The sequence below is a fragment of the Myotis nattereri genome (assembly GCF_964212035.1).
Source record: "Myotis nattereri genome assembly, chromosome: 10".
Classification (NCBI taxonomy): domain Eukaryota; kingdom Metazoa; phylum Chordata; class Mammalia; order Chiroptera; family Vespertilionidae; genus Myotis; species Myotis nattereri.
In genome coordinates this window covers 16849044-16920130 of record NC_138085.1, presented here as the reverse complement: position 1 = coordinate 16920130, position 71087 = coordinate 16849044, and the positions used below count along the sequence as shown (strand labels likewise).

General features: G+C 50.5%; 1 protein-coding gene across 1 annotated transcript; it reads left to right on the top strand.

The window, feature by feature from the left end:
• Nucleotides 1–23294: 23294 nt before the first annotated feature.
• Nucleotides 23295–64497, top strand: LOC308526343 (uncharacterized protein; the record flags this gene model as incomplete). Its single annotated transcript, XM_081101493.1, has 14 exons — nt 23295–23516; nt 25831–25976; nt 30844–30981; nt 32536–32997; nt 33486–33730; nt 36590–36733; nt 38886–39534; nt 41164–41303; nt 44170–44259; nt 45504–45529; nt 58924–59118; nt 63591–63659; nt 63844–63970; nt 64356–64497. The coding sequence occupies exons 1-14, from the start codon at nt 23438–23440 to the stop codon at nt 64495–64497; spliced, it is 2652 nt and encodes an 883-aa protein (XP_080957619.1). The 5' UTR covers nt 23295–23437.
• Nucleotides 64498–71087: the final 6590 nt, after the last annotated feature.

The window sequence follows — 71087 nt, the reverse complement described above, 5'->3', positions numbered from 1 at the left end:
GTTCTCCACAGTGGCTGCACCAGTGTGCATTCCCACCTGCAGTGCGCGAGAGTTCCTTTTTCTGTGCATCCTCACCAGCACTTGTCGTTCGTTAATTTGTTCATGATAGCCATTCTGACAGGTGTGAGATCGTACCACATTATCATTTTGATTTGCATCTCTCAGATGATTAGTGACTTTGAGCATGTTTTCATATGTCTCTTGGCCTTCCATATGTCTTCTTTCGAAAAGGTATCTGTTTAGGTCTGTTGCCCATTTTTTGACTGTTAATCTTCCTTTTGTTAAGTTATATGAGTTCCCTGTAAATGTTGGAGATTAAACCCTTATCAGTGATAACATTGGCAAATATGTTCTCCCATGCAGTGAGCTTTCTTGTTGTTTTATTGATGGTTCCTTTAGCTGTGCTTTCGAAAGCTTTTATTTTGATGTAATCCCATTTGTTTATTTTCTGTTTAGTTTCCATTGGCCTAGGACAGTGGTCGGCAAACTCATTAGTCAACAGAGCCAGATAACAACAGTACAATGATTGAAATTTCTTTTGAGAGCCAAATTTTTTTAAACTTAAAACTATATAGGTAGGTACATTGTTATTAACTTAATTAGGGTACTCCTAAGCTGGCCTTTGCAAAAATTGTCCTCAATCTGAATGAGGTACGTTCGCTGAGGTCGACCCCTTCCAACTCTCACATCCATACTTGTCTTGTATACTTGTTTCCTCTATCTCCTTTCATTTATCCTCTCTATATGTCCAAACCATCTCAACATACCTTTCTCAATCCTCGACACTACATCTTCTTTCACCCACAACGTTCCCTAAAATTAACTTAATAAACTTTACTTAAAGTTTTAAGTCAACTGCGCACTGTACATGCGTGCCTGCATCTGGTATATTATGGAAGAGCCACACTCAAGGGGCCAAAGAGCCGCATGTGGCTCAGGAGCCGAGGTTTGCCGACCACTGGCCTAGGAGCTGTATCGGTGAAGAAATTGCTTCAGCATATGTCTGAGATTTTGCTGCCTGTGGATTCCTCTAGTATTTTTATGGTTTCCTGTATTATGTTTAAGTCCTGTATTTATTTTGAGTTTATTTTTGTGTATGGTCTAAGTTGCTGGTCTAGTTTCATTTTTTTTGCAAGTATCTGTCCAATTTTCTCAACACCATTTATTGAAGAGACTGTCTTGACTCCATTGTATGTTCTTGCCTCCTTTGTCAAATATTAATTGGGCATGGTGGTTTGGTTGATTTCTGGGTTGTCTATTCTATTCCATTGATCTATATGTCTGTTCTTGTGCCAGTACCAGGCAGTTTGGAGAACAGTGGCTTTGTAATACAGCTTGATATTTGGTATTGAGATCCCTGCTACTTTGTTTTTCTTTCTCAGGATTGCTGCAACTAATCAGGATCTTTTTTTATTCCAGATGAATTTTTGGAGAGTTCGTTCTAGGTCCATGAAATATTCCATTGGCATTTTAATGGGGATTGCATTGAATCTATAGATTGCTTTGGGTAGTATGGACATTTTAATGATGTTGATTCTACCAACCCATGAGCACCGGTATGTTCTTCCATCTGTTTCTGTCTTCCTCTATCTCTCTTTTCAGTGTCCTGCAGTTTTACGAGTATAGGTCTTTTACGTGCTTAATTGAGTTTAGTCCTAGGTATCTTAATTTTTTTGGTGCGATGGTAAATGGGATGTTTTTTTGGTCTCTATTTCTGTAAGTTCACTATTGGTATATAGAAATGTCATAGATTTCTTGGCATTAATTTTGTATCCTGCTATATTGCCAAATTCATTTATTAAGTCTAATAATTTTTTGATGGAGTCTTCAGGGTTTTGTATGTACTGTATCATGTCATCTGCGAATATTGACAGTTTTATGTCTTCTTTTCCAATTTGGATACCTTTTATTTCTTCTTCTTGTCTAATTGCTATGGCTAGCACTTCCAGAACTATGTCAAACAGGAGTGGTGAAAGTAGGCATCCTGTTCTTAGGTGAAATGGTTTTAGATTTTGCCCATTCCGTATGATGTGGGCTGTAGGTTTGTCATATAAGGCTTTTATTATGTTGAGGTATGATCCCTCTATTCGCATTTTGCTGAGGTTTTTTTTTTTTTTTATCAAGAATGGTGTTGGATTTTTTCAAATGCTTTTTCTGCAACAATTGATATGACTATGTGATTTTTATCTCAATTTGTTTATGTGATGTATCATGTTTATTGATTTGCAGATATTGTACCACCCGTGTATCCCTGGGAGAAATCCTACTTGGTCATGTTGTATGATCTTTCTGAGGTAATGCTGGATCTGATTTGCTAGGATTATGTTGAGGATTTTGGCATCTATGTTCATGAGGGATATCGGCCTGTAAATCTCTTTCATTGTGTTGTCTTTATCTGGTTTTGGTATTAGGGTAATGCTGGCTTCATAGAATGAGATTGGAAGTGTTCCTTCCTCTTGAATTTTTTGGAATAGTCTGAGAAATATAGGTTTTAATTCTTACTTGAATGTTTGATAAAATTCCCCTGTGAAGCCATTTGGCCCCGGGCTTTTGTTTGCTGGAAGCTTTTTCATGACTGCTATAAATACTCATGAAACTATAAATACAAGATTTTATTAAAGAGCAGATCTTTCTTTCACCTTTGTACCACAGTCAGCCATTTCTCTAGCCTTTTGAAATCCAGTAGTTGTTCTGGCCAAAGACCAAAGAGCCCGACGGTGGGACGTTGGTCACCCCCAAGTGCACCTACTATGTGCTAGGCACCGTGAGAAAGTACAGAGAGAAAGTGAAATGTAACCCTTTTCCTGGAGACATTACCAGAATGGGGGTGGTATTTTTGATGCTCAGGTGCCTTTATCTTTTCATTGCTGTGTATGTGACCGACCCTCACCATCCACAGGCACCCATCTCATGGCAAGGAAGGGGGTGGTTTTCTTACCTGGGCAAGAGGAATGTGTGTGGTTAGGACTCTGAGAGCAGAAAAGAAGAAAACACATTTGGAATTCAGCTTTTGACTGCTAACACAGAATTAACAAGGCAGTATTTTGAAAGTCATACCTTATTAAGATGTGAAGTAGACATTCCCTAAGTGCCAGTTACCATAGGAGAAGCCAGACCCGCCTGACTTGAAGTGAGAGCCTAGCTCTGCATTCACTGCCATCAGGGGACCAGGCTTCTGAGAGTGGACACACTGTGGCCGCGTTTCCGGGGCTGCGGCCCTCCGCCCAGCAGGGGGCGTCACCCCGGCCCTCCCTGCTCCCTGCTCTCCCCAGGAAGTCCCGCCCCTCCCTGCTCCCTGTTCTCCCCAGGAAGTCCCGCCCCTCCCTGCTCCCTGCTCTCCCCAGGAAGTGCCACCCCTCGCTGCTGCCTGTTCTCCCCAGGAAGTCCCGCCCTTCCCTGCTCTCTGCTCTCCCCAGGAAGCTCCGCCCCTCCCTGCTGCCTGCTCTCCCCAGGAAGCTCCGCCCCTCCCTGCTGCTTGCTCTCCCCAGGAAGTCCCGCCCCTCCCTGCTGCCTGCTCTCCCCAGGAAGTCCCGCCCCTCCCTGCTACCTGCTCTCCCCAGGAACTCCCACCCCTCCCTGCTGCCTGCTCTCCCCAGGAAGTCCTGCCCCTCCCTGCTGCCTGCTCTCCCCAGGAAGTCCCGCCCCTCCCTGCTGCCTGCTCTCCTCAGGAAATCCCGCCCCTGCCGGAAGTTGGAGTCCCTGTCTCTTGAAGATGGTGGCTTTCCAGTGCTCATGGCCTCAGGAAGCGCGAGGCAGGCATGGGCTGGAGCACAGAGGGCGCGGGGCAGCCCTGGAGCAGCTAAGCCCGCGGTGAGGATTCCGTGCTGGGGCCTCAGAAGCCAGCCCCGCGGGGGAGCAGCGCCCATTGCAGGTGGTCCGTTCCGCCCCCAGAAGGTGGCCAGGGCCGGGCCGGGCCGGGCAGGGCATGGCGGGCTAGGTCCTCCAGGTGGGGCCCCGCTCTGCGGGCACCAGCTGCGTAGGGAGCGGCCTTCTAAGGTCGGGGTTCCCTCCATCCTCACCTCGCCAGGCCCGCTGCTCCCTGCAGAGTGTGACGGAGCCCGGGCCTTCCTCGAGCCCGTGTGGATCCAGAGTTTCCCAGCCCCCCCCCCTCCTGTGTCAGACTGGGACCCCCCACAGCCACACGGTTCTGGCCGGGACAGGATTGCAGGGAGATGCGGGGACAGCCATGGGCCTGACCCCCTAGCAGGTCAGTTCACTGACGGGAACACGGGAGGTTATGGCCACTCCTCACTTCACCTTCACTCCTGGCCTGAAGGGCACCAGCAGTGACGGTTCCAGGGAAGCCATGGCGGCGCCTCAGCCCAGGGCAGCCCCTGAAGCCTGTGCCCAGCGAGGAGCTCTCCCGACGCTGCGCCCATGGAACTCCAGTTCTGTGGGGCCAGGAAGGTCCTCCCGGATGAGAGGGGCACGAAGCCCTTGGCGCCAGTCACTGAATGGCCCTTGAGTCACTTAAAAATAAAACCAGGTCTCTGCTGATTTGTGTTAAAATCCCATCGAATGAATGTATGTGCTTAAATAACTTCAGTAACATAAACAGCATTGCTATTTTTAAATGCTATATTAAGTTATATTTTATTTTGAAGACATCAAATGAATTTAAAATTTGAGAAAATTTGATATAATAAAATAATCCCATTCCTGTGTTCAAAACATCCAACCTGAGTGGCTTTTATGCATGATTTTTTCTTGATATCTAAAGAATTCTAATTTCTCTTTTTTAAGTTATATTTGAACATAGTATAGTGGCACTTCAGGTTTATCTTTAGTGAAGGGGCTCAAATGGGGAGTTTACAGGTTACATTTATTTATTAACTATAGAATATTACAAGTCTATAGGAGCTGGCCTCTGTGAAGTCATCGTACCATCCTGCCCATCGGTGCCTTTCTCTGGGGTCTTCTAGCATTTAGTGTTTGCATTTTGTCAGTGACACATATATATCCTGTTGAGCTCACCTGCACCCACACTTTAGCTAGCCCCCACTAATCTGCTCTCCCCCCATTTTCTTTTTCCGGCTTTTGTTCCCCAATGTTCAAACCTTTCCCATCAAGCGTCTGAGTGGCTGGTCACATCTGTTAGTTGTCCGGCACAGCTGTGTTCCTCCAGGTCTGGGTCTCACTTCCTGACTGGACCGTTGACATTCATCCAAGTCATCCTACTTACTACCTCCTCCTCCTGCAGTCTCAGCCTGCATTTCAGAAGGAGTGCTGTTAGATATGCATTGTTGTGCAGCGTTACAGACAGAGATGCGTTTGAACACTTCTAACAGTGCTATTTTGCCAGGGGACCAGATGGCTGCTGGCCAAAGCACACCACCTTGTAGGAGACGAGGGGGTGTACTCACAGGGGAGATTTGAGAGCTGTGGCAGATTGCTCTGTGCTTCATTCACCAGTCCATGCTGTTGTGCATCAATACTGTACACTCAGACTGGTTTGCAAAGATTATGCCCTGTGGTAGTGTACACCCTATCATATGTATATCTGTGTGTTAATTTTAATATATTTTTGTTGACTTCAGAGAGAAGGGGAGAGGGAGAGAGAGAGATAGAAACATCAATGATGAGAAAGAATACCTGATGGCTTGCCTCCTGCATGCCCCCTATTGGCAATTGAGCCAGAAACCCTGGGCATGTGCCCTGACTGGAATTGAACTGTGACCTCCTGGTTTATAGTGGAATGTTCAACCACTGAGCGACACTGGCCCAACTTATGCATTAATTTTTAAAGTACTGACTCTTTCACCATAAACATCTAATTTTGTTGAAAAGAAGGATCCCTGAGAGTAACTTGCCAGCATGATTGTCAAGTGTGTGCTTGCAAGGTTCATTGTTCCTGTGCTGGGACCTCCCCAGTCACAAAGCTGACTGGCAGTCATATCTGAGTTTCCATCAGCGTGGCTCTCACTGTTTTCTCCACCCTGGTTATTCCCTGAGACCTCACCCCATCCAATTTGCAGCCCTACCCAAGCTGTTTGTAGCCAATTTTCCATATGAGTGGCCTATCCTGGCTCAGGCTTCAGACTTTGCTAGAATCTCAAACAAGCAACAGCTGGCATCGAACCTATCAATAAAAGGCCAAAGACTCTGCACTAGCACCAGCCTGTTTTGCTTTACAGCTGGGTCTTGCCTGGGCACTTCCTAGCCCAAAACAAATAGCAGCCATCTGCAGATCTCTCTGTAGCTCCTGCTAGGTGGCCCCAGGCAGTGGCTGACTTTGCACCTCCTGGAGGCCCCAGAGCCAATGAATCTGGTGGACAGCTTCATATCATAACAGATTACAGCTCTGCACATCCACAAGCAACACACTCAAGGAGCTGACTCAGTGAGCACCAAAGCCCCACTGAAACAAGTCCTGTTCCATATGGGTGTCTCCTGTACAGAAGCTCTTCCATTTGGGATGCAGCTGATCCTCACAGCCCATCAGCCTGGAAATCAATTCCTCCCAGTGATGCCAACAGCAGTCAATTCTCAACTACAACAAGACTGTGCACACAGCCCACACAGAAGCACACCTAGAGTGCCCTGCTCAGGTGACTGGGGAGTCTGAGCCATGACTAGGCCCTACATGAAACCTAATATACAAGTTCTCTCTACCAATTCCAGGAGACATAGTAGTTCTACCTAATACATAGAAACAAATACAGATACAGGGAAGCTGACAAAGTACAGAGACAATGAAACATGTCACAAATGAAAGAAATGGAAGTAAGCAAACTCCTGGAGACAGCGTTCAAAACAATGGTTCTAAGGTCACTCAAGGATCTTAATGAGAGTTTCAAGGGACTTAACGAGAGCTTCAAGGGAATTAATAAGCGATTCAAGGGACTTATTAAGACTTTCAAGGATCTTGGTGAGAATGCCAAAGACATAAAAATAGGACCAGTGAGAAATTAAGCATATATATACTAACTGAAATAAAGAATAATTTACAGGAATTCAACAGTAGAGTAGAGGATTCTGAAATCAAATAAATGATTTGGAACATGAGGAAGCAAAAGGCCCCTAATAAGAAGAACAAAAGGGAAAAGAATAAAAAGGTATGAAGATAATGTAAGGAGCCTCTGGGACAACTTCCAGTGTACCAACATTCCCATTATGGGGGTTCTAGAAGGAGAAGAAAGAGAGAGCAAGATCTTGAAAACCTATTTGAATAAATAATGACAGAAAACTTCCCCCACATGGTGAAAGAAATAGTCTTACAAGTTCAGGAAACACAGTAAGTCCCAAACAAGATTAATCCAAAGAGGTCCACATCATAATTAAAGTGCCAACTGTTAAAGAAAAACAGAGAATTTTATTTTTTTATTGCTTAAAGTAATACAAAAGGTATTACATATGTGTCCATTTTTCCCCCCGCCCTAGACAGTCCCCTAGCCTCCCCTATCCCCCAGTGTCTTATGTCCATTGGTTATGCTTATATGCATGCATACAAGTCCTTTGGTTGATCTCTTACCCCCCTACCTCCTGCCCCCCAACCCTCCCCGGCCTTCCCGCTGCAGTTTGACAATCTGTTTGAGGCAGCTCTGCCTCTGTATCTATTATTGTTCAAAAGTTTATAATGGTCTCTATTATCCATGAATGAGTGAGATCATGTGGTATTTTTCCTTCATTGACTGGCTTATTTCACTTAGCATAATGCTCTCCAGTTCCATCCATGCCGCTGCAAATGGTAAGAGTTCCTTCTTTATTACAGAGGCATAGTATTCCATCATGTAGATGTACCACAGTTTTCTAATCCATTCATCTACTGATGGGCACTTAAGCTGTTTCCAGATCTTAGCTACGGTGAATTTTGCTGCTATGAACATATGGGTGCACATATCCTTTCTGATTGGTGTTTCTGGTTTCTTGGGATATATTCCTAGGATTGGGATCACAGGGTCAAATGGGAGTTCCATTTTTAGTTTTTTGAGGAAACTCCATACTGTCTTCCATAGTGGCTGCACCAGTCTGCATTCCCACCAGCAGTGCACGAGTGTTCCTTTTTCTCCACATCCTCTCCAGTACTTGTTGTTTGTTGATTTGTTGGTGATATCCTGTCTGACAGGTGTGAGATGGTACCTCATTGTTGTTTTGATTTGCATCTCTCGGATGATTAGTGACTTTGAGCATGTTTTCATATGTCTCTTGGCTTTCTGAATGTCCTCTTTTGAAAGGTGTCTATTTAGGTCCTTTGCCCATTTTTTGATTGGATTGTTTATCTTCTTTTTGTTAAGTTGTATGAGTTCCCTATAAATTTTGGAGATTCGGCCCTTATCAGATATGACATTGGCAAATATGTTTTCCCACACAGTGGGTTTTCTCGTTGTTTTGTTGATGGTTTCTTTTGCTGTGCAGAAGCTTTTTATTTTGATGTAGTCCCATTTGTTCATTTTCTCTTTAGTTTCAAGTGCCCTAGGAGCTGTATCAGTGAAGAAATTGCTTCGGCATATGTCTGAGATTTTGTTGCCTTTGGATTCTTCTACTATTTGTATGGTTTCCCGTCAAACATTTTTGTCCTTTATCCATTTTGAGTTTATTTTTGTGTATGGTGTAAGTTGGTGGTCTAGTTTCATTTTCTTGCATATATCTGTCCAATTTTCCCAACACCATTTATTGAAGAGACTATCTTGGCTCCATTGTATGTTCTTGCCTCCTTTGTCAAATATTAATTGAGCATATTGGTTCGGGCCGATTTCTGGGCTCTCTATTCTATTCCATTGATCTATATGTCTGTTCTTGTGCCAGTACCAGGCAGTTTTGAGAAGAGTGGCTTTGTAATACATCTTCATATCTGGTATTGAGATCCCACCTACTTTGTTCCTTCTCAGGATCGCTGCAGCTATTCGGGGTCTTTTTTTATTCCAGATGAATTTTTGGAGAATTCGTTCTAGATCTGTGAAGTATGCCATTGGTATTTTAATGGGAAGTGCGTTGAATTTATAGATTGCTTTGGGTAGTATGGACATTTTAATGATGTTGATTCTACCAATCCATGAACACGGTATGTTCTTCCATCTGTTTATGTCTTCCTCTATATCTTTTTTCAACGTCATGTAGTTTTCTGAGTAGAGGTCTTTTACCTCTTTAGTTAAGTTTATTCCTAGGTCGCTTAATTTTTTTGGTGCGATGGTAAACGGGATTGTTTTTATAATCTCTCTCTCTGAAAGTTCACTATTGGTTTATAGAAATGCCTCAGATTTCTTGGGGTTAATTTTGTATCCTGCTACATTGTCAAATTCATGTATTAAATCTAGTAGCTTTTTGATGGAGTTTCTAGGGTTTTGTATGTATAATATCATGTCGTCTGCAAATAAGGACAGTTTTACTTCTTCTTTTCCAATTTGGATGCCTTTTATTTCTTCTTCTTGCCTAATTGCAATGGCTAACACTTCCAGTACTATGTTGAACAGGAGTGGTGAGAGGGGGCATCCCTGTCTTGTTCCTGTTCTTAGGGGAAATTGTGTTAGTTTTTGTCCATTGAGTATGATGTTGGCTGTGGGGCTGTCATATATGGCTTTTATTATGTTGAGGTATGATCCTTTTACTCCCGCCTTACTGAGAGTTTTTATCAAAACTGTGTGTTGAATTTTGTCAAATGCTTTTTCTGCATTAATTGATATGACGAAAAACAGAGAATTTTAAAAGCAGCAAGAGAAAAGCAATTAGTTACCTACAAGGGAGCACTCATATGACTGTCAGCTGATTTCTCAACAGAAACTTTGCAGGGCAGAAGGGAGTGGCAAGAAATAACGAAAGAGATGAATAGCAAGAACCTATAACCAAGATTACTCTACCCAGCAAAGCTATCATTTAGAATTGAACATCATAAACAGCTTCACAGACAAGAAAAAGCTAAAGGTATTCATCCCCACCAAGCCAGTATTACATGAAATGTTGAAGGGTATTCTTAAAGAAAAAGAAGAAGAGGCAGAAGGAAAAAAGAAAAAATATGAACAATAAAATGGCAATAAATACATATCTATCAGCAACTGAATTTAAAAACCAAAATAAATGAACAAGAAATCTAATGAACAAAATAAACTGATGAATAAAATAGAATCCGAGGCATGGAAACAGAACAGACTGACAAATCTCAGAGGAAAGGAGTGAGAGGGGTATGGGAAGATATTCAGGAAAAATCTTATTTGCATATATGCATTACCTAAGGACACAGACAATAGGGTGGTGAAGGTCTGGCGTGGGGTGGGATCTGGGTGGATGGGGGCCCTGGAGAGCAAAGGGGGGCATCTGTAATGCTCTCAGCAATAAAGATTTTCCTTAAAAAAAAGGATATTTAGATGTGCCCTGACTGTAATAAACTGAAACCTCCTGGTGTCATAGGTAGATGCTAATAAGTATATTAAAACTACTTAATTTTGATATATACATATATAAATAAAAATAAAATATGGTCTGTGTTTCATTTATTTCTTTTTAGGTGCTACAATAAACAGTAATCACAATAGAATTTAGCTATGTTATCCTAGTCTTTTTATATCATCCTATCTAATAAAAGGCTAATATGCAAATCGACCTAATGGCAGAAAGACCAAGCTATGATGCTGTGACACGCACTGACCACCAGGGGGCAAATGCTCAACACAGGAGCTGCCCTCTGGTGGTCAGTGGGCTCCCACAGGGGGAGCAGCTCAGCCAGAAGCCTGGCTCACAGCTGGCGAGTGCAGGGGCAGTGGCAGTGGCAGGAGCCTGCCTTTGCCGCAAAGCTAAGGATGTCCAGCTGTCCACAGGGAGCCCCAGACTGTGAGAGGGTGCAGGCCTGGCTCAGGCCTCTAGCAGTTCATAAAATATGACCTACAAAATTTCCTGTCTCCCACCAGAAACTGTTGCCTGTCATACCTCTTCAATTTGTTGTGTTTGTTCTGTGGCACTATTGAACACATGGCACCAGATACTGTCAGAGGCGGAGATTCAGGACATGACGAGGTATGTTCTGTTTTTGACACATCTTTATATATCGCTATAAACTGTATAATAAGAATCCTAGCTAATAGCTTAGGTAGAGTTTTTAACAGAGTCCTCTTTCTGGTGTTGCCTTATCTTTACTTTTTCTCTCCTTTGCTTTGTATACATGAACACATTATGGTATCTAGGGTTGTGAGGGAAAAGATAATAGAAATGTTAGGACATTCTGGATTTCCCTTTTTTCAAGGTTTACTGCTGAGGATCATCTTTTGTTTGATAGAGTAACACTTTGTTAAAGGAAACTTCAAAAGCAACTAATTCTTCATATAATAATTTTTACATTATCTCCATGAAAAGAATCTGTATCTTGAGCAAAGCACCACTGGTAACTCTATATAAAACCAAAATCATTCATTTTCTGTTGCATGGGGCCTGCTCTTTTAGGACTCAGCTGAGCCACAGCACAGTGCAGAGGGGTCACTGAATGCGCAGACTGTCCACTGCTCCTGGCTGAGTTGCGCTTGATGATTTTGGACAGCGCTTTCTGGCATTATTGATTTTTGTTAGAAAAATACACGGGACATATAGTTGGCTGTGTCACCTTAGGTTGATATTTGCTTTGTAAGAGGGCATTGAAAAAGGAATCTTTCCTATTTTTTATTTCCAATTGTGCTTTTAACTTGGTAGACATACTGGAGACTTTGTTGATTATCTCTCCCACAGAAATAATCATTGTAACACTCCTTGGAGAAAGAAAATCCAAGATAGTCTCTGTTTTCCTAAGCCCTCTAAAGCAACAGTCACCAACTGGTGGCCCGCAGACCACTGGTGGTCCGTGAGGTCCAGAAGGTTGGTGACCGCTGCTCTAAAGAGCTCAATTTTTTCCTTCCCACTTTCTTTGTATTTGCAAAATGAAGGCTGGGAAGAGGCTTCCTAAGTAATTATGTTATAAAATCTAGGTCACATATTTTTATTTCATGAATGAAAGGGTACACACCTGTCCAGTTCTCTATCTTTTTAAAAAAGTATGTATTTTATGGATATTACAAAGAGGAAGGGAAAGGGACAGAGAGTTAGAAACATCGACGAGAGAAAAACATCAACCAGCTGCATCCTGCACGTCCCCTACTGGGGATTGAGCCTGCGACCAAGATATATGCCCTTGACTGGAATCTAACCAGAGAGGGATCCTTTAATCCGCAGGCCGACTTCCATCCACTGAGCCAAACCAGTTAGGGCTGTCCAGTTGTTAACACTTTTGCTTTATTAATAACTTTCTCCAAGTAAGGGATTCTGACTTTTTGTTTCTCACCTCCCCTCTTCCTCATTCCCTTGCAAAATCCCACGTGTACAGTCCACATATCTTAAGTGTAGAGATGTTTGCTAATGACTCATCATATATTTAAAGACTATTATTCAACTTTTCACAACTAGGAATCTGATTGTAGAGCTGTATTATTGATTTCCAATCCAACGGCAGAACATTCTGAGGGTCTGACTCAGATGGCAGTAAAACTGCTTGTATAAATAAAATAATTGAATTGTTGGTTTAGTTCAAGTCAAGGTATTCTCTGAAACTATTGGGAATTTTGATAGGAATTTATAACTATTAAAATTTGAAAATTACTTTCTAAGTTTTCTAAGATTTAATAGAACCATTTTCTTTTCATCCTAACCCGAGGATATTCTTATTGATTTTAGAGGGGAGGGGGAAGAGATAGAGAGACAGAGATAGATAGATAGATAGATAGATAGATAGAGAATATAGGTAAGAGAGCAACATTGATTGGTTGCCTCCCATATACACCCTGACTGGGGATTGAACCCACAACCTAGGTATATGGCCTGACTGGAATCAAACCCAGTATGGAATGATGCTCCAGCCAACTGAGCCATAGCAGCCAGGGCATGGAACTGGTTTTCAGGAAAGAAAACCTTATATTACTCCTAGAATTTCTGCATACCTGAGGTCCAAAGTTCAGCTAAGTCAGTGGGAGTTGATTGAATGAGCTATAATGTGTGCACCGTGCTCATCACTGTGCCTGGCTTGCACTCACTCTTGTGGTTTCAGTCTGCCTGACCCTGTTTTCTATGTCACTGTTATGTGTTTTCTTTAAAACAGTTCTAGTCCCATAAATTTTGGTGCATTTCTCTGAAACCTTGGCCCTGAAATTTGGAAGCAGAGAGTTTAAAATTTTAGTATCCAGTTAATATCTCATTGGCATAAGCTCATATAATCAACCGTTATTCAAATCCTGATTTGCATAATCATTAAAGAAATTTATCAAGAATCTCTAAGTTATATGTAATTTGCTGTGTTCTCAGTTCAGGTAACTACATTTATAAATTTGTTTCCCATTTCAGTCACATTTTGTTTTGCATTATTTTAAATCTCATCATGCTTCCCACAAATGAAGGCTGTTAGACTTTTGGTAGGTTTTATAAGAGGAATTCATTTAGGTGAGTATGAAAAAATAACACCTGTAGGTGGGCTTTTTTTTCATTTTTGTTCTTTGACTTTAGGGAATTTGTAATATTTATTGGAGCTGGATAGTTACTAAAAATGCTAATTGGTACTTTGTCCCCCCTCTATCATAAGTCCAAAGATTTCATTTACTTAAAAAATTAAATTTATTTTAAATCAAAATGAAATTTTTAGTTAACCAAAATAAAACGATTACTAGTTTAGAAAATAATTAAAACACTTCTAGTTCATTGATTGACAACCTAGATGTTTAAATTTGTTCTGACATACCTGCATATCTGTTCTCTAAATGTCTTTCTTGCATGTGCTAGTTTAATGCTCCTTGCACAGAAAGCTATGCACAGGCTCTTTTTGTTAAAATATTTCCCAAATATGCAGCTTTATTTTGTTCATTTTTCTTTCCTCTAAATTACTTAGTAGTTAATATTCTATCAAATCATTTTGTAGGCAGCTGACTGGTGGGTTTAGGTGTTGTAATGTATGAACTACTAACTGGAGGGTCTCCGTTCACTGTGATGGGAAAGAGAACTCCCAAGCTGAGCTACTAGGCCAGACTTAACAAAATAAAATGAATGGTTACTTCAAAGGAACTGATCAAATTTCTGCAATTTGGCTGATGGAAAAAATAATTAAAAATGGAGATTGGCAAAATTATGTTGAAGTGGTTAATTTACATTTATAAGTACATAGGATGTAGACATAGACCTTTTGTATTTCCTCATATTTTATGTGCCCAGAAAGATTTTAAATATCATAGGGAGTGTGTCATTATTTTTGTGTATTCCAAAGCACTTAGCATTGGCCGGGAGCTGCCACAGCCCCTGACCCAGCTGTGCTCCCTGCCAGAGCCCTTTGGAATATGGGGCCCAGAGCAGTTAGGAATACAGGCTCAAGAGCCGTTTAGAATTTGCGGCAAAGAGCCTTTTTCGAATGTGGAGCAAATAGCAGTTTAGAATGTGGTGCAAACAGCAGTTTAGAATGTGGGGTGATGAGCCACTTGGAATGTGGGGCGAGTAGCCGTTGGCACTGCTTGGCGCAGAGCTGGTGGGCACAGAGACGGTGGGCCCAGAGCCTGTGTGCACAGCGATGGACGGTGGACACAGCCTCAGGATGGACGTTAGTGTCCGCGAGCTCATGGAGCTCTTTCTGCAGAGCCCGCTGGTGGCGGGGGTGAGTGCACCTGCCTCCCTGTCCCATTGCGGGTGCCCTGGCTCCTCTCCCGCCCCCCTGGGGTCTCCACAGACCCCACCCTCCTGGACCCTAGCAGTCCTGGGACTCAGGGGTCTTCACAGGTTTCCAAACTGGGGGCGGGGGTCCTGGCCTGGGAACCTGAGGGGTTTCCTACTCTGGAGCCCATGCACCAGGTGCAGGACCCCCTGGCGCTTCCAGCCCTGGACTGAGATGAGTTCACCTGCTCCTGCCAGGGGGCTGGCTGCGGGTCCAGGCTCTAGACCTGTAGGTTTCGCTCAGTGGTTAGAGTGTTGGACTGCCGACCAAAGGGTCGCAGGTTTGATTCCCCGTCAAGGGCATGTCCCTGGGTTGAAGGAGGTGATGTCGGCAGGTGGAGGAGAGGCTGCCCAGTGAGGATGAGGCCGTGGGCCTGCGCTCACACCCGGCAGAAAGGGGGAACCAGGTGGTCCTGTGTGGCCTGTGGGGATGAGATACAGGCTCTCCTGAGAAGTATTTCAGGTTATGAACGGTTTCCTCAAAATATAAGATTGTCATGGACCCAACCTTCTGACATAAGTGCTCTAATGTTTTGCCATCTTCGCGTTAGATTTTATTTGGAGAATAAGATGCTATCCCTCCTGACCCTCCCCTCCCAGGCTTACCCTCTTTGTGGGACACATGGGTGGTGTGCGACTGAAATCCCTGGGACAGTTGAGGGAGCTCCCACACTGGGAGGAGTGCTGGGAAGTCAGTGTCCTCCTCGAGCTAGTGTGACAGCAGCAGTGGTGTGTGAGGAAAGAGCTGGGCTGCAGAGTGTGGCTGCACCTGCTGAGGAGCCTGCCCGCCACCCACGGGAACTTGGTGGCTGAGGGTTAATAATGTCAGTGAGGTGGGTCAGCTGTGGGAGAGTGGCCTAGGTCCCAGGGGGCGTGGCCTCGGGAGGTGGGTGCTCTCGGGGACCCCAGCGCTGCTCCCTGCCCGGCCTCCGCAGCACCTTAACCTGTGTGCCCTCAGGTGACCCGCCACCAGGAGAGCCTGTTTAACCTGCAGAGGTTGGAGGCCCCAGACATGGCCCTGGAGGAGTTGGAGTTTCTCTCCAGCAACATGACTTGTCGCCTCAGGAGGCTCTTAATTGAGCAAGACAGTTGCAGGGAGGTGTGTTTGCGGGTGGCTCAACAGCCTGGGGGACGGTGGGGAGGGGCCTGGGTCTGGGGCCCTAGTTATGGCCGCGCTCCTCATCCTGACTTCCCCTCAAGCGTGCACACTGTCTGTCCTCCTGGCCCATTTCCGAGGGGGCAGGGCGTGGGCACTTTCCCTGCAGGGCACAGTCCCCTGAGACACCTGTGTGAGGACGGAGGTTGAGCTTGGGGAGCCTGCTCCATTCCCTCGGCCCTTCTGTCTCACTAAATATATCCTCACTTCTTAAAAACTCCCCACGTTCTCCTGCCTCCCTCCTGGCTTTGCAGTCTCGGCTGCCATCTTCTTTTACTTTCTTCTGTCTTTTGGTCATTCTTCACCACGTTCTAGTGCGGGCACTGTGCCGGGCACAGGAGCACGCCGGTGAGACCCCTCTGTCTGCCCTGCTGTAGCTGGTCGTGACCCTGACCCAGGAGTGGAACACCAGCAGCCGCCCCAGCGAGGACACGCAGCACCTGGCCGTGGAGCTGGCAGACACCAAGGCCACGCTGAGCAGCGTCAGGCAGGAGCTGTGAGTCCCCCAGTGACCCGGTCTTTCCGCTCTTGGGCCCTGTGTCGCCACCCGTTGCTCGCACATGTGGTTCACTGCCATGCGGTGCAGCAAACGGGGCAGCTCTCACAGTGCCCTGGGGTGATGGGGCTCTGCTGTGAGCTGGGTCCCTGTTGGGCCCTGGGCTAGCGCACTCCCTCCCCTCCCTGGGCCTGCACAGCAGGGTTCTGCTGGGCCTGTAGGGCTCTGGCCAGTCCAGACCTGGCAGACTCAGAGCAGCAGCCTGCCGCTCAGCCTAGGGCCCAGTGTGGGTGCTCTTGGGTGGAGGGAGGATGTGTCTCTCCTGTCCCGTCTGGTGGACCTGCTCCCCCTTTCCTGCAGCTGGTGATGGCACCATGCCCGGTATCTGGGAAGCTGCCAGCCTTCACCTCCCTGCCAGGGGCCTCCCTGCCTGCCTGGCTGTGGAGGGAGCAGTGGCTCTGGGGGCTCCTTCCCTGTCCGCACCCTCAGAGGAAAGCTCAGGTCTGTGGTGAAGTCTGAGAGCTGCAGTGACAACTTAAAGCTCACCTTGGACTCCAGAGCGTTATTGCAGCCCCACGTGCAGACGCCCTCCTCACGCCTAGAAGCCAGGACCCCCTCCTTCCCCACTGTGGTCTCCCAGGTGGTGGGCTTTCTGGATGCTTCTGAGGAGCCCTCACAACGTGTTCTCATCGCCCCCAGGGAGGAGAAGACGAAGCAGCTGGCGGACGCCAGGCATCAGTTGTACCAGCTGGTGCTGGAGCTGCAGGAGGCCCGGTGCACTGTGAGCAGGAGGCCTATCCTGTGGGCCGGGGGTGGGGGGCTGGGACGCCCCAGTCACCGGGGCCCCAGGCCCAGGATCGTGACCTGGGACACCTCTCCTTCCCGCTCAAAGCAGCGCTGCCTGAGAGCCAGTTGTCCTGGGAGCTGCTGGGGGGTGACATGCTGCAGTGAGAGCATGTGGGGCCCCCACACAGGGGCCTGCACATGGACCCGCTTGGCCGCCCCTGGCTTCTCCTGGGGCTGCAGGGACTTGGGTCTTTCCCCAGCCCCGAGGGTGCCCTGAGCCAGGTCCCCTGCCTTTGCCCACCTCCCAGAACATGGAGCTGGCGGCCAGCGCCCAGGCTGCTCGTGCCCCCTCCCTGAGCTGGACTCCCTGAGGGAGAAGGCGAGGCGCATGGAGAGGCTGGAGATGGAGGCGATGGCCTCAGGCAGAAGGAGAGACATGGACTTCTCTGCAGCCGCATGGAAGGGAGCCCCGCAGGGGCAGGCGGCCTGCGGGCACGTTTGTCTTGGAAGAGGGCAGAGGGGCCATGATGCCTCCCCAGTTGGCGCTCTCCCTGCACCCCAGACTGTCTGTGCGACCCCTGGGCTCGCTCTAGTAGTGGAAGGAATAGGATTGGGATTGTGGTTGAAAGGCCCTGGTTCTGCTAGGACTTTCCCTTCTCCTCCTTCATGCTATAGTGATGACTTTCTATTCACTAATCTTTTTCTTTAAGACTCCTTGTAATCTCTATGGCTAAATCTTACCAGGACTGTTTCCTCATCTATAAAACAGAGATAACTGTGCTAGTCCGTGACGTTTATACAATGAAAAAGGTAAAATACCTGGTATTTGGGCAAGTCCCATATGAAGCTCTCCGTGGTGTAGCCTACTCGGATCCCGAGGTTATGGGTCTGTTCAGAGGAGGGTGTCAGGGCTGAGGGGGGATGGAGACCAAGACCCAGGCAGGGTTACTGATGCTCTGACCATGCACCCAACTGCCTCACGTGAGCAGTGGGTTCAGGACCCTCTCTTCCAGGCTTGTTTGCTCCTCCCACCTACTCAGGGAGTGGCTGTTCCCGCAGGAATGTTGGTGGCTCACTGTTCTGCCCCCTGGGGAGAAGGCACCCTGGGTGCTGTGCCCAAGCAGCCCGGCCCAGGAGAGGTGGGGTGGGAGGCCAGCTCTCGGCTTTGTCCTGGAAATGGTCCCCTGGCCCTGCTGGTGATGAAAGGCATCAATCTGCAGCACAGACAGGTGTGGGGCACAGGCACCCTCACTCACAGGTAGGAGGGTTGCGGAAGGTCATGTGCAAGCTTCCCCAGGCTGCCGCCTCCGCAGCCTCCTGCACACGGGGAACCTAAGGCAGGCCCACATCTCAGCCAACACTCTGCCCCATGGATGGGGGTGGGTTTCAGTTCTCAGCCTCTGTCTCCATGTCTTTTCCGGGCCTGTCCAAGCAGCCTCGCTCAGTCATGCAGACGCAGTGACTGAAGGCCTGTGTGGCACCAAGCCCTGTGCCAGGGGCAGGGGATCTAACACAAAGCAAGACTCACTCCTGGCACTGGGGAGCTTCTGGGCTTTTGCACGGTTTCCCATGGGAACCCCTGTTCCGTGTTCTCAAGGTGTGTGCCTCTGGATAACAGCAGCAACATTTTTAATATCCTATTTAATAAGAGCCTAATATGCAAATTGTCCCCTTGGATGGGAGTTCGACAGGGAGGCCAGGAGTTCGACTGCTTGGTATGACATGCGCTGACCACCAGGGGACGGCGTGGAACATTGCTGGCATTGGCAATGCTCTGAGACCTCTTGCTGGCTACCCGGGAGCGGGGGTGACAGGGATGGAGATGCTGTAAGAATGCAAGCTCGTTCTCACTCCCCCTGCAACCCTCCCCCAGGACACCAGGGCTCGCCCGTCAGGGAAGCTCCTGAGCTCAGGTGCTGGGTGCCCAGGAGGAGCCTGCCCTGCACCCGCACAACCTCTTTAAGGTGAGCCAGGCCACAGCAGCCAGGACCACAGGGGCCTGTGGGGCTCCTGGTGGGTTCGAGCAGGAGCTGGTCTGCAAGGCCGGCCAGGAGAGAGCGTGCTGCCCTCCCTGCTTCCAGGGGACACCACTGGGCGGACCAGAGGCCTACTCTGCTCTCCATCCGCAGTGTCCAGCCATGCTCACCGCATCTCCATGTGGAGACTTGGGCACCATGACTCAGGTGTCGGGGTGAGGGGGGGTGCGTGGGGGCCAGGGGCCCAGAGGTCAGCTGTGACCTGCCCTTCCACGCCAGACACTCACACTTCAATCTCCAGCCAGGCCTAGGGACCAACCCAGCAGGAATTTCATGCACCGGGCCTCTAGTCAATTAATCATTTTGCTGTGAAACTAGTAATGCCTTACACTTTGCATTAGTAAATGAATTACAAGAGAAATAGTGAGGTCCATGGAGACCAGGCCACATAGAGGATGAGTCACACTGTTCTCCAAGGCCCATGTGCCAGGGCCCAGGGAGCAGAGAGGACAGAGCTTGCGCCCACATGCTTACATCACAGTGGTGCCAACAGCCCTGCAGGCTGTGCACAGCCTCCCGTCAGCCCTGCTGGGCCAGGTTTCCTGTGTGCAGCTCGAGCCCCTGAGGGCAGGGGTAGGGGCCTCTCCGACAGCATGCCTGGGGCTGGCACCCACAAGGCACTTGGTAGTGACCTCACAGGTCAAGTAAAAACCCATCTCAGCATGAAAAGACTTGCAACCTGGGGAGAAGGACGGGGGAATCAGAGGTGTTATCTCCCTCGGACAGTGACACTGTCGGGTGTGATGGGCAGCAGAGCAGAGAGCCAAACACGACTGTCACGTGGACACCCACCATTCGGGGCCCTCCTATGGGTACAGGGGGAGCCACAGATGGCCCGGTGGCTGTCCAGTGTCGCCACTGAGAAACATAAAAGGGGAGGGTGTCAGTGCCACAACCTGAGGAGACAGGCTTAGGCGCCTCTAGGCACAGCTGGGAAGTGGGGGTGCACCAGGGGATCCTTGACTTCCGTCTGCAAACACTCATCCCACCTCTGCCAGGGCCCGGGGTGGAGGACAGAGGAAGAGAGAGAGTGCCTGGAAGGTCCCGCTGGTCCTATGCTTTGTCCTTGACTGAAATTCCTCCTTCCAGAGGGCAGAAGTGCAGGTGCCTTGAGGGTCCTGGGCAGCTGAGGGCCAGCTGGGCCTGTCTCTGCCCCTCAGAGAGGGATGGGCACTGAGCTTCCTGGGCAGGGCTTGCTCCCAGAGGCGGCGGAGGCTCCGCAGGGGAGTCCCAGCTCTCACTCCACTTGCCGGGTGTGGAGCAAGCCTTGTCCCCGTCCATCACAGAAGAGGGGGTCGAGGCACCTCTGAGCCCCTCGTGCCCTGGCACTGGGTGCCGTCGATAGGAACACGTTTCTAGTGAGCTTATAACGTGACGTTCTGTCCACAGATGGGGCCCCTGGATCCGATCGTGCAGGGAGGGGCAGGGCGGGTGGTGGCAAGGCAGGGAGGAGCTGGGTTTAAGATCGGGCCCCGGGTCAGGTGGTCTCACACCCTCTGCCTCCTCCAGGCCCAGCCTTTGCCACTTGAGGACTTGGGCACAGCTTCTCGGGGTCTGGTCTCTCACTTCGGCGGTGGTGGGGTGTGCAAAGCAGGTTTAGGTGTGTCTGCTGCCTGATACACGGGGAAGGTTGGCACCCCCAGAGAACTGAGGCCCACTGGAAGAGCAGCTATAAATCATTCCGTTCCTGCTGCGCTCTGCTTCTGGACACTTGTCCACCCTGCCTTTCCCCAGGTCCCTCAGGGCCCAGCTCACATGGCACCTCTGACTCCCCCTCATGGTGTGGTTCAGCTGACAAGTGTCTTTGAACACTTCTGGGGGCCCCATGAGAGGAGGAGTGGCGTAGTCCTGCCCTGCAGGAACAGCCTGGGGGGGGGGAGGGGCGGACAGGCCAGTTCAGTGTTGCCTCATAGTGGGCACTCTGGGTGCCCAGCATCTGACTCAGTGGGTGGGATAGAGTGGAGCTGAAGTCCTCAGAGTGGGCAATTCCGGCTGGGTTTTGAAGGCTGAGTAGGAGTTGGTTATAAGGATGACCGAGAGGCTGTGCTATGGGATCCTTCAGGGCCTGAGAATATGGTGAGACTGGTGAGTACTGGTGGGCAGACTCAAGATGAGAATTCTGGGGGCAGTGGCCAAGCGGGGAGAGCTGGGCGTCCTTCCTGTTGAAGCCCCTTCATGAGCTCCGGCTCACATCACTGAGAGTGGTCGGGGCTCCTTACCCACACGGGCTCCTTAAGGATAAGATACAGGCTGCTGAGGGCAGTGAAGAGACAGGACTGGACCTCTCCAGCCTGAATACAAGCCCAGCTTCACCCCTGGCTGGCTTTGTGACTTGGGGTTCATTCCTTAATTGATCCAAGTCAGCCTCTTCGTGTGTAGGAAGGGACTGTCCCTGCCTCCCTCTGGGGGCTGTTGTGAAGAGTGAATGTGGCAGAGACAGAGAGCACCTAGTGCAGGGCCAGGAACAGGCAGCGAGGGGGCTGCCAGGTGAAGCCAGAGTCACTGACCAAACCCTTCCGGCTGCCAGGCTTTGACCAGAACCGTGTCCACTGGCGGTAGGTGCACGGTTTCCCCTCTACCGAGAATCCGGGGTTCTGGCCCGTGCGGGGAAATGAACACGTGATGGATAAGCAGGAGCTACTGGCCCGCTCCCAGGTGTTAGAACCCGTGAGTGGGGCAAGCCTTGGAGAACAGCCCGCCAAGAGAAATGGGCACGTCCCCGTGTATGCGTGCTGGCAGACTCTGAGGGCATTCAGGGGAGACTCAGTCCCCCTGAGACTGAGTGGCGCCGGGAGGGCTTGTGGGGGTGGGGCGGGACCAGGGATGAGGGGGATGAGCTGAACGGCTCCCCGGTGTGTGCTGGGCACTGGGACAGGAGTGAGTGCAGTGGACGCCGCCCGTGAGGTTGCCTGTAGGGGCCCCACCATTGTGTTCCACCCCCAGCATGTGCCTGGCACACAGAGGCCATAGTACTTGTTTGCTTGTTGTGTCTTACAGACCCTCATTTCCGGGAAACTGCCCAGAGCTGTTGTTTCTCTAAGAGTAGGTGTGTGACATGTTCAAATAGGACCTGCTATTGAACAAAAGCTCGTCTGAATTTTGTTCCAGGACCCAGATCAGTGGAGTGACTGTGAGAGGCCTGGACTCGCCCCTCAAAGCCAGGACAGACTCTCAGCCCCACCCCTTCCTTGTTTAAGAAAGTGGCTCAGCCTCGTCCCACACCTGTCAGCAGGTGCACGCGTCCAACAACCCGAGGCTGTACATGTCAGACGCTCTCACAGTGTTCCCTTCCCGAATTTAAACAGTGTCTTGCTGCGAGGATTTTTCCATCTGGCCTGGCCTAAAGGAGAAGGGCAGGGGCTCAAAAGTGGAGACAGAACTTCCTGCGGCAGCAGGGTCATCCCTAGGTTGTTGGTTTGGGTCCAGTGACTGGAAGAGCTGTTGTCATGACCAGGGGCCTTAACCTGATGGCTCTCATGTGTGTTCTTGCTGACCAGGTGCCGACGGAAGACGATTATTTTTCCATGGACACTGAGAGCCATCTCCAGGACCGTTGGATTTGGTATTGGATTGATAAGCTATTCGAGCGGGAGAAGGAGAATGTGCAGCTGAAATCGAGGCTGCACCACCTACAATTGGTAGGACAAGATGTGGTCACCACGTGTAGCACAGATGGGGGCAGTTTTAGGTTCTTGTTGTGCCCTTCTCTGATGTTCAGCTACTGGATCGGTGCTGCTGCCAACACAGTGACGCTCTGAGGGCAGAGAGTCGCTTGCTAAGCTCAGTGGCTTGAGTGGGCACCACTGAAGCCTCCAACACAGAGAGGGCCTGATGCTGTGTTGCTTTCCTGTGAGGATGGAGGGGTTGGGCCTCTGTTGCAAAAAAAGTCTCCTCGGGCGTTTATGATGTGGGTTGAGCTGTGATGTGAGAGTCCCTACGGCCTTTCCAAGGCGTTAGGCCTGCTAAGGGGCCACAGAGCTGCCGTCACCATAGCACTTGCTCTAAAGCCCTGCGCTGTACGTCACTTTGTTCAGACACCCCTCAGAGACCTCGGGTGTCTTCATCCCCTAGGTCACTGGGTCAGCATACCTTCTAGTGGCTGTAAGTCTCACAGCTGGGCCATGTGCTGGAGTCATTTCTGTGCAGCTGTGTTTTTGGTAGTGAGCAGGGGCATGGAGGCCCTTCATCCTGGGGGAATGAGGACAGATGCACGGGGGCCGGGGCTTTTCCAGAGCGTGCCCCCGTCCACATCCTCACCCCCACCCCCACTTCCTGCACTAGGCCCGGGACACAGACCAGAAATGCCTTGAGGAGCTGCGGGAGGAGAACATGGCCCTCAAGACGGCACAGGGGCAGAGTGTGGAGGAGTCCGCCCACCTACACTGGGAGCTGGAGCAGCTGTCAGAGGGTAAGCAGCAGCCCCTGGTGGCTGGGAGCCAGCCTGGCTGTGGATTCTCTCTTACCCAGGGAGCTGAGCCCTTGGCTCTGAAACTCATGTGTCAGCCCTTCCTCTACCCAAGTAAATAGGGTTTTATTCAAGGGCCATTTGGAACTGTGTCATTGCAATTCTCCCCAAGAACATGAAGGGCCTGGCCACCTTGAGTCAGGACGCGAAATGTGAAGGAAGTGTTGCCAGATTTCTCAGCTTCCATTCAGCCAGTGCCAGGAGCTTCCAGATGACAGCACGCTGATGCCCAGGGGGTGTCTTCGATCTATCGGTGGAGGGTTGGAAGCTCTGGATGCAGGAGACGTCCCCAGTGGCCACTCGCCTCCATTATAGTTGTACCCGGGGCATGGTTTCCTCCGGTGATTTCATAATCGGACAGATGGGTATGGTCTGCTCTCCGTCTTCCTGGGCTGGGGCTGCTCAGTGGCTGCTGTTCAGAGGATCCAGGCCTCTTCCTCTCCCTCTGGTGTTTGCCCCCTCCCAGCCCCCAGAGGAGGTGAGGGTGTGGCCAGGGAAGGTGGGTGTGGTGGCCGGTAGTGCAGCAGGAGCCTCAGCACCCAGCAAACAACAAGCCAGTTCCTGTGTCCAATAATAGCACACGTGCACCTGAGAGTGCAGGTTAGGCTTTGCTTAGAGCTCTGCAGAGCCAGGAGGGCCTTAGGCTGGTTTGGGGAGGGGCTGCTTTTTCAATTCTGAGCGTCATTCCTCAGCGTCATGGAAAGGCTGTTGAAAGCAGCTGGGTATTCCTTCTCTTCAAGGCGTCCCATCCCCTCCAAACCTAAAATCAGTTCACTGAACTACGAATCTGTGTGAGAAGTTAGTTCTTTCCGTGGTTTGGTGTCTCCCCAGTCCTGGGAACCCAGGCTCTGGGAGTTCAGGTTCCTGGGGAGCACACTGCCCCCTGGTGGGACACAGAAGTGGTGCCAGCTGGCAGGGACTGGCTCAGACCAGATGTGCTTGTTAGAGACCAAGGTGGCTGATGGGGTTGGAAAGCCTCCCTGATCCAGATGCTCAGTGCAGCTTGTGAGCCCTTTAGGGTCAGTGACTGACTTCTTCTTCGTGTTCCCAACTCCTGCTGCTCAGCTGGCAGCTCACGAACAAAGCGTGAACGCACTTTGTGTGGTTGGGGTGGTGGCTTCTCGAGTCAGAAAGGCCGGGTTTGAAGTCCTGGCTCCTCTCCTTGTTAGCCAGGTGACCTCTTCTGCTCCTCAGTCTTCTTATCTGAAAAATGGGGGTAATGAAGCTGCCTCACAGGATCGCCATGGGTATCGTGTGAGAGGAGACAGTGAAGCGTTAGGCTGTGCCTGGCCCACGGGGCGCCAACAAAGGATGGCTGTTCTTCTCGCCCTTGTCTTATCCAAAGATACCCATTGCTCTGCTTCTTGGGGTGCTCGTGAGCAGCCCTACTAGCAGTACAGTGTGATCAGGCTCCCAGAGCTGAGTGTGTGGCCTGGAGGGACAGGCGAGGGAACAACCCTGACCCCTCGGACAGTCATGTTTTCCTCCTGAACAAGCCCCGGGACTTTCCCAAAGTCACACACCTGCTGGCGGCAGGGAGGGGCCGCGAACTCCCATTCATCTCAGGTCTGTGCTCTCTTTCTGTTCCGCATTGAAGCTGTTTAAAAGCAAAGGAGGACATTGCCTTTTTCTGCCTTATGTTTTCATCTCACTTAGAATTTTAAAAGCAATTTGGATACACTGTGTCATTCTCTTTCAATGCAACTGTGAAAGTACAAACTGAAATCTCTGGCTGAAGGGCCGTACCCAGAGATGGAGAGTACTGGGCGTCTGCGCCCCAGAGCCTCTTCCCCCCACAGACATGCGGTCAGTGATCGTGTCCCCGCTGCACCCTCGGCTGAGCCACCTGGATCCCCACCACTCTGAGGCTGGCACAGAGAGCGCACTCTCTTTGCCATCTCCGTTAGTCTCTGAAATCCTTGGCTTGACGATCAGGTTAAAACGTGGCAGAGAGTGGTGCCAACAATTCCACTGTCTTGAACGTTTGCATTGGCTTCTCTCTGCCATCACCTGCTTTCTTCGTAAGCTCTGCTTGCTCCCCTAACAAACCCAGCTGAGCCAGCAGAGGGGCCGTAACCGCCTGAGGAACCCTCAGGTGCAGACAGCAACAGCACCCTGGGAAAAAGGGAGGGCACCCAGCTGACCATCCCAGACCCTCAAGCCTAGGGCTCAGGGTGATGGCCGTCTCAGGGCTGGGGGCAGAGAGCAGAAGCTGAGGCCCCTGGAATATGGGCTCTGACTCCACTTTGCTCTTCAGCCTCCAGCTGCTTCCTGAAGCTGGACAAGGAGAAGCAGAGCCTCCAGGGCACCATCCAGGGGCTGCGGGACGCCTCCCTGGCCCTGCAGGAGAGCAGCCTCCAGCGCCGGGAGCTGGAGAAGGAGAACCAGCAGCTCAGAAAGCAGGTACCCGTGGGTGGTGTCCGGAACATACAGGCATGTAAGGGGCCAGGGGGAGCACCCGGGTGTCGGTGAGCATGCGCAGCTGGGGGACAGGCAGCGTCCAGCGCAGCCACTGTTACGGTAGGGGGACAGGAGGCCTCCTGGAGAGGCGTCACGAGGCAGCACGAGGAGTCCCTGCCGCAGTGAGACCGCACACGATGGGCCTCCCTGTGCCTCGCTGCCCTCACCTGTGAAAGGGGGTTAGCGACGCACCCACCAGTAGGTGTGGTGAGGATGGTGTGAGTTAGTGCAGGCAGAGGGTCCCGCCCGTGGCAAGGGCCTCATGGAAGGAGAGCAGCGCCCTGTTAGAAACCATCAGGCGGGCCCAGGAGAGAAGCAGCGATGGAAGACTCGCTCCCGTGTGGAGACCATGGATGGGCCGTTTCAGGGCTTGGCTGCTGGTGACAGGAGCGCAGTGCCCACTCTCTCCTTTCGGTCGAGGGGATGAGGAAGAGGGGATGGCTGGACTGCATTGCCTTTCTGGACAAACCAGGTCTTCCCAGTAGCACAGAGGAACAGACATCTGGGAGGACAGACAGGCTTCCCAGCCAGGTTCATCCTACAGTTACCAGGACCCCATTCACATGGCAAGAAGGGCCCTGAGAGGCTAGCGATGGCCTCCCTGTGCCGGTCATTCTGGGTCAGAGGGCCTCAGTCCATGTAGCCACCACGGGTGACACAGCTGCGTCACGGGCTCTGAGCACACCTTGACGGGTGCCCGGATTCCGGGTGAGGAAGGCACAAGGGCACTCTTGCTTGCTGACCACCTGGCAGGACTGGTGCTTTCAGGTGTCTGGGTGTCTGTCACGACCGGCCCAGGGATCCTGCCAGCGTCATTTGCTGAGGCTGCCCTGGCAATGGAAGGGACTTGGGCTGCAGACCGGAGACCTGGGTCCCGCTGGTCACAGCTCTGCTGGAACTTCATCTCTGGGTGAGGCTTGGGACCACCCCTCCTCGTGTGCAGTGGTTTCTCCAGGCCTCTGGTGGGACGTCTGAGGTTCTGTGACTCACACTTCTCATCCTTTGAGGCTCCATGCACCTCGCAGCAGAGCAGCTGCCAAGCAGTGTGTCCTCTCCCTGGGGGCCGGGAGGAAGGCCCTCCTCATACCGCGTCTCTGTGCAGCGCAGCTCAGGGAAAGCCACCAGACAGTCTGGGTGTTAGATTCATGTGGGCCGGGCACAGTGAATGTCTCTGTAAATGGCAGCTCAATCTTTGCCGAGATAGAAAGGCTTGACCTTTAGAAAGATGAGAACCTCCAACGCGGCAGGTCCTCAGGGGTGAGCTGCAGAGGCCTGCGCTGTAGCCTCTGGCCCAGTTCCCGGCAGGGCTGAGAAATGATCTCTGATGCTTCTCCTGCCCTCGGCGTCCACTCTGGTCCCCCCTCCGCACACACAGGACAGGTGGTGGCTGCCACCTCCCCACATGACTCCTTAGCCCTGTCTCTCCGGTCCCATCCCCACTTCCTCTCCTGATCAGTTCCCTGTAGGACCCCAGGACAGTCCTGCCACAGCCCTCAGAGACCTGTCTTGGCTCTGAGCCCCTGGTGGGAGGGAGGGGCCACAGTTCCCAGACTAGCACTGTCCCTTGTTTGCTGCCAGGAGCCCTGCGAAGGTGGCCCTTCTGCTCTCCTCCCTGTCCTGCTCAGCCCGCTCGGGGCCTGGCTGCATCATGGGTCCTCCCTAATGTTGGATTGATGGTGCATCTGGGCCATCAGCTAAAAACCACAGGGGACATGGCCTGACATTGACCTCCCTGGAGCCAGGACAGGCCCATCTTGGACACGTCCAGACAACATGGCCCTCTGGGAGGTGTCTGAGAAGAAGGGACAAGGGTCAGCCAGGACAGGTGGCTTGGAGTCCCAGGCCCCCCCCCGGTGCCAGCTCGGCTCTCCCACCACCCAGTGTCGCCCAGGATGTAGGCTGCCTTCGGTCTGTGTAAACCTTAGTTCCCGAAGTTCACGTCCTTCCCTGTAACTCATGACCTTTCTGTGGACCTTAGAGAGGGTGCGCCCCCCACCCTCACTTGGCACTGACATCCTCAGACTTCATTCCTCTTAGGAAGAGGGCAGCCCTTTGGGGCCTATCGTGGGAACACAAGTGCAGCACAGGGGCTGATGGCAGGCCCCTGGCACCTGCGTGCTCTGGGCACCTGGAGCCTCCACACAGGAGCCCGTGGCCCAAGCCTGGTGCTTTGAGGAAGACAGGAAACCATCTCAGCCCAGGCAGCTCTCAGAGTGGTTCTCAACCTTCCTAATGCCGCGACCCTTTAATACAGCTCCTCATGTTGTGGTGACCCCCAACCATAAAATTATTTTCGTTGCTGCTTCATAACTGTAATTCTTCTACTGTTATGAATCGTAATGTAAATATCTGATATGCAGGATGTATTTTCATTGTGCGCGACCCACAGGTTGAGAACCGCTGCCCTAGGGGAAGGGAGGGCCTTCAGGGAAGTACAGGAGTGAGAGTTCCAGTTCCACGGCAAAAAGAAGCAGAGAAAGATGGGGGTGTCCAGCGGAGGAGGGGGGCCGGGGGGGCATGGGGCAGTCACAGCTTCAGACAAGAAGCAGCCACACCAGATATGCAAAGGTTGGACATAACACTCCTTTCACTGGGACAGACGGGGGCAGCAGGGGAGAAGGATTAACAGTAAGATGGGGAGGGGTGAACAAGGCAGGAGGTTGGGGGGCACACACCCCAGGCCCCGTCTGAGAGAGCAGGCCTGGGGTCGGCCCACTGCGGTGCGTTCGGCTCTGCCGCATCCTCACTGTGGGGCGCTGGGCAGATCACTGGACTCCCTGGGCCGGTGCCCTTCTCTGAATGAGGGTGAGTGACAGCTGCGCTGGGCCTTCCTCCTCAGGGCCGGCTCCAGAGCAGGCGCTGCCATCAGGGCTGATGCCTGCTTCCTGCTGAGCCCAGACCTGGTGCTGGGAAGTGAGGCAGCGATCAGGAAGGAGAAGAAAGATGTTCTCACTTGTGAGAAAGACTCAGACATGTAGCTCCTTGCAGCGCCTTTTGCTGTTGACCCTGGCTGGGTGGGGCTGCCCCGTCCTCGGGTCCCCATGTTGGGGCAGGGGGCTGGGTGTGCCCACAGGGTGCTGTGAGGGCACGGATATGAGCCCCACTGTGCCTGACCCTCCCCCTCATGGGGAAGAAGCTGCCTGCCTGCTACTTCCTAGGAGTCTGGAGACAGTGCCCAGACCTGTGAGATAAAGGCAGGGCGGCCTCGGCCCAGGAGAAGTAGGCAGAGCTGGCATTAGAGCAGCGATCCTTCCGGGAGTTTGTCAACCTGCCTGTACCAGGCCGCCCCCAGCCAGGTGAATGGAGCCGGCTCTCGGTCCTGCTGCTCACTGGGTTGCTGGGTGTCTGAAGGTCCTGCCCCCAGAGGTTCTAGACCAGCCCTGGGCAAACTACGGCCCGTGGGCCGGATCCGGCCCTTTTGAAATGAATAAAACTAAAAAAAGAAAATACCCTACCCTTTTATGTTATGACGTTTACTTTGAATGTATATTAGTTCACACAAACACTCCATCCATGCTTTTGTTCTGGCCCTCCCGTCCAGTTTAAGAACCCATTGTGGCCCTCGAGTCAAAAAGTTTGCCCACCCCTGTTCTAGATGGTGGCCTGAGGTCTCGGGTGTTTAAAAGCTCTGAGAGCTACCTGATCTGGATCGTGGGGCTCCTCTGTTTTAGCTTTAGAGCCATCATCCCAAACCAGCATCAGGGTCAAAAGTCAAATGCAGGCTCTTGGGCCCAGCCCAGAATGACCATGTCAGAAGCTCTGAGGGTGGGAGGGGCCTGGCGTTCTCAGGAGGGGTCAGCTCTTGTTGCACCTGCCCCCTGCCAGGTGTGAGCTGAGCATGTCACCCTGACAGAAGCTGGGGCCCATGCCTGCTGCTTGCTGGCACTGTCAGTTAAGGACACCTGCTCACAGTCACATCGTTAGCAGGGAACCACCCTCTCCCCATCCCCTGTGGTCATGAGTTTGGTGTCAGTGGGAAGGGACAGCAGCACGGGCCTCGCCTGGGAGTCGCACCTCAGGGCCCACCCTGAGTCTGAATCTGCGACCATCACGGTGTTCAGGTGTCAGGCACAGAGTGTGAGACGTGTGGGTCCAGGCAGTTCATGTTCAGGGAGTGGGCACTGGTGGTTCCCACAGAAGAGCTCCATGTTGGGCCGCTGATTGGGCAGTCGTCCAGGCAGGACGGAGCTGGTCTGGCCTGGGCAGCAGTGGGGTGTGGAGGGGGAGCCGCATGGGGAATGAGGACAGGCCTTGGTGGTCCATTTACTTGGAGGGGAGAGGAGGAAGAGAGATAGCAGAGGACCCCTCCGAGCAGCTGGATGAATAGGAATGTCACCAACTGGGTGAAGTCCCTGTAGGACATCCAGTGGTGGCTGCTGGCCCCAGGAATGTGGCCTGGCCCTCAGGACAGTAGTGGACATGGCCTATGATGGAAGCATTGAGAGTGAGCAGTGGAAAGCTGGGAGGGAAGCTGACCGATTGGTGTCCATGGCCTTTTTCTCTACCATGAGCTGGAAGTGCACACCATGGGCTGAGAGGTGATGGACAAGGGTATGGGGAGCTCACTGCACAACTAGGCCTGACCTGGGCAGCGGCTCAGGGACGCCACCCAGGAGCCAGGCTTCTCCCTTCCTGCTCTGCAGCCTTGGCAGTGGCTGATGTACCTCCCCAGGAAGTGGGCGGGAAGGTTTCCCCTTGAGAAAAGGCCTGATAAAGTGTTCTGTGGGGCTGACAGGTTTCGGGTTTGCTTTAAAACACAGTTCACTCCCTGAAACGGACTTTTGCACGGGCTGGGTCTTTGGCTCCGCAGAATGAAGACTTGCAAGTCCAGATGGAAAGAGAAAAGCAGACCAGCCGGGATCTGGCTACTCTCTGTGAGAAGCTGGTGGAGGAAAGAGAACAGCTGCTCCGTGACATCGAGACCCTGAAGGCTGAGGAAGCCCAGGAGGTAGGCCCTCCAGCGCCATGCCTCCCCTGGCGCCCCTGCCTGCGAGAGGGAGAGTCCAGAACCATAGGTTGTCCTGGGAATCCAGCAGTGATTCCCGGGTTACCAGTCTCTTCCCTCAGCTGCAGCTCACACCAGCAATTCCAGCCACAGCAGGGGCGCCGGGACAGATATTGCTTCCCAGGGACACTGGCAATCTTTTTGTTATTTCAATCTATTTTGTATTTATTTCAGAGGGAAAGGGAGAAGGAGAGAGGGATAAAAACATCAATGATGAGAGAGAATCATTGATCGGCTGCCTCCTGCATGCCGCCTACTGGGATTGACCAGCAACCTAAACATGTGCCCTGACCGGTAATCGAACCGTGACCGCCTGGTTCATAGGTTGATGCTCAACCATTGACCCGCACTGGCTGGGAAGCACTGGCCATCTTGTTTATGATTGTCATGACTTGGGGGAGGAGAGGGGTGGTGCTCCTGGCTCTGCTCCTGGCTGTGGTGGGAGAGGCTAGAATGCTGCTAAATGTCCTGCAGCTCATGGGACAGCCCGCAGGACAAAGATCCCCCTTCAAATGTCCAGCTTCACACTCAGAGCCCAGGATAACCTCCAGGGTTGACCCGCCTCACACTACAGGAAGTCCTAGGGTAGGCAGCCCAGTGCTGGGGCGCGGCTCAGGGACGCCACCCAGAAACCAGGCTTCTCTCTTCCTGCTCTGCCAGTCTTGGCAGTGGCTGTTGTACCTCGCCAAGAAGTGGGCAGGAAGAATGTGGAGTGTGAAGAGACAGAGGGAAGGCCTCCTGGGATCCTCTGTGGACATCTCATTGGCCACACCTGACACATGACTAACCCTAGCTGCAAGGGAGGCTGGGTATCAGGTACTTGAGTTCTTCACCCTCTCTAGTATTGCAGAAAAGGGGCTTGGGGAGGTGCTGTGTAGACTTAAGAGGCATGCATCCACCCTCCCCCAATATGGCTTCCAGTCTAGGAGGTGGAACGACAGGTGACAAGCCAGGTGACTTGAGACGTGTGCTATTGAGGGAATATACGTGGGTTCAGGGAGAGTCTTATTAGGTGGAGGACATTCAGAATCGTGGTGCAGGGCTTCCCTGAGGAGCTGTCAGTCACACTGAGCCCTGGAGGATGAGAAGGAGCCAGTGATGCTGAGGCCGCGGGTGGAGGCAGGTGAGCATTCACAGCAGAGGGAAGATCATGTGCAATGTCTGCAGGGGAGAGTGGCGTGAGGAGCGGCCACAGAGGTGGGCGGTCAGATCTCGAGCCACTGTGGACCAGGGTAAAAGCACCAGGAAATCACCTCACTGCTTTAGGAGAAGATGTGGTTTCTGTTTCTGAGTCATCTGGCTCCTGTGAAAGTGTTTAGACTGGAACTGTCTGGGTGGGCATCTCCGTGCCCTTCACCTTCTGTCCATATCAGGCCTCTGGGAAACGTTAGGACGTCCTTTGGGTCCATGATGAAATGGGCATTCCAGGCCTACACTTTAGGTCTCCCATTTGGACCGAAATCACGCCTGTGTCGTTTCCATTGTGTTTTCCTGCAGTTCAAGGATCTTAAACAACTGGTGCGTTCGCTGCGGGAGAGTTCACAGACCAGCAGCAAGGCCCGCATGAAGGGCCAGAAGACTGAGAAAAAAGCCCTCCTCCAGACGGTGACGGACACCAAAAGGAAAGTGACCATGATGGAGTGGGAGCGGCGGCAGCTGTGCCGGGACCTGGAGCAGGTGAAGGCGCAGGCGGCGCAGGCACAGGAGCTGGAGCACATGAAGGCGCGGGTGAAGGAGCACGTGGTGCGGGCACAGAAGCTGGAGCAGGAGCTGCATCGGCTGCAGGAGGAGATCGAGAAGCTGGCCATGGAGGTCAGCACCCTGACAACGGCCCCTGAGAGAGTCCACGCCCTCGAGCGGGAGAGCCCGGACCTGTTGCTGGAGAACCAGAGGCTGCAGACGTCTCTGGACACCCTGCAGCCCGAGGGCCTGGAGCAGGACAAGCAGCTGGACACCAGGGTAATTCTGGCCTCAGAATGAGTTAGGACGGATTCCTCCCCGGTTAACTTTCTGGTGGTTTGAATGCGGTTGGATGGGTGTTGTGTAAATATCGGAGAAATGGGTTGGTAGTGCTGTTCAGGTTCTCTATATCCTTACTGATTTTCCATGCACTTTTCAAAGTGGTCAGAGAGGGTACCCACGGAGCTTATCCAGAGAAAGGGCATAAATTGCCAAGAAAGGTCACATGTGCAGAGAGGGCCCAGGACTAAGCTTAGGCCCATGGGGCAGTCCGTTTCTGCCGTGGGCCTTCCCAGAGCAGCTCCTTGAGTGCAGGGAGAACTGTCCTCAGCACGGCTGGGTGCTGCCTCTCCTGAGGGTCCTGCTATTTTGGTGTCGACACTTGACCTGCTCTTGGCCCCTCACTCCGTGTGGGGACGTGGGGATCCGGAGTCTGTGGTCCCCCTGGGCCTGCACCTGGTGAGGCATCATCCCCTTCTCCCTCCCAGCAGGTGGAAAATTCCACTCTGAGCTCCCAGAGCGCCTCGCTCACTGCGCTCACAGAGCAGAACACGCAGCTCCAGCACCAGCAGCTGCCGGCAGCCCACAAGGCCCTGCAGCAGGAACACGCGTGCCTGGGCACGCTCCACGAGCACCTTACTAGGGAGCACGAGGCCCTTCTGGACAAGTACCGCCGCCAGAAGACACTGCTGAGTCGGACCCTGAAGCTGGAGAGCAAGGTTCTCAGTGACAGGTGGGTGCCTGTGGCTGGGGGTGACTGACAGGCTCCCTGGGCTCCTGTCCCCCCTTCACTCTGGCCCCTCATGTTTCCTCTGGTCCCGCTGCTTCACAGTGAAGAGAAGTAAATCCACCTTCACCCTCAGCGATGTGGAGTTGGTGCGGCTGGAGACTGAGGGGCAGGAGGGTCCCCCAGGGGAGAAGGGTGTGCCCACTAGTCCCGGCTCAGGGAAACCAGGTGTCAGCATTGGGGTCCCAGCTCCCGGGGGATTCCTACCCCCTCTTCCTATTCTCTCCAAACCAAGGACCAGGAGGGGAAGTCACCACAGCTGCCGATTTTCAGCGGCGTGCCTTACCTAGCTCCCCAAGCCTTTTCCCTGTCCAAGTCTCAAAGTCTGCACTTCTGATTTTCTTTTTTTACTTTTAATTTTGGAAAGTTTTGAATATATGGACTTGTACAGACTAGTATAGTGAAAACCCCGTGTTCCCCTCACCTGCAGCAGCATTACCAATACTCTGCCATTCTCATGTCACCTTTACCTCTGACTCTCCATATACCTTTTTAAAGGTAAAATTGATGTACCTTAAATGCATAAATCTTAACTTTGCACTTTTTCAAAATCAGGGCTTTGTGTGCATGTAGTCAGCCAACTTCGGCTGAGCTCCTGCCAGGCAGATCCCTGATTACAATGACCCCAGCAGGTGCACCGGGACCCAGAGCCTGGGGGAAGTAAGATGTACAGAGGATTCCAATGTGGTGGGGAGAGAGAGGGAGAGATGCGCTAAAGAGAGGCTCTCCCACACTTGGAGCAGCACAGGAGGGAGCTGTCCACTTCCTGTGCTTGTGAGTTATCCCTGCTGAGTACTTCCCAAAATGCTAGGCAAAGGCTGGGGCTTCCCTGGGAGCAGCTGAGGTGCAGGGATTTGGCATCACAGGGACCAGGAGGGCACTGAGCCTGCAGAGCCTGCAGAGGGCGCCTGCTGCTGCATGAACTTGGGGGAGATGACATTCATTTAAATACTCACCCAGTGCTTCCTGTGGACTCTCTCCAGAGCCTTCCACCCCTTTCTCCACCCAGATGCCCATCCTTCAGGGGTGCCGAGATGTCTGCTCCTATCAGACTCTCGTTTCTTCCAGCCAGAATGAGCATCTTCTGCCTCTTGTCATCTCCATCTCTGCCTCCTCCGCACCCATCCTGTGTTCACGAGATGCTTAGTGAGCACCCACTGGGCGCCTGGTGCTGTCTAACATGGTTTGAATGCACCCAGCTGACTACTGATGGGAGCCTCCTGTGGTGCCCACCCCTCACCAGGTGCTGCGGGCCCTACCCTCAATGATAACAGTGTGGATATATTCTTATGGCTGTTAACATGGGAAGGTTTGTACAGGTGGCATTTGACTGGTCTGAGGGAGGAGTTCATTGCTCTGCCTATGACTCCTTGCTTGGTGGACCTACTGTGTGATTCAGTGGTTTTTGCTGGTTGGACAGATAGCTGGAGGCCCTTGGTGTGTCTGCAGCAGGGCTGCAGGTTGGAGGTGGAGGTGCCTGGAACACTGGCCGGGGGATCTGTATTCATTTCACCTGACACTTGACTGGGACACTCGCTCCTTCGTTCCCCTGGTGCACATGCACTGGGTGTCAAGCCTCGTACCCGGGATTCAGTGGGGAGAAGCACTCGCAGTTTCTGCCCTGCAGGAGGGTGGTTACTAATGGTTGCGATATGCTTGATCCTGTGCTTTTCCAAGACACAACAGGGAAGCAGGAGGTGGGGACCCTAATGGTCCATAGCCCTGTTTGTCAAACCTGGATGAGAAAGATCACCGCCCTGAAAGCCCAGCAGAGCCATCACCCCCACCTTCCATTTCCCATGTCTGGGCAGCCTCCACTTGTGGCTAAAGGCCACAGGAAGGAATGTTTGTCTTCCAGCAGCCGACCGAGCAGGTGTGTGTGTCTGAGTCCGCACAAGTCTTGGCTCCAGGCAGATGGTACAAGTACAGCTGATATGGGGTGGGCGGGCGGGGATGGAGGGCTGCAGGCAGGGGCTGAAACCCTGGAACCTGGGTGGACTCTGTCAGCCTGTCTCTGGGTGTGGACACCTCAGGAAGGGGGTCTGGAAAGGGTTTTGCCTGCCTGAGGAAGATTGAAAGGTGATGACTCAGTCTCCACCTTGGACCTGGGGAGGCCCCTGAGTCACCTGAACAGGGAAGGTTCCTGCAGGAGGAGGAACAGCCTGGGGCTGGTCAGAGGGACTCCCTCTTGTGCTCTGCTGCCCTCCGGAGAGGCTGTGCGGAACCCTCTGCAGACTGAGACAGGAAGGAAATAAAAGCCCGAGTTGAGAGGGAGGCTGTGGGAGAGGGAGGGCAAGGGCTGGACTGGGGGTGCCATGAGGAGCAGGGTGTGCAACTGCCGCTGGTGGCTGCCTGGGCCCCACCAGACAAGACTCTGGCCCCCAAGCTGCCTGGATCAGAGCAAGAAGAGTCGTGTTCCTGAGCTGGGGTGGAGGGCTCACCCAGGGCCCATTGCGGGGATCAGCTGTTATGGGTGGTGGAATTCTGCTGTATTTGCAGTGGTTTCTTTGAGAAGGGCGTGGAGTTCAGAAAACAGTGGTTTTGTTCCCAGTGGGATGAAGGAGGGAGGCTGCTTTGACAGGGACTGGTAGGGACCATGAAGACACGTCGGGTGGGAGGAGGGGAGACTTGCCTCCTGTGCTGGAGGAGACCCCCAGAGCTGGCCCAGTGACTGTCCACTCTCTCTGTCCAGCACTGTCCCATGCCGATCCCCCTCTCCCACAGCTCTGCAGAGAGAAGCCGCTCACCAAGGCTTTGAGGTCTCCCTGGGTTTCCATTCTTAGCGGGTATGTTTCCCTTCAACAGATACAAGGACCAGCTCCAACATAAGGCGGCGCTGGAGCAGCTGGGGACGCTCTTGACCACCGAGCGGGAGGCTCTGCAGCAGGAGCAGAGGACGAGCACCATGGCCGCTGAGGAGAACCAGAGGCTGCAGCGAGAGCTGGACAGGTACCCAGCGGACCCCCTGCAGCGCTTCTGCCGGGATGCCATTCAGACCCACTCACTCAGCACCCGCTGAGCTGAGCTCAAGTGAGACCCCTGGTGATGGTGCATTTTTACCAACCCTGCCCTGGAAGCAGCTGGTGGGAACAAGGTAAAGGGGCCTCCAGCTGGTGCTGGAAGGAAGGACTCGGCAGCTGGGATGGGGCATTGTCTCGGTTTGGACAGTCTCCCCTCCCACAGTTATGATTCTGATGACTGTCTGGCAGGGGCACCTGCATCCTCTCACACCAGCGATCCCATGAGGGAGGGGGCGTGGTCCTCAGCATTCACGCATTCCCATTTGTGAATTCACCTCCTGGCTGAAATGCACTGGTGACCCCCAAATCAGTGCCCGTGGCCTGTCATGGATGCCCAGAGTGGGAGATACTGGAGTCGCCTGATGTGCACATTTGCAGCTGAGGTTGAACAAGGCCTTTGACCCCAGCCTTGTTTTAGCTCTCACCTACCAGCGTCCTCTTCATGGGCCACGGTGTTCTATTTTGTGTGCTTTGGAGGCGATTTCGCTGTTTGTAATGGCCCCCAAATGGAGTGCTGAAGTGCTGTCTAGTGTTCCCAAGTGCAAGGCTGCGCTGGGCCTCACGGGGAATATTCGAGTGGCACACAAGGGTCATTCGGGCCCAAGTATGGTGCTGTTGGCTCTGAGTGTATTACACGAGGCGTCTTTATGTCTTGATGAGCTGACAGAATGTGACCAGAGACTCCCAGGAACCGGTGGGAACAGTTTCAGTACTCACTAAGTCAGGGTTCACGTGGTTGGGCAGAACATTATACTGTGAATCACAAGAATTGACTGAGCTATTGTTATCCTTTCAAAAATCCACAGCAACAGAGGAGGAAACAGGCTCAGGGAGATTAAACAACTTGTTCAAGGTCAATGCTCCTAGTTAGTGACACAGGCAGGATTCGAATACAAGTCTTGCCTCAACCCAGAGGCGTGACCATATGAACCCTTCCTTCCCACAGCCCTGAGTAAACTCAGCTGCCTGCAGTGGCCGGGCAGGTCCAGCAGGTGGGGAAGGAGAGTCAACAATAGACCAGGCCCTGGTGGAGAATACAGCCCAGCTATAGAGGCTGTCAGCTGGGAGGCAGGCGGGGCTGCCAGGTCTTCCTTCTGTATGTTTTTTGTTTTTTGGGGTGTTTTTTTTTTTTTCCTGAGAAGAAGATATCTGAATGTTGATGAGTACCTTAAAATTTTGGAATGCTGATACAGTAATTATTTTTTTGTTTTGTTTGTGTTTTTTATTAAATCTGCTTTTTTGGGCAGGACAGAGGAATGGGAGGACCTGGAGACATATTTGAGGCCGGGGACCCTTAAACCCAACCCGCAAGTATTCACAGGACCACAATGGCGAATCTTTTTATCTTGTTCTGTTTCTTCTTTGTTATTTTATTTTTTTTTTTAGTTGTCTTTATTGGAGAGACATCAATTAATAAAATCATACACACTTTAAAATGAAATAAAATAGAATAAAATAAGTAAATGTTAAAAAAATTTTAAAAAGCTGTGTGGGCCAAACTTCACACACCTGTGTTCACATTGAGTCCATGAGCCTCTGGTCATATGAGCTTTTTTGGTATAATCTACCCCAAGGAATCCCAGGTAATGATGATGATGATGATGATGATGATGATGATTTAAGTGGATATAGGTAACACTCCAGAATCTTCTATTTTATTTATCTCAGTAGTTGAAAATTAGAAAGGGGCTTGGAATTGGGGAAAAGAGCTGGATATAGACATAGAGTCTTAGAGCAGTAATGTTCTGATTCAGTGTTTAAATGTTTGAATCAAAGAACCCTTTTTCCAAGTAGGCAGATGTGCCAAAGCCTCACATAGAAAGGACTTTTACAGGGATGCTCTGTTGCCGTGGTGTCTGAGCCTGCCTGTCGTTCTCCCCCAGCTGGCAGTGGGGTACCTGGGGTAGCCTCCTAGGACCCCAATGAACACAGTTTGAAAACCGCTGATTTTGTTCAACCCTTCATTCACACATGAAAAACACTGAGGCCCAGAGAGGTTGCAGTTTTGATTAAGGTTGCACAGCTGGGACAGAGCCTGGGAGTGCGCCTCAGCCCTTGGCCTTGTGTCTCTCCACCCCTAGGGCCAATTCCCTGCACCAGCAGCTGAAGGGGCAGCAGGAGGAGCTTCAGACTCACAGCAAGAAGCTGCACACCTCCATGAATGATATGCAGCTGGAGGTGAACCACTGGCAGGCCCAGTGTGAGGGGCTGAAGGGGGAGCAAGAGGAGCTGTACGCCCTCACCAAGGAGCTGCAGGCCGACGCCAATGAGCTGCTCACAGAATACAAGGAGCTGCTCACAGAATACAAGGAGCTGCTCACAGACAACAAGGAGCTGCAACTGTCCCTGAATGACACGCAGCGGGAAGTGAACAGCTGGCAGGCCCGGTACGAGGAGCTGAAGGGGCAGCAAGAGGAGCTGTACGCCCTCACCAAGGAGCTGCAGGCCCTCACCAAGGAGCTGCAGGCCCTCACCAAGGAGCTGCTCACAGACAACAAGAAGCTGCAAACCTCCCTGAAGGACACGCAGCGGGAGGTGAACCACTGGCAGGGCCGGTACGAGGAGCTGAAGGGGGAGCAGGACGAGCTACTCACAGACAACAAGAAGCTGCGAACCTCCCTGAACGACACGCAGCTGCAGGTGAACTGCTGGCAGAACCAGTGCAACTGGCTGAGGGAGGAGCTCCAGAGCACGGACATCTCGCTGACTGAGCTGGACAACCGCTGCCAGGTGAGGCCTGGGGCTGGAGGGCCTCAGGACCTTGGGTGGGCCTATTCCCTGGACTGATGCCTTGGGCTCAGCCAGGTGGGAATGGGTCCTCATTGGCATCTCTGCTCAAAGGGTGTGTGTGAATGTCACTCAGAGGCAGAGAGGAAGCCAGAGGCAGTTGACTGGGACGAACACCATGACTGGCAGGGGTGTGCTACAGAACACCTTTCACCTGATTTTTGCTTTTTGTCGGGGCGGTGCATGGAAGCATCCAAGTACCGTTTCATCTCCATCCTCTCGACTGAGCACTCTGCTCTCTGTGTCATCTCATTTAATTCTCACAATGATCTTGTGAGCTGGGGTTCCCATCCTTGTCCCTCTGAAGTAGCGGGTTGGAACCCCGTTTGTCTGAAGCCAAAGCTTGGGACTTTCCTGCTACACCAACCACGATGATATTCTAGAGCAGGAGCTGGCCAGCCTCAGCCCAAAATTCAGGTCCAGCTTCACGCCTGTTTGTGTACAGACAACTTTCTAGTAGCCATATTCAAAAAGTAAAAGGAATCAGGTGGGATTAATGTAGAGGTCTGTTTTATTTAACCCTTATATCTAAAATATCACATGTAACCCCAAAAGCTTATTAATAAGATTTTTAAAAATAATATGATTCTTTATTGATTTTTTGAGAGAAACATCCATCAGCTGCCTCCTGCATGCCCTCTCCTGGGGAATGGAGCCAGCAACCCAGGCATGTGCCTTGATCAGTGTGGGGCGCAGCTACAGTGTTTGGACAGGTTCAAGCCTTGGACTGATGAAAGGGCACAGTCCTCTCATTGCGACGTGCAAGGCCCAGCTTGGAGGGCAGAGCCTTCCCAGCACAATTATAGCCAACAGCTACAGTGGTAAGCTTGAACCTGTGGTCCGAACACGTGGCCCCACATGCCTGAGTGATAGAGTTCAGGTGCATGTAGTTGAGTAGGACTGAAACCCACGAGAATGTTGTAAACATCTTGATCACGCCCTTCCTTCACCTCGTGGCACCTGCTATAAAATAAAGACATGGCTTGTGGGCGCTGGCGCTGTCTCTATGTCAGAGGAGCAGCATCCCACTGAGACCCAGCTTTCATTCTCTTGCTGTCTTTTCTTAATCCTTCACCGACCCCTCTCAGGGTCACTGAACCAGGCTGAGCTGGCCTGGCACATAAGGCACCCTGGGGCTGAATATGCCATGGCCGTGCCGGCTCACCACAGATCAGAAATTACACTGGTGATTTCTTAGTGAATGGGACACTCAACCTACTGAGCCACACACACACCGGGCAGCTTATTAATGAGATACTTTACATTATTTTTAATTGTTATTAAGTCCTCAGAACCTATTATATATTTTGCACTTATGGCTCAGCTCAGACTGGCTGTGTTTTCAGTGCTCAGCAGCCACACGTGGCCAGTGGCTGCCCGATTGGATGGTGCAGTGGCAGAAGGCTTGGCCATCCCCATGGCATTGGCCATATTGGTCACGCCAGCTGACGTAGGTAATACCAAAATGACCATCTTTGTGCACGTGGCCTTTTTCTCCTTTTGGAAGTAGATTCCCAGCAGTGGAATCACGGGAGCGTGTGGTGTTTGAGACATTGTCCATCTGTGTTTTAGCTGCTCTCCCGCCTCAAGGGCAACTTGGTGGGAGAAAACCGTCACCTGCAGAGCCAAATCCAAAGGCTGAAAGAGCAGAACCAGAGGCTTCTCCAGGAGGACGTGGAGGACAAGGACCAGCACCAGGAGGAGCAGCAGCAGTACGTGTGAGGGGTGTGGGCTGACGGACGCCCGTCAACAGAGGGGTCGTGGCTTCCAGCTCCATGACTAGACCGCGCCATTCTGGGCAGCAGAGAACCCCTGGGTGCATTGGTGTCCCAGGCAAGGGGACGGACCATCTTACCAGCACATCCTTCTCTCGTTTTCCCGGGAATGGTTCTAGATTTCTGCAAATAGGGGTGGTTGGCTTTGTTGGCTTTTCAGAGACACTGCCCCCTGCCAGATGCTTCTTAATCTTCTTTTGGGATCAAGTTCACTTTGAAAAATACAACAGTGATAAAGAGAGGCTCCTAGGGAAGGACTTCAGATCGCAGGCTGACCCCTTTCTGTGTCGGTTTTTCCCTTAATGGGCTGCAGAGTGGGTTGTTGGTGCACAGTGGCTGTCCTCCCTCTGCGGACATTGTGTTTGCCGACAGGCCTGGCCCTGCAAAGTGCACAGAACCAGTTACCTGGTCTCCAGGAACCAGTAGGAGTGATGGGATGTGAGCAGAGCTATGTGCACACAGACGTTGAGGAGCTCCATGGAGGTAGAAGGAAGCGTAGTGGTAGGAGTTGGGGTTCTGCTGCTGACATGGATGGGGAGAAGGCTGGCCAGTGTGTGTGGGGGGGATAGGGGCTGAACGTGAAGGTGGGGCTTGGCATGGTCTGGGTGCAGGGAAGATGCAGGGAGTGGCAAGAAGGAAGGCTGGAGGAGGCAGCGCTGAGCCGTGGAAGGCTTCCATGCCCGGCTAATGAGTCGGATTCACTGGGAAGTGGGTGTTGAAGGGATGCTGGTGTACAGGGCCTAGGAAGCTGCCAGAAATGAGGGCAGGAGGAAGAGCCTTGGTGCTGGAAACCTTGTGGTTTGGAAGTCAAGTCATCTGAGATGCATCTTGTGGGTCCAGGGTGGTCTTCACCCCTCGGTGCTGTGCTGCTGGGACTGTCCTTCCTTGTGATCGGGAATGGCTGGCCAGTGTGGGACAGAGGGACATGGCCACAGTGACCACTGGGGCAGTGTCCCAGCTCCCCAGGGTGACGATTCTGCTCACTGTTCTCCCGGATTCGTCTGCTCATCTACAGGGGGCTCAACACCTACCAAGGATGGTTGACATGGAAAACCGCACTGTACTTTTGGGGTAGAAGTGAGAGTTTGTATCCTGAAGTGGGCTCTCTATAACGCAGCTGCTAAAAATTACCAGCAGAGCTTGGGCAGGTGCAAACTAGAAGAGTAGGGACCTGGTAACCGGGGGGATGATCTGATGACGGTTTTGCATTAGAAAGTGTCTGTAGGAGGTCAGAGAGTGGGCAGGCTTCCTGAGCCTGCCCCAAGCGGAGTCTTCCCCAGCCCTGGGATAGCTGGGCCATGAGTTTTTGGGGCTAGGGGACGGCTGTGGGAACAGATTAACACAGACTAGAAGAACAGAGTCCGAAACAACGAGGGCGCTGGGAGCAGAGCAGGTTCGTGGCCAGGGACCCAGTGGTTTGCAAGCGATCACTTCTTGCGGGTGCTCACTTTGCGGTGAACTCGCGGGAAAGCCCTTGGATTAGGGGGGCCTGGGCACCTTCTTGACTGAAGGAGCCCGAGCAGCTGCCTGGATGCCGAGGACTCATTTTGAAGCAGGGAAAGCTGGGGTCTGAGCTGTCAAGGCCACATGGGTGACGAGAGGCAGGAACTGGACAGGCGCCGGCAGCCCAGTGGGGGGCGCTGTATAGCGAGCACTGCGTGCATGGCTCCTGGACCAGTGATGGCGCACCTTTAGAGCTCGGCGTGTCAGCATTTTGAAAAACCCTAACTTAACTCTGGTGCCGTGTCACATGTAGAAATTTTTTGATATTTACAACCATAGTAAAACAAAGACTTACATTGTTGATATTTATTTCATATATTTGAATGCCATTTAACAAAGAAAAATCAACCAAAAAATGAGTTCGCGTGTCACCTCTGACACGCGTGTCATAGGTTCGCCATCACTGTCCTAGACAGACAACAGGAAAGCATGCCATGCCCTCTGCTTCAGAAAGGCCAGGCTCCCTCTCCCAGGAGCAGGGGTGCCCTCTGGCAGCCCAAGGTTTAAGAGGTGTCTCTCTGGTCCTTTCTGTGTTTTTATAAATGTGAACTGACTTCCCATGTTTAGGAATTAAGAGATTGTGCTTCAGAGCCGGGGCTTCTGGATCCTTCGGGAAAAGCAGTCAGAAGCTCCGCCACGTGGAGAGCGGCGCTTTGTTTGCAGGCCCCGCGTTAGGTCCCAGGTGACACCAAGCGCTCAGTCTCGCCTTAGCCCCCACTCCTCCCTCAGGTCCTCCCAGGCCACTTTGCTCCTGATCTTATCTGTTTGGCTCCCAAAAGGCTTTGAGTTTGCTTCACTAGAAGTGTTAGCAGAAGCACAACATTGGAGTGGGTCCAGGTCGGAGGTCTGACTTTGCTAAACTGACCTTTTTAATCTGATGCCCATCTAAGTCACCAAGGGCAGACCCCTCCCCACCACTAAAGGTATTGTTGGTCTGCACCCGCAGGAGCTAGCCTAGCCCTAGGTCTGACCCGAGTGCCCAACGTCCTGAGCTGACGTGGCTGGGACCCTCGGGGTTTCCCAGCTTGAGTGTCAGATGGTTCGGGGTCTCTCTCCTGAGGTGACGTACACCCTGACCCTAGGTGTTCAGCCGTCTCCTTGACATGTTAGGCTCCTGGACCCATGTCACATGCTTCCATCCCCGTATTCCCAACTCAGGGGTCATGGTGGTCATGAGCACCGTGATGTCTGCGTCCCAGAAACACACTGGCTCCTCTGGGCCAGGTCCCAGGCAGGGGTGATGAGTCAATTTATGTGTTTCATTTTAAAAAACAGACTGTTTTTCTCTCTCCTCTGTTAGAGACAAATTAAGTGCCTTACAGAGACAAAATGAAAAACTGGAAGAAAAAAGCATGGCTCAGCACAAGTTCCATGATCCAGCACCAAAGAAGTGAGTTGATTTAAGCGACAGTAGCTTACACACAGGACAGAAAGCTTGCTTTTTCACGAGTGGGGGAAGCTGTAGCATCTAGAGCAGTGGCCAGTTTGTTGGGCCGTACCTTCCGCTGTATGGCAGGTCCCTGTGTGCAGGTCCCTCCCAGCATGGAAAGAATTTAGAGTTTCTGTCAGTCCCACCCTCAGTACTCAGGGTTATCCTATGAGGGATGGTGAGTGCCAGCTGGCCAGGAGCCTGTTTAAGGGCAGAGTCTGTGCTTTTAGAACCACTAAAGCAGGCATATCAGCTTTTGTCTCAAGATTGCGGGACCTAGAAAATCATGCTTCTGTTTTGGGAAGGAAGCTTGGGGCAGATGCCTGGACCAGCACCCCAGTCTTCAAGCACAGGAGCCTTTTGTTCTGTCCTCCATTCCTCTGGGTTCACTGGACACCCCCCCCCCCAGGGCAGGTTCACAAACACGTTCCCTTCCCCAGAGAGCAGCAGCCCGGTGGTGGGCCGATTTGACCCCCAACACTGCCGGCCTCCATCCAGCAGGGCTCCCCTTGTGCCTGGGCCTGAGCCCAGGAGCAGGGCCTTCCCATTGTCCTGTCCCAGCCCAGCCTTGAGGTCAAATCACCATGAATCCCGCATGGCCTCTCTGTAGAAATCACAGAACCACAGAATTTCCGAACCTCCGCCGGACCCTTCTGTCGACAGGGAAATTGAGGCACCGGTGAGGAAACTGAGTGGCTTTGTAAGTAAGCACAGTGCTGTTTCGTGGCAGAGCCAGGACCAGAACCCAGCTGTGGTCCTTGTTACATTCGAATGCTTCATTTCCTGTTAGCTGCAATGTATTACCCTTCACATTCACTGTTTTCATTTATTTACTTATTTTTCTAATCCTCACCTGAGGATATTTTTCCATTGATTTTTAGAGAGAGAAGTAGGGAGGGAGGAAGGGAAAGGGGAAATGAGAGAGGGAGAGAGGGAGGGAGGGAGAGAGAGAGGAGAGAGAGAGAGAGAGAGAGAGAGAGAGAGAGAGATCTATGTCAGAGAGACACATCAATTGGTTTCCATCTGCATATACCTTGACCGGGGCCGGGGATCAAACCTGCAATGCAGGTATGTGCCCTTGTTGGGGGATCAAACCCACCACCCATCAGTGCTCAGACCGACGCTCAACCACCAGGCAACACCACCCAGAGCTCACTGTTTTTAATTCAAACGGCCCACTCTCCTGCCCTCTTCCCTTCACCCAGATTCCTCAATGCCGGGAATGGGCAGAGTATGCCAGCCTATTTCATGTATTATCAACTCTAGCAGAAAATGAGGAGGTCCCTGACTCTTTCTGAAAATGGCGTTTTGGTGGAATTTTGCCAACCAGCATGATTAGGTCAGCACAGAACCACTTCCTGCACTTGGCACAGTAATCAAGAGCTGAGAGCTGGGTTTGAAGTTCTGTTTTCCCGAGGGGCTAGTGTGGGCTAGTATGAAGGCTTCCACCACCCCTGGGTCTGTGCAAATTAACTGCACATTGTGTGCCACCTCCTGAGCCCCAGGTAGGATGATCATGGTGATGGCAAAGAGCACCCTCATTCTGAACCAGATTAAGCACCACCTTCTCAGGCTGGTGATGGAAATCCCAGCTCACGTACGGCACCCAGACACCTGCTGGAGGGGCAGTGAGGCTTGGTTGTGTCCTAAAAACCTACTTCTTACAGGAAAAAGCACTGGATTGGAGCCAAAGACTTAGTCAAACTCATCAAACTAAAGAAAGGGGGTTCCAGAGAACGACCAACGTCAACCCCACAGAGGCCTCCCTTTCCGCTGGGGTCCTCAGACCAGGCCTCGCCCAGTACTTCTCAGCCTCTTCAATTGCAGCTGGAGCCCCTCGAGGCCACCCCATGCTGCTCAAAGGGGACAGAAGACCAAGACACCTGCAGGGGGCCCAGGGGAAAAGGTAGGAAGGGCTTACATGGCTGCAAGCGGTAAGTGAAGGGGGGAGGATCTCAGGTCTCCCTCAGGGAGGGGAGAACCAAGGAGACTGCATGCTAGGTGTGTACACGTGTGTGCGCGCGCGCGTGCGTGTGTGTGTGTGTGTGTGTGTGTGTGTGTGTGTGTGTAGGAGCCTGAAGGGGGCATGCTCCACACACCACATCTGCCTCCTTTGGTATGTGAACACCCAAGTAGGAAATATAAACCCCCGTCAGTGTGGCTGCACTTTCTCCCAGAACAATTCAGGTCCTTTAGCATGAGGAGCCTCACAAATCATGGACACTGTGGTAGGGACTCGAATATCCAGAGCTGATCTCCACACAGTTACCGCAGATACAAGCTCCACAGCGGATGTTTCCTCCAGGCCTACAATAGGCCATTTCTGTAAGGAGATCCGCGGTGCATTTAGCACGTGATGGACAGCTGCAAGGTCTTCAGCGAGGCCTCCTGTGGCTCTGATCTTTTGTCACTTTGACAAGCAGGTCCAGTTTTCTTCTCTGACTTTATCTGGCCTGGAGTCCTGCCACCATGGGGTGCACTATACCTCATCATTCAGGGTTGTCATGTGGAATTGCCAGAGCTTTTGAAGTGGATTCCTAGTTGCATGTGCTGTATGTATTTCATCGAAACTAAGAGGCTGTCAGACAAGGGTGCTCACATAAGAAGAAGATAAATGGGTTGTGGCAGTGACGATTTTGTCACAGTTGCCACATGGCCGACAGTGACTGTGAGACAGGCTCGAAGCTGCATCCTGATTTCAGAGCTGTTAAGGTTTGGGAGAGGGGGAAAGTGCATCTTACTTGCCTTAAACATGGCTTAGTTTTCAATTTACTTTTAAATATCATGTTCTACAAGACTTACCTATAAACCTGCCAAACATGCACCCTGAGAATTTAAATTTTATGAAGGACACCAGGACTTCCTGAAGACCAGCCTGGCCTGAGACTCATGCCCTCTTCGGGGCAGCCGTGACAGCACCAGGGCCCATGACAAGCCGCCTCTTGAGTGTGACCTGTGCACACGCCTTTCTGGGTGACATTCACCACTTCAGGACCTGGTGTGTCCCTCGAAACTCAAAAAACACAATGTGTACATGCATCCATACTAGTGTTTGGGGACTAATGCTTGCATTCCAAGTCTTTACAGGAGGTGAATTAGGTAAAATCCTCACATGCAGGGAAATGATAATAAACTTATTAACATTTATCTAGAGGTATCTGTTGCCTCTGGTTTTCATACAGGATACATAATTTTTTTCACACTCACACCTCCCCTTGTGTTATTGTCTAAGTTGACTTAATTAACGATAATCAGCCTAATTGACTTAGCAAAACTTTCAGAGAAAAGATGCTTGACTGCCCAGGCTGGTTTTTCTCAGTGGTTAGAGCATCATCTCTCATATCAGAGAGTCCAGGGTTCAATTCTGGTCAAGGGCAAGTACCTGGGTTTCAAACTCAATGCCTGGCCTGATCGAGGTGTGTGGGTGGCACCCAATCATTGTGTCTCTCTCATGAAGATATTTTTCTCTCTGTCTGCACCTCCCTTCCACTCTCAGAAAAAAATATCCTCATGTGAGGATTAACAAAACAAAAAAATCGGAGAAGTAAGATGGCTGCCAATGGGAGTGCAGGCTGCTAGATAGTGTAGAGTGAGAGAATGAAAGGAGAGTGCATGGATGTGTAGGGAGTGTCAGTATTTGTGAGTGAGGGACAGCTATACTCCAAGGGACTGTTGGGGATTGCCGGACTGGCCACCCATGATTGGGCAGACTCTACTCCAGCTGAAATCTCTTCTGGTAGTGGCCGGCTCTAACGCAGAGGCCATGCCATCTTGAAGGGATGATGGCTGTGATCAGAGACTGACTGTGATTGGAACCCCAGCCTTACCTTCAACTGGGGAGATCTCGGATGCCTCATGGGACCTTAAAACCAAGACGTCCAGGGACCAGTTATCTCAGCTGCAAATCTAGGAATTCCAGAACTCCAACCTCCCCAACCATGGGCACCTGGAAGGTCTTCTCAGGGGGAGACAAATGCGCGAACTCATGGACAAGCCCTGTGCCTTTTCACAGAGCAGAAGGAACAGCTGAATCAAAGAGCACTCACCCGGAACTGGCAAAGTAAACACAGCTGGCATTGCCTAAAGAAAGTCAGCGCAGGAGACAGAGAGCTACATAACCAGAAACCCTGAGAGGGGAGATCCTGGGGAGACAAAGAAACAGCCCGCATACAAAAGAAAGGAGGACTAACCAGAAAAGGAAGGAAATGAAATGGAGGCAAGCAATATGACAGAGAAAGAATTCAGAGAAGTGGTCATAAGGTCACTGAAAAGGATGGAAGACACATTCAACAATATGTGTAGGAACCAAGAAGAAATGAAGAAGAAGCAAGAAGAAGTGAAAAAATGACATCGCTGCAATAAAAAACTCAATAGAAAGCATCAACAGTAGACTAGAATAAGCGGAGGACCACACCAGTGAGCTAGAAGAAAAGGTAGGAAAAATACCCAAGCAGAGCAGCATCTAGACAAGAAACTTAAAAAACAGGACGAGAGCCTAAGGGAACTTTGGGACAACATGAAACAAAACAACATCATTGTAATAGGGGTGCCAGAAGAAGAGGAAACTGAACAAGGAATAGAAAATCTGTTTGAAGAAATAATGACAGAAAACTTCCCTGATATCGGGAAGAAAAAGCTCACACGTTCCAAAAAGCTCACACAGTCCCAAACAAGATGAACCCCAAAAGACTGATAACAAGACACATTATAATTAAATTGGCAAACACCAACTACAAAGTAAGAATCTTAACACATTGTTTGCGGGTAGTTTTTATCGCACACTAACAGGTGGCATGGGCCATTTTTGCTAATTTTTTTCGCAAATGGCAACGTTCAGTTAAATTAAGATAACTTTAGTTTACGTATTTATACGTTACCCGCATTCTACCGCTAGTCTATAAAAACGTATCCAGCGTCTATAAAATACGTGTCCTGCGCTCTACAACCAGTCAATGTAAAACATATAAATACGTTTCCCGCATACAATGTGTTAAAGGCTGACAGAGAGAGACAGAAAGTTACCTACAAAGGATCTGCCATCAGACTATTAACTGATTTCTCAACAGAAACACATCAGGCCAGAAGGGAATGGAATGAAATATACAAAGTCATGCAAAGAAAGGGTCTGAATCCAAGAATACTGTATCCAGCAAGGCTATCAATTAAAATTGAGGGTGAAATCAGGATCTTCACAGAAAAAAAGGACTAAGGGAGTTTATTACCCCCAAACCAATAATGCAAGAAATGCTAAAGGGTCTGCTATAAAAAGAAGAAATAGGAAGGGAAGAAGGAACATAGGCATAAAGAATAAAAATGGTGATAGACAAGTACCTATCAATAATGACTTTTTTTTTTAGCATATTACACTTTTATTATTTTTTTCTTTTTCTTTTTTTTTAAATTAAATCTTTATTGTTCAGATTATTACATTTGTTCCTCTTTTTTCCCCCCATAACTCCCCTCCTCCCAGTTCCCGCCCCACCCTCCACCCTCACTCCCCACCCACTGTCCTCATCCATAGGTGCACGATTTTTGTCCAGTCTCTTCCCGCATCTCCCACACCCCTTTCCCCCCCAAGAATAGTCAGTCCATTCCCTTTCTATGTCCCTGATTCTATTATGATCACCAGATTATTTGTTCACTTGATTCTTAGATTCACTTGTTGATAGATGCATGTTTGTTGTTCATAATTTGTATCTTTACCGTTTTCTTCTTCTTCCTCTTCTTAAAGGATACCTTTCAGCATTTCATATAATACTGGTTTGGTGGTGATGAACTCCTTTAGCTTTTCCTTATCTTTGAAGCTTTTTATCTGACCTTCAGTTCTGAATGATAGCTTTGCTGGATAAAGTAATCTTGGTTGTAGATTCTTGGTATTCATCACTCTGAATATTTCTTGCCATTCCCTTCTGGCCTGCAAAGTTTCTGTTGAGAAATCAGCTGACAGTCGTATGGGTATTCCCTTGTAGGTAACTGAGTTTCTTTCTCCTGCTGCTTTTAAGATTCTCTCTTTGTCTTTTGCTCTTGGCATTTTAATTATGATGTGTCTTGGTGTGGTCCTCTTTGGATTCCTTTTGTTTGGGGTTCTCTGTGCCTCCTGGACCTGTACGTCTATTTCTTTCACCAGGTAGGGGAAGTTTTCTGTCATTATTTCTTCAAATAGGTTTTCAGTATCTTGGTCTCTCTCATTTTCTGGCACCCCTATAATTCTGATGTTGGTACGCTTGAAGCTGACCCAGAGGCTCCTTACACTATTTTCGTATTCTTTTTTCATTTTGCTTTTCCAGTTGGGTGTTTTTTGCTTCTTCGCATTTCGAATCTTTGACTTGATTCTTGCGCTCCTCTGGTCTGCTGTTGGGTGTCTGTATAATATTCTTTCTTTCAGTCAGTGTATGCTTAATTTCTAGTTGGTTATTTATCACAACATCGAGGGTCTCATTAGATTTCTTGAGGATCTCACTACATTTATTGGCAGTTTCTAGAAAATTATGGAAAGACCTTAAAATTGCGGTTTTTAGCTCTATATCCTCCATTTCTGTCATGTTTCTTTGTCTCCGCATTTTTGATGCTTTCTTGGTGCACCCCCTTGTGGTCTTTGTGCGCAGTCTTGTTGTAGTTAAGCCTTGATTGTTGTCGGCAATACTGGGGGTGATTTGACCTCCTCAATAATGACTTTAAATGTAAATGGATCAAATGCCCTAATCAAAAGACATAGGGTAGCTGAGTGGATAAGAAAACATGACCCATATATCTCCTGTCTACAGGAAACTCATCTTAGAACAAAGAACTCACACAGACTGATGGTGAAAGGTTGGAAAAAGGTTTTTTCAGGCGAATGGAAATGGAAAAAAAAGTTGGGGTAGCAATACTTATATATGAAAAATTAGATCTCAAAGTGAAGGCCATAACAAGAGATAAGGGAGGCCACTTCATAATACTAAAGGGAGCAATTCAACAAGAAGATATAACTCTGGTAAACATATAGGCTCCCAATAGAGGAGCACCCAAATACATAACAAAACCTCTGGAGGATATCAAAGGAGAGATTGACAGCAATACAGTCATAGTAGGGGACTTTAGTACCCCACTAACACCACTGGACAAATCCCCTAAACAAAAAGTCAGCAAAGAAACAGCAACCCTAAATTACTCACTAGGTCAGATGGAATTGACATCTTCAGAACTTTACACCCCAAAGCCACAGAATATACATTCTTCTCAAGTGCACATGGGTCATTTTCAAAGATAGACCATGTATTGGGGCACAGGTAAAGTTTTTTCAAATTCAAGAAGATAGAAATCATATCAAGCATCTTCTCAGATCATAATGGCAAAAAACTAGAAATCAACTACAATAAAAACAATTAAAAAATCAAACACCTGGAGGCTAAATAGCATGCTTTTAAATAATGATTGGGTTACCAAAGAGATCAAAGAAGAAGTAAAAAGCATCATGGCAACAAATGACAATGAAAACACAACATCCAAAATGTATAGGACACAGTGAAAGCAGTCTTGAGAGGGAAGTTCATAGCTTTGCAGGCCTATCTCAAAAAAAACAAGAAAAAATGGTAATAAATTATCTAACCCTACAACTCAAAGAATTAGAAAGAGAGCAACAAGAAAATCCCAGTGTAAGCAGAAGGAAGGAAATAATAAAGATCAGCATGGAGATAAATGACATAGAGACCAAAAAAACAATAATAAAGTTCAACAAAACCAAATGCTAGTTCTTTGAAAGAATAAACAAGATTGATGAACCTCTAGCCAGGCTCACCAAGAAGCAAAGAGACAGGGCCCAAATAAAATTAGAAATGAAAGAGGCAAAGTAACAACCAATCCCACAGAAATACAAATGATTATGAAAAAGTACTGTGAACAACTCTATTCCAACAAAGTGGACTACCTAGACGAAATAGACATATTCTTCGAAAAATACAAGCTCCCAAAACTCAATCAAGAAGAATAAAAAAAAACCTGAATAGGCCGATGACTGCCGAAGAAATTAAAGTGATCAAAAATCTTCCAGCAAACAAAAGCCCTGGTCAAGATGGCTTTACAGGGGAGTTCTACCAAGCATTCAAAAAAGAACTTAAACCTATCTTCCACAGACTATTTCAAGAAATTCAAGAGGAAGGCACACTTCCAAGCTCTTCCTATGAAGCCAGCATTACCCTAATTCCAAAACCTGATAAAGACACCACAAAAAAAGATAACTACAGGCCAATATCCTTGATGAACATAGATGCTAAAATCCTCAACAAAATTCTAGCAAATCGAATTGAGCATTACATTATAAAGATCATACACCATGACAAAGTTGGATTTATTCTGAAGATGCAAGGATGGTACAATATCCACAAATCAATAAATGTGATACATCACATAAACAAACTGAGAGACAAAAATCACATAATCATATCAATCTATGCAGAAAAAGCATTTGACAAAATCCAACACCCTTTCTTGATAAAAGCTCTCAGCAAAGTGGGAATAGAGGGACCATTCCTCAACATAATAAAAGCCTTAAATGACAAACCTACAGCCAACATCAAACTCAATGGGCAAAAACTAAACTCGTTTCCCCTATAAACGGGAAGAAGACAGGGATGCCCACTCTCACCACTCCTATTTGAAACAGTACTGGAAGTGCTAGCCATAGTGATCAGACAAGAGGAGGAAATAAAAGGCATCCAATTGGAAAAGAAGAAGTAAAACTGTCCTGTTACTATACATAAAAACTCCCAAAGACTCCATTAAAAAACTAATGGACCTAATAAGTGAATTTGGCAAAGTAGCAGGATATAAAGTTAACACCCAGAAATCTATGGCCTTTTTATACACTAATAATGAACTCACAGAAAGAGAAGCGAAAAAAACAATCCCATTTACCGTTACACCAAAAAAAATTTAAGATACTTAGGAATAAATTTAACTGAGGACATAAAAGACCTATACTCAGAAAACTACACAACATTGAAAAAAGAGATAGAGGAAGACATGAACAAATGGAAGAATATACCATGTTCATGGATTGGTAGAATCAAAATCATTAAAATGCCCATACTACCCAAAGCAATCTGTAAATTCAATGCAATCCCCATTAAAATACCAATTGCATACTTCAAAGATATAGAACAAACTCTCCAAAAATTCATCTGGAATAAAAAAGGCCCCAAATAGCTGCAGCGATCTTGAGAGAGAACAATATAGGAGGGATCACAATACCAGATAGCAAGCTATACTACAAAGCCACTGTCCTCAAAACTGCCTGGTACTGGCACCAGAGTAAACATAAAGACCAGTGGAACAGAACAGAAAACCCAGAAATCAACACAAGCCAGTATGCTCAATTAATGTTTGACAAAGGAGGCAAGAGAGTCCCTTCAATAAATGGTGTTGGGAAAACTGAACAGATACTTGCAAAAAACAAGAAACTAGACCACCAACTTACACCATACACAAAAGTAAACTCAAAATGGATAAAGGATTTTACGATAGGAAACCATAAAAATCTTAGAAGAAGCAATAGGCAGCAAAATAGCAGACATTTGTGGTAGCAATATTTTTACCAATGCAGCACCTAGGGAAATGGAAACTAAAGAGAAAATAAACAAATGGGACTACATCAAAATAAAAAGTTTCTGAACAGCAAAAAAAACCCAAAATTATCAATAGAACAACAAGAAAGCTCACTGCATAGGAGAACGTATTTGCCAATGTTATCACCAATAATGGTTTAATCTCCAACATTTACAGGGAACTCATACAACTTAACAAAATGAAGATAAACAATCCAATAAAAAGTGGACAAAGTACCTGAATAGACACTTTTCAGTAGGGGACATTCAGAAAGCCAAGAGACATATGAAAACATGCTCAAAGTCACTAATCATCAGAGAGATGCAAATCGAAATGATAATGAGGTACCATCTCACACCTGTCAGAATGGCTATCATCAACAATTCAACAAATGACAAATGCTGGCGAGGATGTGGAGAAAAAGGAACCCTCCTGCACTGCTGGTGGCAATGCAGACTGGTGCAGCCACTGTGGATAACAGTATGGAGTTTCCTTAAAATGTTAAAAATGGAACTCCCATTTGACCCAGTGATCCCACTTCTAGGAATATATCCCAAGAAACCAAAAACACCAACCAGAAAGGATATATGTACCCCTATGTTCATAGCAGCACAATTTACCATAGCTAAGATTTAGAGACAGCCTAAATTCCCATCAGCAGATGAATGGATTAGAAAACTGTGGTACATCTACACAATGGAATACTATGCTGCTGTAAAAAAGGAGCTCTTACCATTTGCAACAGTATGGATGGAACTGGAGAGCATTATGCTAAGTGAAATAAGCCAGTCGATGAAAGGAAAATACCATATCATCTCACTCATTTATGGATAATAAAGAACATTATAAACTGGTGAACAAAAATAGATACAGAGGCAGAGCAGCATGGAACAGACTGTCAGACTACAGCGGGAAGGCTAGGGAGGGTTGGTGGGGGAGGTAAGGGATCAACCGAAGGACTTGTATGCATGCATATAAGCATAACCAATGGACTCAAGATACTGGGGTTAGGGGAGGCCGGGGGAAGGTCAATGGGGAAAAAAGGAAACATGTACTACTCTTTGTAATACTTTAAGCCAGTGGTCAGCAAACTGCGGCTCCGCGGGCTGCAGCTCACGAGCCACATGCTGCTCTTTGGCTCCTTGGGTGTGGCTCTTCCACAAAATACCGGCTCTTTCACAAAATACAGGCTTCTGTGCATGGGCCACAAAGTCTCAATCGCACTGTATGTGCATGCCCGCATGTGGTGTTTTGTGGAGGAGCCACACTCAGGGGGTGGAGGGGAAGGGCAGGGAGCTGCGTGTGGCTCGAGAGCCGCGGTTTGCCGACCACGGCTTTAAGCAATAAAATAAAAATTTTTTTAAAAAGATAAAGAAACAACTGTTTGGATCCACGAATGAGCAGGTCAGTGGTAGATATTAGTAACGGCGGCCATGTAATGGGGGCTCTTTCTGGGCTCAGCACCCTTTAGCTAGTTTCACACTTTACGTCTCTCCTTTAGTTCCAACTGCCATGTGAGGTAGGTACGATTCCTGTCCCCTTTTCAGGGCTGGGAAAGTGAGGCTTGACAAAGATAAGCACTTGCCCAGAGAATGATGGGTGGGGCTGGGATCTGAACCTGTGTCTGACAGATTACAGAGCCTGAACTCTTAACCACTGTGAGCACTGCCTGCAGTTGAGGCTGCTTTGGTCCCTGAAGGTGCTGACCAAGCCTGGGGCACCAGCATTGCATAGTGCAGTGATGGCGATCCTATGACACGCAAACTCATTTTTTTGGTTGATTTTTCTTTGTTAAGTGGCATTTAAATATATAAAATAAATATCAAAAATATAAGTCTTTGTTTTACTATGGTTGCAAATATCAAAACATTTCTATATGTGACACAGCACCAGAGTTAAGTTAGGGTTTTTCAAAATGCTGACACGCTGAGCTCAAAAGGTTCACCATCACTGGTAGTGGGCTCCTTCTCCTGTGGTGTGAGCTGTGGCCACCAGGTGGTGCTGTGGAGAGAGAAATAACAGTGGACCTGCTATGAACTTGAATCCTAAGTCAGAAATCAGATAAGTCAGTTACGCTCATGTACATGACATGTTCAGGAAGTTAGGCCAATTGTCTGCTCTGATGAGACTCCATAATTTAAAGGTCATGAAGTGTAAGTTTGCAGTAGAGGATGCGTAGGGATCTAAATGGGAATAATTCTTGATGTTGACAGGGTTTTGGTCTGAAAAAGAGCAATTTCAAACTCATCCTTCCATAAGAGGCTGTTTGAGATGCACAAGGACTATTAGTGAGCAGTTCAGGTGGCCTGTCCCACTGCAGCAGCCAGAAGCACCCCAGGAAGTGTCCCAAGGTGTTTGAACAGGAGCAGGAGTTAGTTGTGTGAGAGCCAAGTTGCCAGGGAGCTTGTCACTAGGGTGGAGGACTAAGAAAAACTGGGTCCTAAACCAATAAACATTCTTATTTAATAATTTAACACATTGAAATTGAAAAATAGTCTAAGGCATTGGCTCCTAGAGCAATAGAGAATCCTCCTCACGTGCTAAGTAAAGCCTGGGCACAAGGATGCCACTAAATTAATTAAGTGGGGTCAGAGCATAATGGTTCACCGAGTCCTGATTCTGGTTGTGCCGTGGGTATTGTTTCCAACTCTCCTGGGCAGGACAGGACTCTGATTGCCCAAGAACATTTAGCTGACGCAGTCATTTGTTACTCATTTCATTTATTTGCTGTTTTGTTTTGTTTTTCCTTCCTCTCTTGGGTTATCGGGGGATCACAATTTAGCAACTGGGCGCATAAAGAGTCGCTTTTGCAGAAGTGGAAGTGAGGACAAGGCCAAGTCTTCATCATCCCGGCCGGCTTGCTGTAAACGCCTGAGATTCTGGACCTCCTCTGACATCAAACCTGCTTCTCACTAGCCCCTCCTTTTCTCAGACAGTGGGGATTTCTAATCCATCAGTGTCTTCACAATGTACCTGCCTTCATGTCTGAAATTCAAAAAACAAACAGAAAAACGGTAGCTAAAGGCCAGATGACCCACAGTGGACCCCTCCTCCTGACCCAAATTCCAAGCCAAGCTTAAAGTAGCCAACCTGGATTCTGACTTTAAAGGAGACCAGTTGTCCCAGCCGCTGGACCTGACTCCAGCGCAGCGCAGTGTTAGGGAGGCTTGGGGCATCCACGCCCAGGTCCCTGGGCAGGGTGTCTGTGCTAAGTGAGGCCCTGGGCCCAGTGCCGCCCCCTCTCTCGCACCTGCAGGCTTGTAGACCATGCCCTTGTGCAGCGCAGAACTCATCAGCGGTCGCTATGCTTCCGAAACTGCGCACCTCCTGTCAAGTGAGATTTTTAAGACTCATTTTTGGGCAGCGAACTTTAAATCTGCTGCCCTTGTCTCCACCTTCTGAGTCAGAGCACAGAATCTTGGCTTTTGCAGAGCAGTCCCTTTTTAGATGTGTTCTGTGTTTTGAAGAATTTACTGCTCCACTCAGCATCTCAAATAATCGGATCGATGTTGCTCAGCCGGGGTTCAGCCCAGAGCGACGTTTTAGGACCGTGCTGAGGTCCTCTGACGTCTTGGATGCTACTGTGAGGGCAGCAGTGGACAGACAGGACATCAGCTCACTGTCACCATCAGCTGGGAGCGCTGGTCCACAGAAGCCTTTAGCTACTGCATTGTTTTCTGTCTTCAGCCATCCTCGTACCATCTCCATGATTTTGCAAAGTCTATTTCACCTGAGTGATACTTATATACTTTCCCTTGAATCGACTTGCAGTTTCCACTTTATTTTAAAAGATTTTTATTCGTACTGTAAATGGAAAACCACTATCATATAAACAAAAGGTCACCGTAAAAGTAAAGGGGTGACTCTCGCACTGCTCCTGTCAGTTGATGTGGCACTGACTTTGTCACATGCATCACTCTGATTCCTGGGCTGCTGCGTGCTGGTCCCCCGCCTGCCTGCCCAGCATGCTGTTGGAAACACACGCTCTCTGCCCTGGCTGCTGTCTGCGCCTCCGCCTCCCCGCTGCTCCTCATGCTGACTTCACGCAGTGGACGCCTGTCAGATTCATCCCACCAGACTTGAATCTTGCTTCTCATCAAGGTTATCTTTCAGAATCCAAATCTCCCCTTGACTTCAATTGCAAGGCTTGGGTGCTTAAAACTTCCCCGTGAGTCCAGACACTGGGTGGCTGAGGGGCAAGGGCAGCAGGTCCTGGGAGAGTGTGGAGGGCCCAGAATCCCCACAGTGGGCGTGGCTCCGGGACCATAGCCCTCCGGCTGCCTGGAGCAGGACACTGTGCAAAACAGCCTTGTCCTGATGCTCTGAGGAACTCCAACCGCATTCGTTTTTCACTTGTATTTGGAGAGCCATCCCCTTTCCTACTACGAGGTAGTCCAAGGTCTTTTAGGTGTGTTTTTGCTCCCAATGTTGCTGTTTTCATTGGGGTTTTATTTAACTTGGACAAGAGTATATGTTCACAATAGAAAACTCAGAGATTGCAAAACATACAAGGTAAAACTCATTCTTGCAGTCAGTCACCATGAGAGATGAAGACTTCTTAAACAGATGATTATTAGGGTGGCAATGAACTTCTTTCTCAAATCATAAGGGAAGCCTGTTGGCAGGGTGCACATCCTGGACCTGGAGGGCCTGGCCCACAGGTCGGGAGTGGTCCTGAGCAGCCACAGGCCAGGTCTACTCACTAGTGATCAGGGATTGAGGGACACGGCAGGGGGGCCAGTAGTTAATGTGTTGGACTTTTACCAACATTTTGTTGAGCCTCCTGAGCTCACCCTTTATTTTCTCCGGGCTGTTGGGGGCTCACACTGTGAGCCATGGTTAGAGCCAGGGACGGCCTCCCAGGGCCTCCAACTCAGGCTACCGCCAGGGCCCCCCCTTAGACCACAGCCCGTGAGGCACACAGCCCCGCTTTTGTCCCTGGGCTCCCTGGCCCTGCTGCCTCTGCTTCTCGGCCTCAGTGTGATCGCCCCACCTTGACATGGGATTTGCAGCCCCATTTCTCACTGTCCTTCTCTGCCCCAGGCCCTGGGGACCCAATACCAAAGGCAGTGGTCCCACCCAGAGTCAGCCTTGACCGCACTCCAGGAGATGCCTCCGCTGACCCAGCCACCAAGCCGCAGGCATCAGAGCTGGGCTCCGGGGCCTGTTCATCCTCAGCCATCACTACAGCTCCTTCCAGCTCCACCTCCACCTCCCGGCACCCAGGCCGTACCCACGGTGAGTCACGGGTCCCTCCAGAACCAAGAGGGATGAGCATCTCAGCCGAGGTCCTTCCCAAAGACCCCGGCTCACAGGGGCAGGAGGCGCCTCCCAGACTGAGAGGTGGTCAGCAGGTGGGTGACGCTGTGGACAGGTTGGCGTCCCACACACACAGGTTCAGAGCTCAGCTCCGCCTACAGCTGTGCAACTTTGGGAGGGTAACTCTGCCATCTGAATGGCTGGGCCTGAGCCCTGGGACCCACACCACTACTCAGGAATTGGTGGCAACAAGTGGCTCCTGAACGGAGGTGAACCAGCGTTTGGGCTAAAATCAGGCAACATTGGAGGTTTATTCTCCAGGGAGGAGACCTGACAGGGTCCCTGCCCTGGAGGCCGGTCCATGGCGAGGAGGGCAGGTGTCCTAGACTGAAAAACAAGGGGATTCGGGGAGGATTGACAGGTTGGATGTCTCCCAGATGCCAGTAGCCCTGCGTGCTCGCACCTTAGATGGGACATCACGGTCCTCTTCAAGGCATCTGATTAGCGGGAGACACTCCCAGCAGGGCAGTCGGGTCATATCTTCCAGGGGGAGCCCATGAGAGGTCAGGGTCCCCGGACACCTGAGGAGCGTCTGCAACACCAGAGACAAACCAATGTGAGAGCAACAGGGTCAGCGGGCATTGGGCACAGAGACAAAAGCTTTAAAATGCTCATCATGACAGCAGAGTAAGCCACTTTGCACGGTGCAACCAGGGCAGGATACTGTGAAAAGGGGCATCTGGGGATGAGCACTGGGAAGTTTAAAATGTCCAATAGATGGGAGAAATACAGCTTAAAACTTAAAAAGACATTCTGCTTATGACCTAGAGATGACAGCATCTGAGGACAGCAGAAGAGCTGGAAATGACCGCCCCGGAGGTGTTAGAAACTGACAAGAAGAGAAGGGGTTATGATTTTTCATCATCTTGCCTCCCCCTGGACCCTGGAAGCTATGACAAGCATAACTGTGATTTGACAAGCCCAGCAAAGACAGACAGGGCCCCTGCTCTCAGCGCTGCCTGGCTCAGCTTCAGGACCGGGCCCCTGGTTTACAAATCAGGAGCACCCCTGGGAGAAGGTGAGGTGAGTGAGCACAGGGCAGGAGGCAGTCCCCCTGTGCTCCTGGCCAGACACTGAAATGGCAGCCAGTGACTGTGGGGTGTCGGGTGCTGTGCCCTGTGCAGCTGGGACGGGCTCGCTCTGTGTTCCTTGTGGGCACTCAGCAGTCGGCCCAGTCTCCCAGGCTCTGCAGAGCAGAAGCCCTGCCGGGGCTCCAGCAGGAGCCGGGAGCACCCCCTCCCCTGGGCCTGCCAGCAGGCTGTGAGGCTCCAGGCCCGGCCCTCCAGGCTAACCCTCTGGCTGCCTCAGCCTGGATGCCCCCTGAGCCAGAGCCCAGGCCTGTTCAGATGCCTGCGGAGCCTGCTCCAGGGCCCCCCATACTGCACGCCCAGCGCTGCCCACGGCGATTCCTGGCAGCCCAGTGCTCACGCTCAGGGCGACCTAGAACTGTCTGCAAAATGGAGACCCTGGTGTCCGTTTGGAGGGGACCCAGGGCTGCTGTCAGAGAGCAGCTGGCGGCCTGAGGCACAGGGCATCCTGGTCCTTCTCAGGGAAGAGCAGTGACTGGTGGCCCATAGATTCCCGAAGTTGCTGGTGAGGAGCTGCTGGTGCAGGCTCATTCTCTAGGGAACCCGCCTCCTCCCTCAGGTGGTGGTTCTTTCCTTGACCTTCTTCCAGGCCCCCCCAACCCACCCCCCGCCCCCCACCAAAGAGCCCAGGCCCCTGGGAGGGGATGGCTCTCAGGGCCCTGCTTTTGGTGCAGCTGGCCCTGGAGGTGGGAGGGGCTCCTGGGATGCTAAGTATCAGCTGCCTTTGCTGCATGGCCCTTAGGGCAGGCCACTGCTGTCCTTTGGAGTCCCAGTCATTGCACAGGCGGAAGAGTGATTTAAAGTTAAGTCAGAGAGAGTCCCGAGTGTGAGGCTGTCCCAGCAGGAGAAATGGGGAGAGATAGGACATGCAGGGCACGTACTCCCTAAGGGCAGGGTCCACCCACCCCTCCCTCCTCCAGGAGCTGGACACGACCACGACTCAGGGCTGGGCCAGAGTCAGAGGTGGCCGTCTGGCAAAGGGCCCAGGATCCCCGTGGATGTACCAGGTCCGCTGACTCGCCAGCCTTATGTTCTCCACGGGCTAGAATTCAGGTGACAGCCCCTGTGAGCGGTCCCTGGAACTCCAGTTCCCCACCACAGGCAGCACGGGGAGTGGGCGGTGCGTGGTGCCCTTCAGCCTGTGTTCTCAGACCTGTTTCCATCAGCAGTGCTTTTCCTTCAAGCTAAGGCCTGTGTGCAAGTCCCACACGCAAAGGAGGGGAACGTGGAGGTGTTATGCTGAAGCGGGAAGGGGGACCCGCAGTTCCTCCACACCCCTGCCCTGCCTCCCCTAGGGGCCTAAGCATGCAGCTCCTGCTTCCATCCCTCCGTGATGGGGGTCACTCTTCTGGAGGCTCGGACTGCCCTTGCCTGAAGGAAGGCCTGGTGGCCCAGGCAGAGAGCACTGATTGCAGGAAGGGCTCACCTTCCTCACCTGGAGTGGAGTTGCCCAGAGCAGCTCCCAGTGGTAAATTTCATCTTAGAAATTGGTGGAAACTCTTGCCATCTCATGTAGGCAGAAGGGAATCAGTGAATGAGACCAGCCTTCTCGACCATTAACAGTCGCTTTGGGTCTTTATAATTTCCGAAGAACAAAATCCTAGGAGGGTGGGAAGCTAAATTTTTAATTAAAACAAAAACTGAGAGCGTTTACATTGGCTTCGGCTTCTGAAGTATCGACAATAAGTGCAGGAGGAGCACTATCTCCCCCCCTCCCATTGCCTAGAAAGCTCCGTGGTGCTGGCATGGGCTCCTGCAACTTATGGGCAGAGACGGGCTCTGTGGGGGGCAGTGTGACACCGCGGAGCCCTCCCCTCTTCACACCGGGTGGAGGGTAACAGGACAGGAGGAGTCGGCCACTGTTCTTGGAAGTGTCACCGAGGGGCCAGATTTATGCCGAATCCGCTGAGGACAGGGATCGTCTTCCTCAATGTTCTGATTCCTCGAGCTTCTCTCATCCAGAGACAGAGGCGAAGGGGTGGCAGAGCAGGGCTGGGCTGGACGGAGGCTTTGGGAGCCGCTGATCTGTATCACAGTTGCCTTTCAATGCCATGTCCTTTTCCAAGAGGAAGGTGGGATTTTTTGTTCAAGTTTTTCCTTCTGAAAGAGGGGGCTCGTTCTGCTTCTGTGCACTTCACGGAAACCAACTACTTGTTGACTCACCCCCAAACCCCGCTGCTAAGAGGCTTTTTCTGGTGCCTGCTATTTGGGGAGCGTGCCAGGGCTGGGGACCTGGGTGCCCTGTGCCACAGTGAGTCCAGAGCAGACTGCTTGGCAGGGCGGAAGCAGAGCCGCTCCTAGTGTGTCCCTGGTTATCAATGCAGTTCAGCTCAGCACCAGCTGTGTGCAGGGATGATGGGCATACAGTTCCTGTTCCCAGCTGTGACTGTGCAGCTGGACCTGCCTGATGATACCGGGGGAGGGGGGGGCTGCGCCGTGGGACTGCGTGTGCTGGGGGCATGGACCAGGAGGTGAGGTCTGCAGGCCTGGAAGGGACCACCTGCCCTGACCCTGACCGGGAGGTGCTTCCCTCCCTGCAGCAGGTGCTCCCCCTGTGATCCTAGGGAGGCAGGGAGGGCTGCCCTAGGCATGCTCAGGCGGGCACACACCGCAGACAGGAGGGCAGCTGCCCCACACTTTTCACAGGGGAGGACCGATTCTTTTCCCTTTGGGGCAGATGTCAATTTGAGACAAAAAAGAGAAGGAGCTTAAGGACAGCAAACAGCCATGGAAAGCCAGCACGTTCTTTCCTCCTGAGACCCCAGCACCCACCCCTCCGACCACCGAGGGGAAGCGGGCCCTGGAGCGGGCACAGGCTACATTGTGCACACGTGGTGCCCACACTCTGCCCTGTCCTGGCTCCCGCCCTCACCAGGTGCCACTGTCCTGGTCTAGGCAGAGTGTTTCCACGTGTTCTAGAAAGCTCTATGTGTAGTAAGGGTGGGCTCCACACCCCTCCAACCCTTCGCTTTCCCAGAGCCGCCCTGTTTGGCCTGTACCGGAGTTCTGCGTGAAATTTCCTTTGTTAACAAAATTGTTTGAGCCCCAGCCCCAGACCTCACAGACACAGAAACACAGGCTGTCATCCCATACAGCTCATGCCCACTGTGCAGGGGGCCAGGCACTCAGGGGAGGAGGGACCCCTCCGGGGCGTCTCCAGAATCCGGGTCTGTGCTCCTGGGGGCGCTCCCCTGAGCTGTGGCAGAATCACTCTGTTATGTCCTTGTTGTCAGACTGGAGAGCTTAGTCTGGGCTAGACTGGGTCATCGGCCCTTTCGGTTAAGGATTGTCCTTTCCTCTCAGGGCCCCGGCCTGGCAGCTTGGAGAGCCCTAGTGATGCGTCCAGTGACAGCTCACCTCATGGCCTGAAGGGTAAGTTGGCTTTCCTTCTGAGCACTTTCCACTGCCCTTGGACCTGGGCTCTGGGCTTTGTGTTATTTGTGTGATTTAAAGAAGGCAATTAGCAGGTTCTTCACAGCATGATGGGTTTGCCTCCATAGGGCACATCATGCAGTTTCAGGCTCAGACCTGGGAGTTTTCATGGATATGGGTTCAGATCCCTTCTCCTCACTGACCATCTCTTGGCACCTGTGCAAGCCACCCATCCTCCAAGTGTGGGTTCCTGCAGCTTCCGGATGGGGACAGGGCCGGGAGTTCTGGTCCATCGTGGTCAGAGGACACAGGTGAGTGTGATTCCTTTGCAGCATTTAAGTTTGTTAATGGTGCAGAAGATGGTCTGTCTACGCTGTCCCAGGGGCTAAGGAGGGTGGTACCTCACAGCTGTTGCTAATTTCAGCTTTAGCAGGAGCTCTGCACTTCCCTCCCACATTATTTTGTTTTTAAACCCCACTGTGAACTTCTAGAGAATCCCAGCATGTCCTTGACATCCCAGTGCCAGCCTGGGAGAAGTGTGCTCTGGGTTCCCCAGCAGGGCTCCCTGTGTTCCCTGAGCCGGAGGCAGCACAGAGCCCCCTGGAGGTAGGTGAGCGAGAGTGAGAGACTGACCTGTGTCCCTCTGTGTCCCCTCGCCCTGACACCAGGTTCCTCTGACCCTGCCGTTCACTGCAGGCCCGAGAGCTTCCGCAGTGAGGACCTGATGCCCAGCACTCTGCCCCGCCCCGCGATGCCAGCACCCTGGGACACACTTCCCTCAGCCTCCAGGAGTACCCGCCACCCAGAATGGGCCTCTCCACCAGGAAGCATCCAGTAGAGGGGTGTGGCCCAGCCCCAGGCCTTGGGGCAGCCCTGGGTCCCCCAGAGCAGAGGATGGTCACCCTGGAGGAGTTCCTAGAGGAGCCTGACCGGGCTCCCCCTACGCTGTGTGAGGCCTGGGAGTGCTCTTTCCTCTCTCCCCTCAGATGGGCCTGGACCAGAGGGGAGACCTGGACAGCAAAGTCACAGAGAGGGATGGGGTGGGGCTGGTGCCACCTGGCTGCAGAGCTGGCTTGGATGGGGGGCATAACCACTAGCCAGAAAGTGACTGTGCTGGCAGCCCACCCAGACCTGGGAGGCTGTTCTCTCCATCTGTGCAGAGAGCGGGCAGAACGGCCAACATGGAGGGCTGAGCCATGCAGTCTCTGTGCAGTTACTCTACGCAGCCACTGGGCAGGAGGCGGTCCTAGGCCATCTATCAATAAACGGGAAGGCTGTGCTCCAATGACACTTTGGTTATGGATACTGTCCTTTGAATTCTATAGAGTTTTCACAAAAGTCTGTTCTTTAAAAATATTTTGTTTTAATCATTAAAAAATGTAAAGACTGCTTAGCTCACAGGCCATACAAAAACAAGTGGCAAGTCGTACCCGGCTTGGATCAGTGGTTAGAGCATCAGCCTGTGGACTGTAGGGTCTCAAGTTCAATTTGAGTCAAGGGCATGTGCCTCAGTTGCAAGCTTGATCCACCAGTCTTGGTCAGGGCATGTGTAGGAGGCAACCAGTCATGGTGTCTCTCTCACATTGATGTTTCTCTCTCTCTGCCCCTCCCTTAACCCCTTCCACTTTCTATAAAAATCAATGAAAGAAATATCCTTGGGTCAGGATTAACACAAACAAAAGAAGGGTGACGAGCTGGAGTCGGCCTGCAGCACCAGTTTGCTGAGCGCTGCTCTGCAGCTCTGACCCCTGGACGTCAGCGGCTTTAGGAAACCCTCGAGTCTCCGTGTAGCTTTCCTGAACCTGCACGTGCACCTGTTACTGAGCTGTTGCCTCCGTGCACAGATGAAGGTCCCCGCCTGACAGTTGAGACCCTTGGAGGATTTTAGTAATTGTCTCCTTCCCCTTAAGCATACACAGTGGAACTTTCTCCGGCCACATAGCGAATTCTCTGGCCTGCATTAGTGGAGCCTGGTGACACGGAATACAGACTATTTGTTCAGTAGATATGTACTGAGCGTGTACTCTGTGTTAGGCAGCACGCATGATGCCTGCTCCCCCCCCAAAAAACAAAGTAAACCAGGTGCCTAGTCAGGTGGGCAGTCCTGAAGGCAATATGTATATGGTCTCTGCCTCTCATCATTTCTGTTTCTGTCTACAGAGCACTGTGCGCCCGGGCTGGAGAGAAACCAAAGCCCTGCCCTCAAGTTCATGTTCTGATGCATGCTTCTCAGACTGTGGCCTGCCTAACGCTCACCTGGGCTGCCTGGACACAGGACGGACCCTGGGTTTCTGGCTCAGGGGCTGGGGTTGGGGCTCCCTGAGAGTCTGCATCACCACCAAGTGCCCAGAGGTCACCTGGTCCTTTTCAGCCTCAGTGAGATCAAAGCAGCCTCGCTGTAGGAGCTGGTTGTGAAAGCTGATACTCCCTCCTGAGAGCCACCTCCCTCCCTCTTCCCAGCGTGCTCACCCCACTAACCTGACACCCTTGAGCAGGCCAGAAGAAGTTGAATTCACAACCGTGCCCCTGCCTCCACTCCCTGAGTGTTGATGCTGGGAGAGGGTGTCACAGTTGAGTCCTCTGGGTGGCTAGGGAGGGTGCACTCATGAAGATGGGTGTCAAAGATGTACAACTGTTCAGAGAGGGGCCGGGTGGTGTGAAAGACGGCTGCAGAGCCGGGCAGCTCTGGGTTCAACCCACACCTGCCACTCTCTAGATGTGAGACCTGCTGGACTGTGGCCTCACTGTTGAAGGTTACCTTAATACAGCCTTGCAAGATTGCTTTGATAATTGAATGAGTGTGTGGGGGGGTTGTTTTTGTTTTGTTCTTTTGCAATTGCACCTGTAGTTTCTAGCATGGTGCCTGGCACATGGGAAGCAGGTGATACATGGTACCTATTGTATTAGTGACCACAGGTCTTCCTGGACAAACTCCCAGGGTATATGACTCCTAACTGGCATGTGAAACAGCAGGCTGTGTCTCTGGCCAGTTGAGCATCCAGATGTCTTCATGGGCCAGGGAGTTGGTAGGTGGAGGTGTCTCCTAGGATGCTGAGCTATCCCACAGACTGATTCTGCCTGACACAGTCTGGTGGCCTGGGTCTTAACCCTGACTCACCTTTCACATGCCCTCCTTCTCTCTCCTCTTCTCCTGGTGGCCTCCACCTAGGAGATGCCTGTTACAGAAGACCGGAGAAGAACCAAGCAATGCTGAGAGAGATGGAGTTACATTTTTTATTATGTGCAGGCCCAGAGAAAAATGTCTCTAGAATTCTGGGCCCGCATGTAATAATAAATGTAACTCCATCTCTCTAAGCATTGCTTGGTTCTTCTCCAGTCTTCTGTAACATTATTGGTTCCCTGACCAAGAAAACCAACCCATGCTTGGACTTTTGGCCTCCGCTGATTGGACTAGGTTGGGGACCCAGGGGTGTCGGACAGGCCTCTGAGAGGCATGCACACTGCTGATCTTAGCAGAATTAGACCTGGGGACTCTGAGCACTCCCGCACCTCAGCCCAGGACCTGGCCAGCATCTGGAGAGAGTGAACAGACACCTCTGGACCTGTCGACAGAATCGGTAAGGTAGGGGCCCCTATCAGTCAGGCCCACTCCAAGTGAGTGGAATGGGGAGCTTGATCACCTCCCCGGAAGCCATTAATTGCCTACAGCTTCCTTAGGCAATTAATCAGGAATCAGATGGACTATTTAAACTCTGAGTAAATATCTGGTAAAGTAAAAAACTCGGATTGTCTGGTGTATAAATATAAGTGTGAAAGCCTGTGTAAAAGCGAAAGCTACTTTGATTTATTCTACATTTCTGTTGATTCGTCTGGCTAAACGTTTGATTTATTAAAGGCTGAACCCATGATAATCTGCAAAAGTCTTAAGCAGTGCTGCTGAGTTATTTTTCTCAGAGACATTTGCTCTCTATCACGGAGGGAATCAGCCCACTTAGCTAATAAAAATTTCTGTCTAGTGGTTGCTCTTCCCTGGGTTGTGAATTTGTTGTATTAAATAGAAATTTTTTGTAGTTCTGGGGTAAATTGAAAGGCTAAAACAAAGGCCAGCTAGGTTCCAAGATTGCTTGGTTCTGAGATTGCTTGTAAGAAAAGCAAGAGAGAAGTGTTTTCAAGTTAACTATTTGCAACAAAGTAGTAAACTTCAAAAAACAAAAACTTGTTATTTATGGTTTTTCTTATCTCTTTTGGTGGACAGAGACTTCCAGGGGCAGGGCTTACAGCTTTGCAGGGCAGAGAGATTTATGGGCCCTGCCCCTGCCGGTGACATCATAGTCCAACATGAGCCACCTGAGGCGGAACTAAGTCTGAAGTTATTATTAACTGTCTATGGACCCCATTAACCTTGGTTGTGTGTCTTGTGCAGTCTGTTGTCTTCGTGGTTGTGTGTTTTGTTTGACTTGTTGTTTTCAGTTACTTATTAGGCTCCTCATAGAGGACATAACCTGGTCTTTCCCTTCCTCCTTCATCCTGATTCTGACAACATCTGTAACTGGATTAAAGATCTTTTCTTTCAGGAAGCCCTCCAGGCTTTCAGTTGCAAGAAATCTTCCTACACACCCTTATCCTCATCTGCTATCTTTCCAGGCTGACTAAAAGTCATTTTTCTCCACAGGTCGGACCCCAGCCTCCAGGAGGGAGGACTACTACAGTGGTAGTCTGTGGTTTTCTCCAAAACTCCCACTGTTTCTATTTCCCCCCTCTGTAGGAATTGTCTTCCTCTGACTCACAATAGGAGAGGGAGACAAGCACTGGGCCCTGGGCTGGGGGACAAGGGGGGTGTCGGCTGTTAATTATGAAGCAGGGAGAGGTAGGTTTTTGTTGATTTTTACTGGCTGCAGACCACTCTGCTGGTGTAGGGGTCTGGTCCATAGCCTACTAGGTGTCTTATCAGAACTTCACTAGATTCAAGGTCGCAAGTTTTCTGCAAGTACAATTAATCTTTCTCTGCTCCGGTTGATTATTTTTAACCCTTCCAATACTAAATTAGACCGATACAATATACTTTAAGTTCATAAATATTAATCTAAAAATGCTGACTTGGATGATGACACAATTGTAATTCCTTAACTAATAAAGAATTTAAAGATTTTAAAAATAAATAAAATAAATAAATAAAAATGCTGACAATTCACTTTTGGTAATCATTAAAGGATTGAAATTTCTAAGAATAAAGAATTCTAATACATGAAAAAAAAAAAAAAAACACTAAATTCCCAGGAGCCAAGTGGAGGAGAAATGGAGCTGAAGTCCACAGCTGCCCTGGTGATTTAGAACTGGTTGCTAGGCAGACTCAGCCCCGGAAAGCCAGGTGAAAGAAGCGGGGGTAGGGGCTGGATTCGTGAGCTGCCTGCAGCAGCCCTGGAAGAAGCAGCAGCAGCTAGAAAAGCGGAGGACAGCAGACATTTACCTGACACTAGAGCTGCCCCACTGCCGCCCAGTGAGTAATGAGTGTTTTACAACAAGCAATACAAGACTTAGAACTTTGGCTTGCTGGCTACAGTAGTTAAACCAGAAGCCAGTGACTGTTACTAGCCTTCCTGCAGCCCCAGGAATAGAGCAGTGAGCTCAGGATCTGTGAAAGCAGCAGATAGAGCTAGTGAAAGCTCCCTGTTTGCAAATGTACTGAAAGGGTTCAGTACCTGTTGCTGCTGGAAGAAGAGGGACTGATATCCCCTTACAGTGCACTCCCTTGGGAGAGGCCTGTTCGCTGCTATGCCACAAAGGGGACTGGGAGGAAGACAAGGGGCCTAATACCCAAATCACTGCCACAGGAGTGTTTTGCAATATGCAAAGCTGTTTCTAACTGCAATTCTGGCTGTTTTGGACTGGCAGCTTAAAGTCAAAGGGCAAAGGAAAGACACTCTCCCTGGACTGTGGAGCCTTCAGGACTTTGAGATTCTCCAAGAGAGGAGGAGTCTGACTGAGGGACTGGCTGAGACCCCATTGAGTTAGGAGAACCGGAGTTTGCATATTGAACTTATAAAGTGCAGTTTGCTAGACAGAGGTCCAAGCCCAGTTGTATAGTGGTTAAGCTGCCTGTGTATAGCAAAACAACTCAGAATACATTTTAGGGAAATTGGACAGACTGTGTTTGTGGCTAGAAAAAAAAGGAACTGGCCACCATACACATCCCTGACAGTAGCCTCCAGAAAACTGTATAATAGACTTCGATAATGCCTGCGTCTTCATGGACATGACTCCAGAGAGACAAGGACAGTTTTGCTTTGTGTGAGAAGGTCAAAAATAGAAGGTCACCTCCCTAAGATGTTTGTATAGCTCTACCATGTGTCATGTTTAGTTGCAAAAGATTTAGCTGTCAGAAGTGGCCGCAGTGCCAATGTTATACTTCATGATGGGTATGTAAGACAAGGGGCATAGCTAAAGTGGTACTCACCCAAAGTCTCAGCCCCTAGAAAAGGCCAGTAACCTATTTGTCCAAAAGACTTGACCCCTTTACATTTGGGTGACCTACTTGCCTCTGGGCAGTAGCAGCCACAGCTATGCTTATCAAAAAAGCAAATAAGTTAACCATAGGGCAGGAACTAATGGCCCACATGCAGTCAAGGCTTTACTCCAGAACACACTGGAGCGCTAGATGTCAAACGCTCGAGTCACCCAGTTTCAGGTTCTCCAGTGGGCAAAAGAAAAATCAGTAACAGTTTATAATGATAGCAGGTACTCATTTGCAGTGGCTCATGTACATAATGCTATTTACAAGGTAAGGAGACTCCACAGAAGCAAGAGGGAACCAGGCCACAGACAAAGCGGCCTGGGAGGCTGCCCTAAAACCACTGGGGCCTCTATAGAGTCTAGTGACTCTTTCAGACGCTGACCTGCCCAATCTAGAAAAGCTGAAATCCATAACCAATCTTTTCTCTAGTTCTTGCAGGCTTTACAGTCCACCCAGAAAGCAGTCCAGAAGCACGTTCAACACGCTCTGCCTGTACCAAATTCTGATCTGGTCCATCCCTTCCAACCTGGTGACTCTGTTTAGATAATGAAATCTGCCACCCAAGGACTGACTCCTACATGAAAAGGACCACCCCCACGGCAATCAAGGTCGACGGGATCCTGAAGTGTCTTCATCACACCCGGCTTAAGACAGCCATGGAAAATAGAGTCCAGGACTCTTCGGACCCTCTAGAGATTATTCCTGGCCCTCATTCCAGGCCCTTATAAGCAAGCCCACTAACTTTATTTGGCAGAGAATTAATTCTATTAAGCTTATAGTCCTCAGGTGTCAATATAACTCCCTCCCCAACAATGACCCCAGAGAGTCAATGATTTGAGTCCTGTATAGAAAACGAGTGGGGAATGAAGTATCCATCTTCCCCAGACAAAGTTATCAGTGCTGGCACCAGGCTAAGCCTTTGGTTGAGGTCTCAAAGACCCAGCACATAGGGGCTT